Genomic DNA, 72,089 nt, shown 5'->3' on the forward strand with positions numbered 1-72,089 from the left:
AATTTTTGGGTTGTTACTCGGTTGCTTATCACTATATAAATTTTTCGAGTTAAGTGCCATTTTAGTACATGTGCTTTGGTCAACTACGCAACTTTAGTACCTATTCTTTATTTTATGCAAATGGCTACCCCAGTTTCAAAAAACTTGCATTTTTAGTACTTTTTTTCTAATCGCGTTAATTTTTTCCGTTAAGTCGGGAATTATTTGGTAACTTCGTTATTTTCTTTGTTTTTTTTTTTTATTTTAAACGCTTATATCTTGTAAACCTTAAATCCACAATCATAACATCAAAATCCAAATCCTAAATCTCTAAACTCTTTCTCCATATCATCATAGGGTTTGATTTTTTACGATATTTGAGAATTTAGGATTTGATTTTGATGTTTTGATAAAGGGGATTTAGGGTTTACAAGATATAAGTGTTTAAAAGTAAAGAAAAAAACAAAGAAAATAACGAAGTTACCAAATAATCCCCGACTTAACGGAAAAATTAACGGGGTTATAAAAAAAGTACTAAAAATGCAAGTATTTTGAAACTGGGGTAGCCATTTGCATAAAATAAAGAATAGGTACTAAAGTTGCGTAGTTGACCAAACCACATGTACTAAAATTGCACTTAACTCAAATTTTTCTTCGGTCCGATTCGATTGAACAGGTCATGTCAAACGGTAAATAATTTTTTTTCCGATCCGGTTTGACCGTTTATGTCGGGTCTTATAAAAAAATCAAACAACATACCATATAACCAAAAAAATACATGATACGTTATTAATTTTCCATAATTAAAAATACAATATATTTATTGTTATTTTCTATGAGCTTTTATTTTTTGGTATCTAGTCATAATATAAACTCGTTTGATATTCATATATTAAAAGAATATAAAATATAAAAACAAAACAAAAACTTATTAAAAGCCAAAAAGTTAATAATATACTAAATAAATGGGCAAGTAATTATGGGGAAAAAACATACCGACTTTTATAATATATTAGTTATTTATAAGTAAACTCATAAATAAATAAATGTGTACCAATAAATATTTTGTTGACTTTATCTTTACTTTGACATGTTCGTAAAATAACGGGTCGTGAAAGAAAGTTAATATGCCCATTACATCCTTAAAAAGTTAAATTAGGTCATCTTTTTTTCTTCTTTAACTCCAACATGAGAATACCTTTTTGCATCGGCTACCGGAAAATATGGTTGGTTACTCTTTTCATTTCATCTCAAGTTCTCTCTTTTGGTGGTCGTTCTCAAATCCACTGTGGTCGGTGTCAAAATTTCACAGGGGTCGATCGGGATTTTATCACGTATATATAACTAAAATAAATTTTTCACAGGGGTCGGCCTCCGCCAATGTGGAACGTGGCAATCGTTCTATACATGACAAAAGGTTGGTAACTATTGATACATTATTCATAAAAAGAAAATTCTTCACCAATGCAATACTACATAGCCGTGAATTTACACTTCGTTTTCGATCTTCAAAATGGTTACCACAACACGTTAACATCTTTATTTAGAGTTTTATTCGAATGACTGTCAAAACATTTTAGATTTTTAGATTTATTTACATAAAAAAGGATTATTTTAAACAAAGTAATGAATTTTTTTAACAATAACAATTTTTTTCCTCAAAACAACCCAAAATAATGAATTAAAAACTATCTTAACTAAAGTTAGAAAAAATAAAAAAGAAAATAATTTCCTCAAACAACCTAAGGGCATCTCCAATGGAGTATTTTGAATCCCATGTGAAGCTGTTTTGGAATTCAACACAGGTGCCATATACCATTGGAGGTGGGTGTTAGAATTGAAGTGTATTGAAAACACAAACCAATATTTGAAGATGAAATAATTTACTATGTAGGGAAAAGCAGGTGATGGAGTGGCAGTTTGAAACACAAACCAGTAATAACCACTATAGTAAAAATAAAAATTTTTATAAGTTGATTTAAAGTATGATGTGATATGTTGTGTTGATGGTTTAAAACAAAAACATATATGCTGCATTGAATATGTTTTACATCATGTAGAACATGGTTACACTTACGTGGAAAGTTGTTTAATATGAGGTTTCTAGAGCAACACGTGTTTCGACCATCACGTATCGCATGAAACAAAACGGTAACATGAGACCTGACATCAGATCGGTGACACGTGGGTGGTGCATGAATTATATGCTACGATCAGGGGCGGACCCACATAGTGTGGATCGGGGTCCCGGGACACCAATGTTTTTTAAAAATTTATTAGAAGCGGTATATTAAATTTTTTGAGGACCCCATAAGATTTAATACTTGGAACCCATACTATTAATGTTGATGTGGTCTGGTGGAAAGTCCCTTGTTTTATCTTTGAAAGGTCATGGGTTCAAGTCTTACAAGGCTCAGTTTTTGGTTTTTTGTGTTAATTTTTAGTGTTAATCAATCATTTGATTGCTAATGTTGCAATGATAACTTTGGAAACATTCAAACACCTCTAAAATACATATCATTGTTTTCAACTTTATGCATGGTTTTCTTTAGAAACATTCAAACACTTTAAAATATCAGTTTTATTTTTCACTAGTTTAAGTTAATGGTTTTCAACACATGCTTATGAAAGGGTGGATCTAGGTTCTATCTCAAAAATGTTTAAGAAAGGGAAAACAAAGTGTTTATGTGTCAACCCGACCCATTTTGACCCGTTCAGGTAGTGATGATTGAAAAGAAAGTTTTATTATGATATTGTTTTTTATTATGTTCTTCTCCTCGACCCGACCTGAACAACGACCGACCCGAAAAATTTGAACACCGAAAATATGGGACCCCATTGGCAAAAAATCCTGGGTCCGCCACTGGCTACGATGGCCGTTAGATTGGCCATGCTAGTCAAAGATCCGGAAGCATATATTGACTAGCCGAGATCTTATCTTTAGGCTAAGGGGTGTGGAGCGCGAGAAAGGGCGCGTGAGGCCAGCCGCTCGCGCCTCGGGGCGCGAGCACCACACCACCGAGGCGCGAGAGGGGCGCGAGCGCGGAAAAAGAGGCAGGCGCAAGAGGGGTAGCGCTCGTGAACGGCATGGGAATGCGTAAATAGAGCCGTTGGGCTCTTTGTTTATTAAAAAAAAAAAATTTTTATGATGTTGGGAACTCACCGGAGATGACATTGGAGGATAAAACAAGTTACGCCTGTCCATGAGCATGGAGTCGGGTCGTCGTAGTTCCAGTTGTCGAGAACGGATAGTGGGTCGGAGAGGACGGAGTATTTGAAGGCGAGGAGGAGGATGCCGTCGGAGTTGAGAGCCGAGACTGGAGAAGTGAAAAGAAATGAGAAGAAAAGGAAGAAGAAGTTGAAGAAGATCATGGTTAATGATTGGTGGTTAATGATCAGAGGTGCAGGTTAATGGTGGTATTTAGGTGGTGGTGAAAGGGAAAGGAAGAGGGAGAAGGTAAACAACTGTGAGCATTGTTGTTCCGGTGAACTAAAAGGTGAGGGACAGACAGACAAAGCATTCCTCTTTTTTCTTTTCTGTTAAGTTTAAAGATCATATTATGAGTTTTTATAATAATTCGTTTTTATAATAATTCGTTTTTTTAATACATTTATAAAAAAATAAAAAAAAAACCGCTCGCGCCCCCTCTCGCGCCCCTCCACACCATGGCCCGGGGCGCGAGCACCACAACCAACACCCATCTTATCAAGTTTCTCTCTCTGCCACACGTCACAATATTATTGGCTAGAGCCCCCACTCGCGCCCCCTCTCACGCCCCCCACACCCCTCAGCCTTAAGCATGAGGTAATATATTAATTTTTGATAAAGAATTTATTTTTTATTAAGTATTGTTACAAACTTCATATAAACTAGTTGCTTTCAACTCACACGTAATGGCTGAGACATGACGAGAAACCGGTCGGTATTGATTAGACTCGCGTGTTGCGATAGAGACACAGTAAAAACTTGGTTGGTATTGGCTCGATTTGTTATGAGAATGATCTAAATAAAAATCGAAGTTAACTATTAATATTATTATACTCAATTCAAGTTCGTGAATGATTTAACATAATTGTTAAACCTAGAGGATTTAAGTTGCTAAAGGAGCAAAGTTGTAAAAACCAAAGAAAAAGTTATGTCAGAAAGTTAAATTGAGTTTATACGATTAACACCGTATAAATTTTTAATATTTTTTTAAAGTAGTTGTGAGTGGAGGTGAGATAAAACATAATTATAAAGGTATAAAAATATATTATTTAATAAAAAAAGAAGATAAACAATGTAGTGATTATTAGTGTAATTATATAGATATGATAGAGAACATGCTGGAAATGCTCTTAAACTATAAAAATATAGTATAAATCATAAACCCTATAGATGTTGCATATTTACGTAGCAAAATGACCATGTCATACGCAATTTAGACTTAAGAAGTACGAAAACGCCATTAATGAATGCAATTTAGCCTTAATACAACAAAGCGTTTGTCCTCACTATAAGTTTCCAGCACAACTTCGTATTCTAAATTTGGCGCATCGTCAAATACTTTAAGCCATGAATAGAAAACTATTTTTTTTGTAGCAAGCAAACCACAAATCTTGCTTCTACATAAAATGTAAATTACAGTAAAAATTAATAAATGTGCCTCTTCGTTATGACTTTGTTATCAATATTCACCAAGACCGATTGACAAAGTAACATAGTACCATGATAGAAGACTACCTCTCACTGTTATCAACTTTTATAGCACAAAACACATTAGTCTTATCACGGTAAGCCTTATTAGGTTTTTAACGTAACCACCATCCGACGTGAGTATAAGAGTTTGTTGAGAATGAAAGAAAATGAGAGTAGTAAATACTTAAGCAACGTGGTCGCTGAAGAGTATTGAATGCGTCTCTTATCGAAAACCGATATTCTACAACATTAAATGCTCATCATCGTCACATTCTGTCATCGACGTCATAGGGTTGCCCTTTGTTTTACCCATCATTCACATACTTCGTCCGGTGGGCAATGTCATTATCCACTAGGTATCGGGTTGTTACTAAAGATCTTTTTGTCTGATGAAATCTTAATAAACATAAAATACATGAGAGATTCCCGTAAAAATATCTATAGTCCATGCTATTAATAAGATCCAACACCACATGCCCAGATACGCTGACGAGGCCGAGTCTAACTAATGTTTATAACCAACTAACCATTTCATTTTCATTGGTTCATGAAGAAACACTAAGTGACCCCGGGCAGATTACGGATAATCTGGGGGTTAAGTAATGTTTCCCACGAGGATGAGGTCCAGCAGAGAAAGTTGTTATTCAGGTGACCTGCAAAACAGACACCGTAAGCTCGTCACTGAGAAGGGGGGGGTTCCTCCTTGTGACCACCCTCCGGCGTGAGAATCAGACTAGATTGCTCTGAATATAAGTGTATATTAAGAGATTGCTCTGAATATAAGATAATGAGATATCAGATGATGTCCTTACCATTCCAAGGTGTTGGCCGAAGGTAGGTTTCCAAGAAGGTACAGCCGGCTGAATAGTATTCCTGTTCTACCAACAGTGGGCTACGCACAAGCCATGCTGGTTGGTGGATAGGCTGCGGCCGATAGTGACAAGGCCGGCTGTATACTGTTCCTTTACTGCCGGCTATGCACTGTTCCACCAACTGTAGGCTACGCACGTCCCATAGTAAGGGTTGGTGAGTAGGCAGCGGCTAATAGTGACAAACAGTACTAGAGGGTGCTCCTCCTCGTACTGTTGTCGGTGAGCTGTCACCCTGTGATTGGTTCATGGGCTGTTTTGGTCAGATCGTCTGTTTTGCCCATACCTTGGCAGGTATAGTACAAAAGATCTTCCAGAAGCATATGGACTGGCTCATTTGGGCGGGAGTATTCCCGCCTTGCTCATTCCTTCAGGTGACATTACTGAAGTATCGAGTTAGTGCCTTGTGCGTGTAGCCTTGCTATCAGTGCGGGTAGCCTTCCCTGATGGCTTGTATCCGCAACTGCGGGAACAAGCGGGGTACTTTACCATTGGGAGGCTTTCCCTGCGGGAACAGCTGGCGTACTGCGCGTAAGGTCTTCTCTGAGCATGGTGGGTCCTACGGAAGCAGTTGGTCGTTGCGCAGACGTCCCTCTTCAAGGTGAGTCTTGTGGGTCCAACTGGGCTCTGCTGGGACCTACCTCTTCAGTTCATTTAGGGTCTAACCGACTAACCATCTAACCACTAAATTAGTTGCCAGTTATTCAGTTAATACAAAAACCCTAAACCAGTCCCTTATTCTATTAAACCCAAACTGGTTGAGACAACTTCCGGTTTGACCGGCTGGTACGGTCAGGATTCCAAAACACAATCCGACATTCTCAAATCTTAACACATGCACTTCCTCATAACATACAACAATTTTAAAAAAATAATTAAAATAAAAATAAAAGTGTACGAAACTGGCTGAGCTGTTTACAGCTGTAACCCCATGCTGTTTTAGATCCAGCTAACAGTCAAACAACGGCTTCTCTTCTCTTCTCGCGTAACAAATATTATATAAACCGAGTTTTTACAGAAGCCGAGCCGAGTCATCAATAAAATAATCACTTTTAAAAGCTTTTGACTGCTTATCGTCGGCTCAGCGTGCTTACCACACGCATCTGACTCTCTATATAAATACACACACACATACACATCGTCCACATAATAATAATAATAATAATAATAATAATAATAATAATTTTATTTCTATTCGAAACCCTAAATCCTCAAATTCTTCATTCTTATTTCAATAACCTAACAGTCTATTTCTATGGCGGACAAATCGAAGAGGCAACCGAGTAGGTTACAGCGGAGAGCACCGGCGTCGATACAGGTAGCTCCGGCGAGTCAGTGGAACGTGGCGATTCCGTTGTTATCTCCGCTAGTGACGTCACCGGAAGTGAAGATGAGTTGTGTGAATAGTAATAATAATCAAGAGGAGTGTCGGAGAGCTGTGAGTAGTGATAATAGTAATAAGGTCGTTGTTCCGCCACCGGAAAAGGCTCCGGTAGTGTATAAGAAGTGGCAACATCCGGCGGCTCCGTTTTATTATGAGCCGGCGCCGGCGATGACGGTGTTGCAGTCCATCTGTAGCGGTGGTGTTGATAGGAGTTGATGACGTCACTTGTATTTCAGATTTCTAGTTTTTAATTTTATTTTATTTTTAGATCTAACGGTGAATGAGTTTATCTGTTCATGCTTTTGTTAATTATTTTGTTTTTTTATAAAGAAAAATTGTATTATTTCCAATCTAGAGCCATATAATATTTCATTAGTTTAAGAAAAATGAATTAATCAATTTAAATTAGTCAATGTTAGATGACTGAAAATTGGTGACATACATTTGGCCCAATATTGGACATTTATTTAATCGGGTAGCGTTGGTACTAATTAGACTTTATGGATTCAAGATCGGTACTGTAACGATATCGAGCTCATCCTTACATGTAACGATATCGAGCTCATCCTTACATGTGCCCATCGATTGTTTATTGTGTGTTCACTGGCTTAGTATTAGAATCGCCCTTTCTAACCGACAAATATTCATATATAATTATATAAGGATGTGAATCAGATAGACGCTCATATCGGATATAGATGCCACTTAAGTGAGGGCGAGATCGACTACTTAAGTGAGGGCGATAGCTCTTGGTTTATGAACTAACAGCCCGTTAAAGACGAGTTAGGTTGGCTTTTGTGACGAGTTAGGTTGGCTTTTGCAAGATGGTAGAACTTTGTTGTAAGTTATAATGTTTGTATTACTTTCGTATTAGAACATGTAAGCTTTTTAACAAGTTAGTTAAATACGGACACTATGTGATGGTAAGACACATTTTTGTGTTATTGGAGTCTTATTAGGATGGTTGTGGTATCTAGCACGCGCGGGTGACTTACTGTTACAAGTTGCATTATGTTTACGATAGTATGTTCAACCTCGAACTACAACTTGTCACCGCGTACTAAAATTAAAAGAAAGACGGCACCTATTATGTCTTACATCCAATCCTATCATTATATCTTTTAAACAATATATACGTCGTTTTTAGTTTTCACTATGTTAATAACGTCTACACGTTTTTATTCAATTCATCTTTGTCTAAATGTGAAAGAACTTGTATAAAATGAAATGACGTATTATACCATCAAATGATCTAAATGATCTGTGTGGGGGCGTGAATATTGTTTATAGATAAGTCGTTGATTTACGTTGTTTTTAAGTAATCTAGGTTAAATAACATGAATAAAGTACATACGTTTTCCCGACATTATTTTCAAGTAATTTCTGTATTTGGTTAACATTATTGTGAAACTTGTTTATTTATTTACTAATGTTGCATATAAATTAATTTAGAGAAACATTGTATGAACTTATTGATTTGATTTAGGTGTATAAAACAACCTAATTCAAGAGCTATAAAACGCCTATACTAGCAATATGTTAATTTTCTTTTTCTAGCTTTATTATTTTTTTATTTTTTTATTTTCTACATCTACCTTTTCCATAAACGTACAAACAAATATTCAAAATCCTCTAACCTACTCTTCCATTAAGACGTGTATATATTTTTTGCAAATTCAATAGCAGGGGAAGACTTTTGTATTCAACCCCAATCTCTTACAAACTATACATAGAAAATTAGAAACCTAGGATCAAAGCAAACCAACCTTTTTATGATCAAACACATCTCTTCCGTTTCAACACGTCTTTTATTGTTGTTAAATAAGACAAGTTTAAAAACGACGGTGCACCTTTACAAGGACAGTGTTTTTATTGACACAATATCCTCTAAACGTCAACCTCCCAAATAAACTAAACCGTTTGTTTAGATCCCAAAGTATTTGTCATAGAAATAAAATTAATTACTAAAAAGACAGATATAATTGATTAGGAAATTGTTGTATGGTAATAGAGCTATAAAGATGACTTACATTTTTTTTTTGTGTTGATCGGGTATTTCCTTTTGTTTAAGTAAAATGTTATGAACTTTTTAACAGAGACAAAAACATTGGAATATATACTACAAGTGGAATAAAAGAGCACCAAAACCCTAAATTAGTATAACTAATACGTAAAAATGTATACGCATTACGCGAGTGAATGGTGATGCACCCGTTACTCACTAAAAACGACAGTTTACCGACGCTATGTGGGTTGTGTATAATTTATGTTTACATATCCATTCTAGTAAAACAAGATTTTGTATTCAAGCATACAACAAGATTGAATAAAAGTCACATTGAAATCAACTAATCAAGCATACAACAAGAATTTTAATAATAATAAAAAAAACTACATTGTTGATTTTTTCAAAATCATAACGATAAGTTTCACTATTATTATATTTATTAGACAAAGTTCAAAGTGGTTGCGGTTTTAGGAAGTGGAATTAATGAGAAGGATAATAATAGCATATTATTCAACCCTCACCGAGACACTGAACCAGGTCGTAAATTTGGGTCATGAAAAATTTAAGACATTATAGCCCATTTAGTATAAAAGTTATTGGATCTTTAATTTTGAATTAATGTAAGGACTGATCCATCAATGAAACAAATTGGCCCTTCCCACGGGGCTAAGATATATTTCTATTGTTTTTTAACTTAAGTATCGTACAAAGTTTTCTAAAAAAAAAAAAAAATTGAATTTTGTAAAGAGCACAACAGAAAGCTGAAGTCTATGATTCTATGATGAGACTTATCTGGTTTAGCAGGACCAAGGGTTACGTTTGGGCTGCACGTAGTAGGCCCAAAGAAATCATTTAGGGTCAGTAGGCCGAAAGAGATCACTTTGGTTGCATACAGTAGGCCTAAGGATCCGTAAAACTGTAAGTAGAGGTGCACAAAATACCCGGTTCCGGACCTGACCTGGAACCGGTTCCTACCTGTCACACCCCGACCAAAGGCGGTGGAACATGCCGAGGTGTAACGATTGCTCATAAGCGCATGACACTATTTTAAGCGACAATATTTAACAACTCATTTCATTTCACAACATCGAAAATGTCACATAACAATAATCATAAGTCAAATACAACAAAATATAGCAAATCAAATATTGTTCGTTTTTGCTGGTATTTGTGACGTTTTCTTCACCGAACTCCAACATCAACCTAAATGCAAACCTGTAACATTTCATAAAATAAAGTTTGTCAACACAAAGGTTGGTGAAATATTCATAGTTTTGAGCATATATGTATATAATAAGAAAAGCCACAATCTTGTATACGAACCAAACAAATAAATAGCAACAATTTGGATAATATGAGGTCGCTAATAAGAATACATTAGCGGCACCGTCTATAAGAGAATACCAAATAGATTCGGATTTCATGAGGTCGTTAATAAGAATACATTAAAGGCACCGTGCTATAAGAGAATACCATATAGTTCAAGGATTTATGATTCAACTCTCCAAAAGCGGTAAACACATAAGCATATAATCATGTAAGCATAGAACACTAAATCGAGCATTTATTTAAGTAAAGTATACAATAACGTCTGTGGTTTAAGACTCAAATATAAAGCATTTGATTTGAATAAGTATGAAATGTCACCCCCAAAACAAAAGATGGAAAACGGGGGATAAATGTAATAAACTTGAAAGTTTGATTATTTGGAGATTTGCCGGAACGACGAGTTAACGTATGAAGCCTATAATAAAAGAAGTATTGGATTTAGAAAGGTTGCCTTGAAGATCTTTAAATAAAATAATTGTTGCAAAAGTAAACACTTTAAAGTTCGAGGTTTAAAATGTAACTATTTAAGAATTTATAATAATAACCCTTTAAAAATGTAAGTTTGCTCAAAACCGGGTTAAAGTATCTAACCTTAATATTTACTTAACCTGTGTTAAGTAATAAGGTGAGAAAATGCTAAATACAAGTTCCTTTGGGACAAAGATACTTAAACGGGTCTTTAACGAGTGTTCGGGTTGTTGGTTTGGGTCTTGATAATTGGTCAAACCCAAAGTCAACTTTCCAAAATAATGAATGTTATGAGATAACTCAATAAAACATAATAACACTTAACCAAGTATGTAGATCTATTGTTTTAGAACTAACAACGCACGTTAAGCGAGTGTTCGGTTTTGTCGGTCCAAACTTTGTTACGAGATCAAGTTGGATCCAACATTTCCAAGTACTTAAGAAAATAATTAAAATCAGTTTTTAAACTATTTTCAAAGAAATATACAAGTCTTGATAGCTAAAAACACACTTGTGTATCTTAAGCGAGTAAAAATCGGATTGGTTCGGTTTCCATCTCACAATATGTTCCTTGATGGTCTCCACATGCCCAAATATCATAGACCTTGTATGATAATTTATAAATGAGAAATATTTAAGTTTTATAACTAAAAAGTTAACAACAAGTCTTTTAAGCAAAAGTTTCGGTTTGGTTCGGTTTCCATCTCCCAACGAGTTCATAGATAAATTCCACATGCTTAATATCAAAGAACTTGTAAAAATGATTTTAGAAACTAAAATCTAACATTAAACATGTTTAAACAACTATTTTTTAACAAAACTAGTAAGCAAAAGTTCGGTTTCCGGTTTAGAGCTACATACGGTTAAACCGAAGCATAGACTCTTAGAACCCACACCATGGAACTTGTAAATAAACTAAAATGAGCAGAAGTTAGTCATAAATAATATGTGCAAACAAGTTATGTGTGTGTGTATATATATCAAGAACACGAAGTCCTCCATAAAGCCTTGCCTTACGAGGTCGAAACTTAACCGATCGAAACCGGAGATTTAACTACCAAAGGAAACAAGGGGTATGTATTATATATATGTTGTACCACCATATTCAAGTAATAAGAATCAGTTAGAACAAAAATAGCAAAATGTTGAAGATAAATACTTGGATTTGAGAGAGATTTTGAAAAAGATGAACAACCAAAATGGTGTATGGAGTCTTGCTTTTATAATGGTAAGAGTATTGTTCATACAAATAGGGTAAAGATGCATGTGATGGTTGAAATTGTCAAACAAGTTTTTGGTAAATGACAATAATAGTCCCCAAAGTTTGGTTTAAGTCATTTTTAAGGAGTTTTAAGGACCAAAAAGGATGTTCTCAAGACCCAACAAGTGTAAAACAATATTATAACATAAAATCCATCATTTTGATTATATTATAAGCTTTGGTTTACAAAATGAGTCGGTTTACATGATAAACGAATACAAACGAGACCCGAAATTGACGAATGTCACACTACTCGTGCCCGAGGGTACGACCTGGTATTAGACTTCTTCAGGGAGTCATACTCGGAATCAGAACCAACCTAGAATCGTCGGAACCGGAATACCCGGTCAAAACCCGACCCGACCCTACTCGAAAAACTGAAAAAACCCGGAAAACCCGGTCAAATACCCAACTATACCCGGAACCCATTTCTATCCGACTGGTTTGACTTTTGTTAACCATACCTGAAACTTGTTCTTACCCGGTTCCGAGTACAAAAAAACCCGATTTATGCACCTCTAATCAAAAGAGTACTGTAAAATAGTGTCATGTCTAATAAGATAAATGCTAATGATCTAATGGATATTTTTTGAAAGGCATATACCGTTCAAATCTTATTAATTAGTCATATTATCACTAAACATGAACATGACATGATTCGAACCTTTGATCCAGAATTAAATTTGAAGATTAAACACTATTACTGCCGGATGTATGCTAATGATCTGATGGATAAGGCTCAGTTAAGACTTAAGTATGCTGTATGCTTATTTCTCCATTTTTTTTTGGAATACATTAGCTAGATAACTAAAATTGGTGCAACTGAGAATGGTAAACTTATAATGTATTCTCTAATCTCTTTATATCAAAATGAAGTATAATAAATATATATGGGCTAACACGATTTTTCTATATATTTACTGGTTATACATAATGAGTATGATAATTTTTTTTATATATTTACTGGTTATACCTAATACGTAACAAGCGTTGTTCTTAACTTTTGATAAGATTTTAAATAGAGATTAATGACCGGTTTATTTGAAATAAGAATTGTTATGTTCTCTTATCTTCTATGCTTATATAAACTATTATAACAATTGGGTTGCGTCCGTTGCGACATATGAGAAACATTATGATATTAGATTTAGTAAATCCGCAATTCCACATCTAGTTAACTTAGATTGGTCTCTAATGACGTATTTAGACACAGGGGCGAAGCTCAATGGGGACGGGGAGTGGCCCCGGCCACTGCCGTTTTCTCCGTTGGTAGGGTAAATTTCGCGATTTTTTTTAAAAATTTTTATAGGTATTAGGCGCGGTCACCCCGATGTATTTTTCCAAAATGCTACCGGTCACCACTGATTTTTTTATAATATAATACCCCATCGTTTGGTTATTTTTTCTAAAATATCGCATTATTTATAAACAAAAGTTACAAAATAGTAGTCGAATAGTAAAAGATTTGTTCTTATAAATATTTTAGGTCCTTGCAATTCTTCTTCTAGGTATTCACCCATAGGGATGAGATCGGTACCATACCATACCGATACCGATACCAAAATATTCGGTTCAGTACCGGTATTGAAGGTAAAATTTGAGATATACCGGTACCGAAAATCAAAACTTTGGTACTTATTCGGTACAGACGGTACCAAATCTGTACTGATTTCGGTACCGATACCAATACTGAATTTGCTTATCCCCACTTACCCTTTCTCTCACATTATCATGAAAAGTATTTATTGGTTAAAAATTATTTTGTTTTTTTTATTATAAGAACAATTGTTTGAATAAATGAAGAAAAATTAGATATATAGATGTTATATTGTTTGACCCGACCCTACTATAGCTTTGCTATTAGTGGGATATACTGAGTACGATGATGATGATGATGATTGTTTGATCCGACTCGACCCGAATCACCGGCGCGAACCGAATCGTCGACCCGAAAATTTTTTAGTCCGTGACTTCAGTCACCCCCATGACTAAGCCCAAACTTCGCCACTGTTTAGACATATTCAGATTAATAAGATAAAAAAAGAAAACACGTACAATAATACTTTTTTTTTCTCAACATGTATATTTTTAAACTATATTATGTACAATTTTCTCTAGGGTTGTCCGAAACTCCCGAGTGGCAAATGTATACATGAGTTTTTTCCCCTTAAGCTGATAATAATTGTTAAACGATATTAATTTAATACATGGCCACCTAGTTTCAATAATTGTTTGTAACATGTTACGTGTAAAAATTGTGTAAACTAACTCTCAAATATATTGTGTAAAATCACATTCTATATTTATCAAAAAGAACATTAAACCTAACCTATAATTCTTAGAAAACCGGACTAGTAACTCCATCAATTTAATTTTAACTAGTCAAACCATGAGATCAACCAACACTTTCCCAAACTATTTGGACCAACACAGCTCCTTGTTTCATCCGGTTTCCTTAATTCGACTTCGCACAAACTGTTTAAAACAGGACGATTTATTACACGTGGTCCATGACAGATGTTAAACCGGCCACATTAGACCATCCATCATTGCTTTTAAAAACCATGTAAAGTGTCATAAAAGTGTAGGGCTGGAAGGTTGTTTATAGTTAATACTAGTTCACCATAAGTAGGTTTTGACTTGTCAACACCAAAAGGTCCACTTTCTGGCCCCAATCATAATGTGAAATTGTACTACGATTTCCATAAATTGGTGAACTACCTCACAGTCACGACTCAATTTCCATGAACATCAATAATCAAGATTAAATGTGGAAGGTTATCTTTGTCATAATGTTTTCATTAAAATATCAAATTTAATGTATTAATTTAAATGCTTGATTATTGTACATTAATTTAATATAATGGTATAGGAAAATTCCAAAATAGCCCTTCTAAGGAGAAAGAATCTCCAAAATAGCCCGCCAAATTTGAATTTCACAATATAGCCCTCTAAATTTGTCTTCCACGTGACATTGGGAAATTTCCCGTGAGTTTTCAAGAACCAATCATAATCTGACACATATCAATGCCCTCCACCTACCACACGAGTTTTCATGTCAAATCCGTCTTACACGTTAGATTTCGCATGAAAAGTTACCTGATGAAAACAATCTTTAGCGTGATATTTCAAACAATTTCTGTCTTCCACGTGAGTTTTCAAAATTGTGGTTTTTTGAGTGTTTTTTTTTTAAATTCATCTCCAATCATCCAACTCCCACCATTTCCTCTGCCACCTAATGCCACCGGACACCACCACCACCGCCTGTATAGACGGCGATGACGAAACCCCATCATGGTCATCCACCACAACCACCCACCACCACCAAGTCCTCACCCACGACACCACCATCTACGTTTCCCTCACCACCCTTAAATCCATGCACGAAACCGAATAGTGGTGGTTGTGAGGGTGATACCATTCGGTTGGTGATCACCGGAAGTAATGTTTCTGGTGAAATCCCAAGTGGGTTTGGTTTATTAACGAATCTTGAAGAGGTTACACTTTCCGGCAAAACTCGCCGGAATCCTACCGGAAAAGATGTCAAAGTTAAAAAAGTTCGAATTCATTGTTATCAATCTAAAATTAACTCATGGATTAATATGAGAAAATAAGAGAACATAAACATAGTTTTTGGTAAGATTATGAGAAAGTGGGAGAAAATGATGAAATAAGTTTAGATTCATATGAAACTCATTTTGATAGTTGCATTTTAATCAAAATACGTCTCCGGAGTTGAAATTCATTTGAAATTCATCCTTAGAGATGAATTTAAAAAAAACTCAATTTCAAAAAAAACTCAAAAAACAACTTTTATGAAAATTCACGTGGAAAACAGAAACCGTTTAAAACATCACGTTAAAGATTGTTTTCATCAGGTAAGTTTTCATGCGAAATTCAACGTGTAAGATGTATTTGACATGAAAATTTGCGTGGCAGGTGGGGGATCATTGATATGTGTCATATTATGATTGGTTCTTGAAAATTCACGGGGAATTTCCCAATGTCACGTGGAACACGAATTTCGAGGGTTATATTGGGAATTTCAAATTTGACGGACTATTTTTGAGATTCTCCCTCCTTGGAAGGGCTATTTTGGGAATCCCTAAGGTAATTCATCAAATATTTTTAAATGATAATACTCTTAAGAGTATAGGCGGCTAGGGTGTGTGCGGTTCGATTTGATTATTAGCCTCGACTAAATTATGCAATCAGTTTTCTGTTAATCGGTTCGTTTTATTCAGTTCGGTTAGATTAATTTTGGTTAGTAATCAAAACCAAGCTTAAGCTAAAATATTTTACTTAGAAATACATGAACGAATGCATAAATATATGAAATGAATGTATAAGCACATGAAATTGTGACATAAAACATGAGATACATGAAGTGGATGTATAAAAGCTATAAATATATGAATAGTTTGGTTCAGAGTGTTTGGTAATCTGAGGGTACAAAATAACCGATAACCGTTATTCGGTGAATCCGGTTTTTAGTTTATGTCGATTCGGTTTCATCGGTTTTTAGTTCAATCTAATTACCATTCGGTTATTGCTCTCCATGCCGTCACATCTTACATCTTCAATTTCATCATTAGAACATATCATGTGCATGCATTACTTTTACAACGTTAATTAAGCATGCATGAGAGCAATACCCATTGTTGACCCATACCAAAAAAATGCATCCATTAAACTTTTCAATTCATGATGTAAAAAGTAATATGTTTTTCTTAAATTAATGTATTAAATTAATGATACATGTATAGCTCAACAACCCAACTAGAACAAAAATATGCATATTTATATAGTCATCTTATAGGGTCAAGAGGTGGCTGATTTATTATTTCTAACCACTATCACGTTTAGATGGTAATAATGTGGTCACGCTCGTCCTTGAAAGAGAGTTATCATGCGTCACTAGTGTATTTGTTACCACTAAAGTTTTCGTCTGTAATTGTTGTCACTATTCTTTTTATTCGAATCTTTATATTATATATTTATGTGTGTGTGTTTATGTGTATTTGTTGATTGCATTGGGTGAAGGAGAAAGAAGAGTCAACCATTTTGACTTTAGAATCGAAGTTTCCAAATCCTCACAAGTCCAATATATATTCGTATTAATGTATTATTGACCTCTAATCTCCATATCTTTTTATGATATTATACATTTTCTTAATAACATAGGTTACATACCACTTTAACGGAAACTTCACAACCATTTCATATCAATTTTAGTTAAGATTCAAACTCATTACTTGATTGATTCAAAAACCTATTAGCTAACCCCATCATTTCTTTTTAACGACGACTTTTTTTGTGTGTCAGACCATCACACTCCTCAAATTTGGAGAGCCACGTTATTCCATTATAGTCAAACTATGTTGTCTTAACAGGACCCACGTTGACTTCAAAGTTTTTTGGGCGTTCCCTGAGAACCATACCACCAACTGCCACTTGTCATTCATTGTGTCACCATAAGTGCAGCACTCTTTGGCGTAACACACGGTGAGACGAAAACTCGGGTGGGTTAAGAATTCGAAGTGACAACCTCACAAGGTCTAGCACAAATTCTTTATTGTCATAATCCACAAAAAAATAACATAAGTAGCAATCGAACTTGGGTTTCTATTGAAGAACCCTAACCTTCAATGTTCTTGTACGAATTTGTAGAATTCATAACAACAACAACAACAACAACAATAATAATAATAATATATCGGTTTGGTTCAATTCGGCTCGTCAAGATACACTGCACTCGTATAATCTATGATACTAAAAATGTTTTATTTTGAAAAAACCCCGTTTTTAATAAATTTAATTATGTTCGGTAGTGGATGGAGAGATGGTCTTTCGGTAACTGGTTTAATTACACGAACATTACTTTTGAGGTTGTAATTGTGAAAAAAAAACGTTTGCAGAAATTTTAATAACCTGGTGATAATAAACTATTATTATTATTATTATTATTATTATTATTATTATTATTATTATTATTATTATTATTACTACAAATTCGTACAAGAACGATACCGACCGAGAAACATCAGTACATGTTTGGTACTATCTAAACATGTATTCAAATTGTTTTTATAATTTTCGATTTATGTATAACACGTGTTGATTTCGTTTTAAGTATATCAGGACTTTATTTTCTATGTAACACTAAAGAATTTTTGTGAAACCAAACTATTGTAAATATACTTTTTAATTTTGTAATACACATACTTTTTACATAACCGAACCAATACCACCCGAACAAGTAAACAACATCGGTACCTGTATTCAGTTTTATAGTTTTTGGTTTCGATACAAATTCCCCTCTTTATGTTTGTAACTTTAATTTATTTGATTATGTCTGATAATATTGTGAACATTACTTTATATTTTATGCATATATAAACTTCTGATGTACCGAATTTCCGTTGCAATACGCGAAAAATCCCACCAATTATCTTTGATTTGCAAGGAAATATCATGGAAACGTTTTGTGTTGACCCAAAAGGCAGGGAATACGATTTTTTGGTTGACTTTATCCAAAAGGCACAAAAATAATCAACAATTTGGACCTTAGAAGCTGCATAATCTTCTTCCTCCATAACCTACCCAATACGTCTCATGCATAATTCCCAACTTTTCATACTAGTACTTTTCATAACTTTATATTCTCCCCTTTTTAATTAGTTATAATTTTATTTAATAATTTCATATACGAAATCTATTGTTTTTATTTAGAGTTAATGGCCATTTTCGTCCCTGTGGTTTGCTACTTTCGCCACTTCAGTCCAAAATTTGTATTTTTGTCAATTTAGTCCTCATAGTTTTAAATATTAGCCATTTACATCCTATCCGTCTAACGGCATCCAGCTATGCCGTTAGTTTAAGGGTATTTTTGTCTTTCTCCTTTTTATTTTGAGTTATTGGTCATTTTCGTCCCTGTGGTTTGATACTTTTGCCAATTCAGTCCAAAGTTTGAAATTTTGTCAATTTAAGTCAGTTTTTTTCTATAACCCTAGATAGCATTATCCAAGCCCAAAACAAGTCTGCATTTACTCTGTCGACAGCAGTAATCATACCCCCTCCTCTCGTATTTAGTTTCTAGACGGTTCCTAAACTCTCCCCCATGGTGGAATTCAATGGTAAAGTGGTCAAAGCAATTCCGTGAAACCGAATTGTACGAAAAAAACTAAAAATCGTTTCTTTGATGAATGCATAATATTTAGGGTTTAGAGATTAACATATCATAACGAAAATCTGGGTCGTAATCAACTATTATACATTAATCAACAAAACAATTTTTAGTTTTTTGTGTATAATTCGATTTCAGGGAATTACCTTGACCACTTTACCATTGAATTCCATCATGGAGAAGATTTTAGGAAATGTCTAGAAACTAAATATAAGGGGGGGGGGTATGATTACTGTTGTCAACAGAGTAAATGCATACCAGTATTTGAGGTTGCTCGATGGTTTTGGGCTTGAATTATGCTCTTTAGGGTTATAAACAAAAAACATAAAAAACAAAAAAAACTGAATTAAACTGAACATTAAATTGACAAATTTTCAAACTTTGGACTGAATTGGCAAAGATATCAAACCACAGGGACTAAAATGACCATTAACTCAAAATTAAAAGGAGAAAGACAAAAATACCCTTAAACTAACGGCATAGCTGGATGCCGTTAGACGGATGGGACGTAATTGGCTAAAATTTAAAACTATGAGGACTAAATTGACAAAATTAAAAATTTTGGACTGAAGTGGCGAAAGTAGCAAACCACAGGGACGAAAATGGCCTTTAACTCTTTTATTTATTTTATGTTTATTTCTGTAATGATATTTTTACAGCACCACACCATTTTGGAGTAAAAGCATCTTTAACACAGGTTTTTGGTGCCATATGTGGGAGACTTTGAGGAGGGATGTATGTCCCAAATAACAAATGAATGACCGACCACGAACTGTTTTTTTTTATAGGCGATGGAGAGAGAGACAGGGATGATGAACATATTTTACTGTAAGACTTTGAACGAGGCAAGGCTGGACATGCGTACGTAAACACTAAACATGGGTGACATTGATTAGTATTTATCTTAACGTGACATTTTTGAGCCGTCCACGTGAGGCAAGGAGATAGAGAGAGGAAGCAACTGATGTGGAGGAGAGAAGCCCGTCCAAGTTCCAACAAACGAATTTCATTAAAGGGGAGAATAGATGAAAATTAGATGTTTTGTGTCGCACCCAATATCACTACTGATGCTTCATAAACCATATCATCCAGTTTAATATTAACATATAAAAGACCTCATAAAGTACTATATAACACTGAATAATAAGATAAAAAGTTCTAGTTTCTACGTCACCTTTTATAAATTAGTTATTTTTATAATAAATAAGTAATAAAACCATGACTACAATCATAATTATTCTTTTACTTTTTTTTGAATAGCGTTTTGGATCCAATACTTGAGTGAGCTTTCCTGAGACGGGATGTCAACCTTCATACTGATTTTGACGCTCCAGGTCTGACTCATTCAAGAACACCATTAAGGAGGAAACTCACCACTGTGAAAAAACCCCCTTGAGTCAGATTTCGAACCTGAGACCTCAAAGATCCCATTGTGCCAGAAGGCCAATTGCAATTATTCTTTTACTAATTACTCAAAAGTATATTAAAGTTATGATAATAAAACAAACATATTAAAAATAGTAGGTTAATATATTTTGTAGTTTTCTATTTGTATTTGTCTTTAGTATAATACATGGTGCAGAAAGACAGTGGTGCAGTTGAGTTGAGTTCACCTTCACCTTCACCTTCACCTTCACCTTCACCTTCACCTTCACCTTCCATTTCATTTCACTTCCACTATTCATTCAAACTCCATAAATCCATCCCCAATTTCCCTCCATCAATTCAATCAATTCACACCATCAATCTCACCAATTTCACATACCCAAATGCAATCACCAAAACCCTAACCAATCAGATCTACCAGAACCTTCACAGATTCAACGATGGTGGCCGACCCATGGATAGTCCGACTAGGAACCCAAATGGGTTCCAATCTCAAACACGCTTTACTACTAGAATCATCTTCAAAACCCTTAACCAAGACCACAAACAACAACAACAATAAACCGGACATTATCGGAATCTTGTCGTTCGAGGTTGCCAACGTCATGTCCAAAACCGTCCACCTCCACAAATCCTTAACCAATTCCGAGATCTTAAAATTAAAAAACGAAACCCTCAAATCTTTTGGCATCAAAACCCTAATTTCATCAGACGAAACGTATCTGCTCGATCTCGCGCTTTCGGAGAAGCTCGATGACTTGATTTCATCGCCGGAGTGGTTTCGAGGCTCGGGCGCAAGTGTACGGTGCCTCAGCTGGTTGGGTTTCAGCATGTGTATGGGGATATTGTCTCTGGAGTGATTAATATTACTGAATTGGGGTTTTTGGTTAAGGATATGGAGGCGATGGTGAGGCGAATGGAGCGGTATGTTAATTCGACTGCGAGGCTTTACGCGGAAATGGAGGTTTTGAATGAGTTGGAAGTTGCCAAGAGTAAGTTCGAGCAGAACCAGCACGAGGAAAGCCGGAAGGCGTTTGAGCAGAAGGTGATGTGGCAGAAGCAGGATGTTAGGCAGTTAAAGGATGTGTCTTTGTGGAATCAGACTTATGATAAGATAGTTGAGATGCTTGCGAGGACGGTGTGTACGCTTTATGCGCGTATTTGTCTAGTTTTCGATGATACTATTGCAAGAAGACGGATGTTTTCCAGTAATTCAGGTTCGGTTTCGGGTTCGGTTTCAGGTGCGAATTTACGTTCTTGTAGTGGTTTGTCGCAAGTTTCGGGTCAGATTGATACGCGTAGTGTGAAATCTTTAGGTGGTTTTAGTAACTCGGGTATTGAGAAACGGGTGGGTCGGGTTAGGGGTCAACCCGGATCAAGAAAAGTGGAAATGTCTTTGTTTAAAGCGGAGGATTTTAACTTTGCTTGCGGGTTGGGACCGGGGAGATTGTTTATGGAATGTTTAAACCGAAGCAGTCAGGTTTCAAAGTCGGATGATTTTGACGACGGTTCTGTTAAAAAATGCGATGATCGAAGCAGCCAGATTTCAGGTTCTTGTAGTGTTTCGAGTAGTGTAAGAAAAGATATTAATAATCACACGGGTTTTCAAAGTCGGATCCCGATGATTGGGGAACAAAGACGGTTAAAGACTAGTGTTAAAACCGCTCCGAAGACAAGGTTAACGGTGCAAGCTTCTCAAAACACGATTGGAGGGTCTGCTTTAGCTTTGCATTATGCTAATGTTATTATTGTGATTGAGAAATTACTTCAATACCCTCATTTAGTTGGTGAGGAGGCTCGAGATGATTTATACCAAATGTTACCAACGAGCTTGCGATTGGCGTTAAAGATGAGTTTAAAGTCGTATTTTAAAGATTTAGCAATATATGATGCGCCTCTCGCGCATGACTGGAAAGATAGACTTGACGAGATTCTTTCTTGGCTTGAGCCTTTGGCGCACAACATGATGAGGTGGCAAAACGAGAGAAACTTTGAGCAACAACAAATTGTTTCAAGAACCAATGTGCTTCTGTTACAAACATTGTATTTTGCAGATAGAACAAAGACAGAAACCGCCATTTGTGAACTTCTTGTTGGGTTGAATTACATATGTCGTTATGAGCATCAACAAAACGCGTTATTGGATTGTGCTAGCAGTTTTGATTTTGAAGACTGCATTGATTGGCAAACTCAATATTGAGCTTCATGGTGATCAAGACATTTGCGACTGTGAGTTTTTCTTTTAAATGCGTCGTTTGATGCGATTAGTCCAACGTGATGTGAATATGATAGATTTTGGCTTATTAGTGATTTATAATCATTGTATGGATGAGTTGTTTTATGTACTTTGTTGTTGTCTTTGAAGTACATAAATTAACTTGATAAGCAATGTATAATGGACTTTGGAGGTCAAACTTGTTATGTGCCACTTTGACTTTGGTCAGTGATTGAATGTTTTTGTTTCTGTACATTTCATTCATGTTTTACTTATTTTGTTATACTAAGAACATGTTATCATTGAAAGTGTGCATTGTATTGTATCATTCTAACACTTGATTTCTTTAACATGCTATCTCTGCATCATAGATGTGCTCAATGGACCATATTCTGTTATATGTACTGCACAAGACACCGATGCACACGATTGGTGGGTTAGGCGGGTGGGTGATCGATCGGTTTGTGGGGTCTTCTGAAAAAGGGTTAAACTTTTAGTTGCATGTAATCTTGTAGTTGGTACTAGTGGTTTAGTTGAAAAGAAAAGGGTTACAAGTAGGTGAAGAAGAAAACAACTTTATTGAACATAACTAAAACCATGGTGAGAATGTGAGATCATATATTCCAAAACTTTTGAGTGGGTCCCATTTATAAATATACAACTAAAGATGGATAAAAAAAACAAATGGTCCCATTTGAGTGTGAAATTTGAGCATTGGATTTTGGAACCATCATGAGAGCATGCAAGTTTCTCAAGCATGCTGCTCAATTTCAGTGAGTTTGTTTATGTTTACTTGTGCTATGTATTGTTTTTGATTTGAGATATATAATGGTTGTATCTATGTGTGTAACTTGTAAGGATAAAAGTACCTAGAGATTGAGAGTTTGAATTTTTATATATCAAACAGTCAACAAGTTGTATTGAAACTTAGATAGTGGGCCAAACACGTATGTATAGAAGAAGATTAACTAATAAGAAAACGTGTCAAACAAATATATTATGGAGTGGGTCAAAAGTCGGCTGCATTTGTGATGGGAGCAGATTGAGACATGAGACTTTGAGAGGCGGTGCAGTCTTTCATGAAATACAACCTCATTGTTCGTGACCTATTTGAGATTGATCTGTTGAGGGATTGAACCATGTTGGGCTCAAGTTTAAATTGGACGAGCACGAGCCTGAGCCTGAGCCTTGTTCTGTATATCGATTCTGATTAGGTTTGTGCGTCTATATAAAATATCTCTGGCAGGCTTGAAATTTTTTATACATATCCTTTTGTTTTTCGAAAAAGAGTATGGATATGTTTGGCAAAGATTTTTTATGAACTTTTAGGAGGTTCAAGCTTTAAGCTTTTTTTAAAAAACTCATATTTAATAAAAAGCTTTATTTGGTTGAAGTAGCTTCAAGCTTTTAGATGGATAGAAAAAACTTCTTTTTCACACGCTAGTATTGGTAGCATTTGAGAAAAGGCTAGCTACAAGCTTTTACATTTTAATTTACAACTTTAGTACTTGAACTTATATCAACTTTTGTTAATTTATATTATAGTTACACATTCAACCCTTATTCAAAACTAACTACCCCACGACTTTTTTAGGAGCCATAAATTTTTCACACGTTAATAATTTTTTAAAAAATTTGCATCATAAAAACTAGCATTTTATTCTCTTTAAATTGAGTATGATATTGCCATACTTCTTTAACTTCAAAAAATTAACATACTACGTGATTATCGGGTAGGATCGGTAAAAAGTCGAGTCATGTGTAAGACCAAATTAGGAGTCGAGTCAGATGAACTTGAGTCATGTGTAAGACCAAATTAGGGTCAGAACGAGTCGATACAAAAAGGGTTAAATTAGTTCGATTCGTGTCGATACGCTTTTGAGTCGAAAGAGATTATGTCAGAACATGTTTCAGATTAGAACAGTGTATGTTCCGAAAGGGATTCATATTAAAATATGTTGGTTTAAAAAATGGAAAATTGGTTTTAAATAATCCCAACTATGTCTTATTGGCAAATAATAGTCCCAACTTCATACTTGGCTGGTAGCGGTCCCAACTAAAGGTGTATTTGGTCACAACGGTTCGCGACTAACAGAACCTTAACGTTGTAAGTTGCATGTCGCTGGAAAAACGTTTTTGGCCTGAAAATCACATTTTTCACCGGAAAATCAATCTTTTGGACTGAAACCTCTTTGTAGCGTTAAATCAGACCTTCATGAACATTTTTTTCGAGTAAAATCCTCAATTATTGAGGTCGTCGGAACCCTAAAACCACCGTCGGAGTCAATTGGTGGTGATCAAGTGGCAATGGCAATTGGTTGGTGTTGAGTCTGTTAGTGGTGGTGGCGTTCAGGTTGAGTTTTCCAACGAAAAATATGATTTTTTCGAGCAATAATGTTTTTCCGGCGACTTGCAACTAACGGCGTTAGGTTCTGTTAGCCGTGGACCGTTGTAACAAATGCACCTTTTGTTGGGACCGCTACCAGCTAAGTGTGAAGTTGGGACTGTTATTTGCCAATAGGGCATAGTTTGAATTATTTAAAACCAATTTTCCTTAAAAAATCATCTATTTGAAATTACTGTATATTTCTTTTCGACATCATTTACAAGTTTACTGCTTTTCCATGAATTATGCGTCTACATTCAGGTTATGTTTGCACTGCCATCAGGTGAATCATGTACCGACACTGATTATGCAGTTGATGTTAGGTCGTGCACCCATTCCGCCGCACCACGCGGGAACCCAGCTAGTTTTATTAAAAGTTTATGCTACTCTGCCAAAGACCTAAATATTTAAAAAACTACAGCTACCAACTACCAGCTTCCAGCCTTCAGCTTACAGATAGCAGCTACCAGCTAGTTTTGCCAAACATACCCTATATATTCTTAATGTTAAAACCCAATTACCTAATTCATTTAAGCTCATTTTTATAAAAAATAAATAAATAAATAAAAGTAAAGAAATTGCACAACCCGATAAGTCCATTCAGAAATGTAATTGTTTAAACCTAATAAATGTTTTAACTTAAGAACCAATTTTCTCTCACCATCGGCCGCAAATTTTTTAACGACTCTCTGAGACGACCTTGGTGCTAGGTAAGAAAGTTGAAGTACGAAGGAAGAGACGACTTCAACCCAAAGTCATTTTAGTAGAGGTGTTGTGCGCATCTCATCCTTTCAGGGCCAAGGGTAAACCATGAACACAATAGACCCGTTACAAGGTACATGGAAGCTGCCAAGCTGGAGCTCCGTGTAGACTAAGACATTCAAGTTACTCATATATATGGAGTTATATAACATATATGTACATGAATTAGCAAGAGAACTAGAGAAGGATGATATAGGATTATAGGGTGGTCATTGCCTTAAAAAATGAGAATGAAGGATAGGAGACTCAGAGGGCATCAATATGGTTAGAGGTGCATAAAAAAACCTAAACCCGGAACCGGAACCGGAACCGGAACCGGACCCGATAAAAATACCTGGAACAGTTTTATTTATACCCGGGTTTTTAATACCCGACCCTACCCTTAGGGTACGGATAGGGTATGCATTTTAGTTCCAAAATCCATACCCAGAGCCGGACCCAATTTGTACCCGGTAATACCGAAAACCCGAACCGGTTCCATACTCGAACCGGGTTTTACAAATACCCGGAACCGGGTTTTCAAAAATACCCGATCTATACCCAATATTACCAAAAAAAATACCCGGAAAAATAATCCTAAAAATGTGCAACCCTTGAAAAATCCAATATATATCCGAAAAAGTACCCGAAAAAAAGCCAGAAAAAACTCAAAAATAGGGTTTTTTCAATACCCGAAAATATGGTATTCAAATACCCGGTTTTAGAATACTCAGTTCTATACCCGACCCGAACCCGATACATAGGGTATGGTTTTTAGAGACAATACCCGGACCTGAACCAGATCCGGGTATTTCCAATACCCGATTTTCCAATACCCGGTCATACCCCGAACCCGATTTTATACCCGAACCCGGATATTTGAAAAACCCGATTTTTGCACCACCATTTACCGATGTGGACCAAAACCCATTGCATCAAGTCCATAATGTGGGCATCATGTAGGAAATTGAGCTCCAAACAAATCGAGCCAAGCTCTAGCTTTATAAGTAAACAAGCAATCAGGCTTAGACGAGTCCTTAACGGGGACAGGAAAAAAAGTATAATTTCTAGAGTCATCTTACATTATAATTTAAAAGCTTGAGATGGGATACTTTTTATCTTTCGCGTTCGTTTCACATAATGGAATGAAATTGAAATTGTAATTTGTATAGGATTTTGAATTGAAAGAAATTGGATTTGGAATCTGAACATTCCAAAAGGAATTAGTATGGAAAAAATTGAATTCCAATTCCATTTTTGATGTGTTCGTTTGACAAATGAATTGTAAACTACATATAAATTGGAATAGCTTTTCTTTTTTAACGAGGATGACAACGAAAACATTTTAGTTTTTTTTAGATTTTTTGTTTTTTTACTTATAATTTGCGTTATGATTTTTTATTATCGTTTTTGAATTTTTTTATGGGTTTTCTATTAAGATCAGAAAACCCTAAAAAAATATTCAAAAATAATAATAAAAAACACATAACTCAAAATATAAATTAAAAACAAAAAAAATAAAAAAAAAACTAAAATGTTTTATTTGTTGTCATCGTTAAAAAATCTAGAAAAGATTTCAATGAATTTACCTGAAATCCTATACATTTTGGAAGGATTTGGAATCCCTTTATTTAAAGGAATTTGAAGGAATTGAATTCCAATTCTTTGACAACGAACACACAAAAATGGAATTGAGATTCCGATTCCAACGAAACGAACACGCCATCTCATGGGATTTTAATTCTAATTTCTTTTAATTCCCACGAATTTTGTGAAACGAACGTGCCCTATTACAGTCTACACCGGCATTGTCCAATCGTTCATATAATTCTTATTCAAGGCTTTGTGAATTTTGCGATTTTCTTAACTTTTCAATTTTATACTATTTTCTTTTATTTTTTTTTGCTAAAAATATGAACGCATATATATTACCAAATTTGCGGTTTTCAACTTTTGATAATTTAGATCAACTAGGTACTTACTCGCGCATTGTCACGTGGGGGCTTGTGTTCCCGAGTCTCATTTAGTGAGGGGAGGGGAAGGAAAAGAGGAAAATATTAAAATTTCATGTTACAGAGAATTTTAAGAAAGGGAGGGGAGGGGAGGGGAAATGAGGGAAAATACTAGAATATTTATATAGTAAATTATATAAAACTTCGTTAAATTATCATCCTTTCAAATTGGAGAGATTATGAGAGAAAATATTTATGTATAATTATAACTTTTATCAATTCATAAATTACCCTTATATCTAACTTCATGTAATGGTTTACTTAAAGGGTATAATAGGAAAATGTATCTTTCTTTTCTTTTCTTCTTAACTCGGGAACACCTAAAATTTTTAATTTCCCTCCCTTTCCTTTCCTTTTAATTAAACTCGGGAACACAAAATAAAACTCACATATTTTCCTTTCCCTACCTTTCTTTCCTGTCATAATTCCTCTTCCTTCCCCTCCCTTCGTTATTGAACTCTTTTGTTATTGCAAAAGATCCATTGGGCTTAAGGTCGGCCCATCACACAGTTTGGGTCTTTGGGATAGAAGTGACAACTGCAGACATGGTTGGGCTTAGGCCTAACTTTTCTTTTTCGAAAATCATTCCAAATAAATAACTGTCACAACTCATAAGTCAAACTCATACATATGCATATACACTTGTTTATAGATACACACATGCACCTAGTTTCGGACCTAGACCAGAGCTCCAGGTCAAGTCACCCTCTTATATATGTACAATTATACGTGGATCCGTAAGATGATACAACTACACGGCAATTCTACCTAGCTAGTATAAGCAAATTCCATAATAATTGAATTACAAAACACATCTTTCTATACATTCAATCCAAATCCACATGTATGAATTATAACACAACCCGAGAACGACAAGAACATGCATTCATGTAAATATGTTGGAACCAAACACTTACATTGTACATGTAAGACTAGAGTAACCTAAAGACAGGCTTGGCATGTCAATCTAGATAATAAGAAAATTTTGTTTGGTAAAACAAAAGAATAAGAAATCTAACGAATAATAAAAGATTTCCACTTATAGCAAAGCTATTGGTGGGGTATGCGGAGTGTTTGGCAGGGGCAAACTTTACGTCTATCCTGGATGATAGAGAGATTGTTCCTGCTGATACCCACTTTACCGTATAGAAATCTGGATTAAAGAAATTATCTAAGAGAATCAAAGCAAACAACTTGAAGAGCTACATAGAAAAACGAAGAGCTACATATAATGGTGAGAAAACAACCACTTAATTGTGAGAAAACTATAAGAGCTAGGTATGAAAAGCGAAGTGACAAGAAAAATAACCTATGGGGTAGTCCCTTATACACCCCCTAGATGGTCTATAAGCCAAGACCACACTAAGACAAGGTTAAGGCTAAGACAGACAAAACTCTACCGATCATGTCTCTCTATCATGTTCGATTAATTGACCAATAACCACTTTCTTTCTACTATATATTATTTGCCATCAACACTTGCAGGTAATTTTTTTCGATTTTACGTTGCAAAGTTACCAAGAGTACTTGAATTTGACTATAATTCTTCTACTTATGGTTTTTGGACTGAATTGAACAAAGCTTGACCTTTCTAAAATTGGTGAAACAAATACATAAAGTGATAAAACCTTGACGGTTGACATTACTTAGTGTTTTAGTCAGCTTGGGCTGCTTTGTTGTTAATCTAAGTTAGCACATGGTTATTGTCCCTTTGGCAATAATACAATCATTTCACACTCTGTACCACTTTAGAGATTTTGTCCAACTTGTCTTGATAGATATTAATACATGTTTAGACAATACGGCCAATCCCCAAAAACCGTCCTCACCCGACACCCAACTAACTCGACTGGCCCGTTTTACCAGGCTTGTGTTTAACCAATATACCAACGGAACTAAAAACCAATCAAAACTTGATTATTTTGTGATTTTGTCTTCAAACTATTAGAATGTAAATAATATCTAAGACTTCTTAACAAATGAAAGCAAATATGTAAAAGCCATTTGTAGAATCAGCATCCAATGAAAATGACAAGACTAAGTAATTATATTATATATAACTATTAAAGTAAACCTTAAATCAAGATATAGACCAATGAGGAATTTGGGTCCCAGATGGCCTTTAAAACTGAAACACATATAAGTTGTCTTTTAACTAAAACCAAATTCATGCATGCTTCTCTTCTCTTTCCTTTCATCAATATTATTGTCAAACAAGACATGTTATCTCCATTGATATTAGGCTCTTTTAGTACAAACACTTCATGACACCATGTGACTGTCACGTGTCATTTTCTAAAGATTGATTAAATGTGACAATCGTCAATTTCAGGTTAACTCCGTTAACTCAACTCCGTCAATTCAAACTTTAAGATCGTTAAATCTATAACGCACACTTCATTACATTTAAACTAGGGTTTAAATGACGCTTAACACTTACTACATGTGTAGTCTTTCGGGATTTGCACCGAAACGCAAACGAGTTGACGCAAACGATTGATAAATGAACGAAAAACGTCAAAACAATAATTATGTGATAATTATGTGTTAGATATATGTGTGTTACTTGATTATGTTATGTGGAATGTTAAACAAGAAACAAGAACCAATTAGTTAGGCTAGAGATGTAAAACTTGGAAGTAGAGGGACTAGAGTGTAACTTGTATAATTATAAATATAACCTTAACTACAAACCCTAACTTATTTTCTTTTCTTTTCCCCCACACCACAAACCCCGATCGGCCCTCCCTTTGTTCTCCACGGCTGCCGTCCACAAGAACACACACATATACACATCAAATCAAGTGATTAATCCAAGAACTAGGTGCTAGGAAGGTATAATTGATCATCCTTTACCTTATTGTTGTTTAATTTTGATGTTTAATGGGTTAAGTACAAACCCTAGGCAGCCGATTTTGTTCATGTATATGGTTAATATGATTGTTGTTAGTTGGATAATGAATTGATAACTAGATTGATGTTGTTGCATGATTCGTTGTTGTCTTTGATTTGAGTTAAAACACAAACCCTAATCTTGTATGTATGGTGTAATTGAGATGCATGGATAGTAGTATTAGTGTCTAGCATGTTATATGATTTATTTGTGATCCATGGCTAGTGAAATTGTTAAGTTTTGATGTGAACAGAATCTGGGCAGAATGTGTATACGATGTTTAAATGACTGTAACGAAGTGTAAACGTGAAAATTGGTTGAGATTGTGGGTACTGCAGTAAACTAGGTTGAGTCTAGTTTCCATGAAGTATAAGTTTGTAATTTTTGGACAAGTAGAAGTGTACTTTTATTATTTTACAAAAACGTGGTGCAAAGCTGAGCTGTTAGACCTGCTGTTAGGTTAAGTTGTAAATGTTATATCTCATGAACCACGAGGCCAATTGGGTTGGTTCCACTTCTGGAAGTTGACTCATTGAGTTAGGAACCAAACCCAAGTGGTCTTGCATTTATTGGATTTTTCGTTTAACGGGAATTGCAAATAACATTCTGTTGCGCATGAATCTGACTGATATGAGTTTGCTGTAATGTTTTGGTCATTATAAGAAAAATATGTGGAATAAAAATAAGATAAAATATGTTCTGGAAACCTAAGATATGTATGCTTCTGTGGTGATTTTTGATGAATTAATTGAGACGTTATGATCGGTGAAATAGTACAATCTTTCAAGTAGAAATTCTGTCATAATGAAACTAACTGCTGAGTTGTGTAAAAATGCATGAAATATGATAGTTTTTATATATTTGTTATGTTTTGACCAAAATACCCTTGCGGGGAATAGTTGCTAATTGATTGCCATGAATTGACCAAATTGCCCTTATGGGGAATAATGGTTAGTTAATTTTGTTTGTTGACCAAAATGCCCTTACGGGGATAATTGCTAGTAAAGTATGTTATTAGTACGTGACACGAAAGTAATTGCTCACTCATGTATCGTATCACAATTGTACTTGTTTAAGTCACACACGATTCACAAACGAAACACGAAATCTGTTACGTGCATAGGTATTATGTGCCGAGTCTAGAGACTCGTTAAACGTACCGATACTTAGAAAATCTCTTTGTTATTTAGAACGCTAGAGAGTTTCTACGACGCGCATCACTTGGTGATCTATATCGGGATATTCTTCGCAAACAGTGAGTTTCACTTACCCCGCTCTTTGAACTGTTTTCAAACGTTTTTCACTTGGGGGAGATAACATACTCCGATAAACGCATTTTCTGAGATAAACGCATATTTAAGATTTTGTTATAAATTATATATCACTTGTAAAGGCTAAGCGGCAAACGTAACATTTGAAGTCCCACACATCGAACCGGTTAATATTTGGAATAGCGAGTCACTGTTGAGTAGTACTACTGGGTTTGACAAACCCCACCCGACGCTAAGCTCAACTGGAGGTTGAGTGGGTGTAATTTTGGCTAACACTTACCATGGTCTGGGTTGACCTGGTGACGGGCACTTGATAAACAGTCAGCTTCGGTCTCGAACCACTTAGCGATACTTGTTGTATAGATTAGCTACCTATCGATATATAATTTGACGTAACACTATCTGGTAATGCAAAACACTTAAACGCCGTAACGTGGTTACGCAACACTTAAACGCCGTAACGTGGTTACGCAACACTTAAACGCCGTAACGTGGTTACGCAACACTGAAACGCCGTAACGAGGTTACGCAAAACACTTAACGTAAACGCTGAATGCAAACGCTAAACGATTTATCTTATATAACTTGTGAACTCACCAACCTTGTGTTGACACTTTTAGTATGTTATTCTCAGGTAGCCGAGGCGGGCGCGCGGTTTAGGAGCATGCATTAAATGAAAACACTTTTATTCTGCAAACTTATTTTTAACAGTTATCTTTGGTTTTAAGTCGTCCTGCGTGATGCAGCTTTTGAATTAAGGTTTTTACGCTTCCGCACTTATTTGCATTTAAACGTTTTTATGGTTTGATTATAACTGATGATTCCGATCCTGCCAGTTCACACCCTCTGACGGTAAAACTCCGTTAGTGGATTTTGAGGGTGTGACATTAAAGAAATTTGTTTTTACACGGCATGCCATCATTAATTCTTCAACATTACGTGTAAGTAACTTTAAAAAAATAAAATTTGAACAAAAACAAGTTATGTGTAAGTGAATTTAAGATTTGAATCGAATTGAATTCCAAGTATAAATTCGGTTTAGAATCCGATTCAAGTTCAGATTCGATTTCCTAATTCTAATTTGTTTTCATTTTCGAAAGAACTCAAATTCACATAACTTGAAAACCGACACGACGAACTAAAAGAGTCCAATATCAATGGGAGAAGGGAGATAACATGTATAAATAACAATCATTTAACAAAAGATAACTCTTGCATACTCAAAATTATTAATCTATTAAAGATTTCCTCAAATAGAGCTTCATATAGAATATCATATCCTTCTTTAACTCCATCTTTACACTATACGTATATTATAATAATAATTCTACCAATATCCAAAACATCCTCTATTTCAGTTAGATATGTTAGTTTATTAATCAACCATCAACCACCTTTGACCACCTTCTTCGATCACCGATTTTGACTTTGACTTTGACTTCATCAGACCTTATTGGCTTGAATCAACACCCTCCTTAACTCATCAGCAATAGCCTTCAAAAGAACCGGTTTTTGAATAACCCCATTAATCCCAAACTGTATGCATCTTTCCCACAAATCTTCATCCGCACTAGCGGTTGAAGCAATAATCAACGGCCAGTTTCGGCTTCTAAACTTTCTTAACCAAGATGCAACTTCAAACCCATCTAAATCGGGCATTTGTAAATCCAGAATCAAGATTTGGTAAGCCAATACAGGTGGCGCGAGAGCCGTGAGACAATCATAACCCGAGGTCACGGTCATAACCACACAACCCAATTTCTCAAGCAGCTTACGGGTCACGGCCCGATTAGTGTCGTCTTCGTCAGCTAAAAGAACGTGAAGGCCTCTAAAGATTGAGTTTGATTGCGGGTTGTGATCTGATGAGTCACTCGTTTCAGATAACCCGATCATGATTGAAGGCCGAAGTTGAAACCCGAGAACAAATGACATGCTTTGATCAAACTCTACTGGATTCGGGATCACCCGAATGCTTCCTTGCATCATCTGCCCAACAACCGACATTCGTTTTAAATCATATTAGCCAAAAATATTAATAATAACAGACTATTAACTTTAAGTGCTTTTGACCCACAACAAGTAAACGGGTCAACACTTTCAGCAAATAAAACTACAAAGATCAAGCAACAAATTTTCTTAATAATAATTCAGACAATCGACTTGAAATACTAACCTGAACCAACTTTCTGCACATACTAAAGCTCAAACTTTCCTCAGCCACCAATCTCCGGTTTCTCTGATCACTTGAAGATGGTTTAACCACAGAAAAAGCATCATTTAACCCAATTTCAAACTTAACACTAACAAAACCATCACTAGAATTCGATCTCCAAGAACGCCATTGTTGATCACCTCTCCCAATGCTTCCACTTTCTCTAGAAACCCTAAAACTTAAGTACCCACCCCCATTACCCCAACTTAAAAGATTCCCAATCATATGCAAGATAACCTGTAAAACCCTTCTTTCATCCCCCATTACATTATTTGGTAGATATTTATCAATATTCATGTCAAAGTCGTAACCTTTATTAACACACAAACACTTTGCAAGACACGCGACTTCTTTAATCATACCATGAAGCTGAAAAGATCTCATTTCCAGCGTAAACTTGCCATTATCTTTAGAATAATCATCCATTACATCATTAATCAACATTGAAAGCACACTGCTTGTTTTGACCATTGTGTCAACAAGAACCCTTTGTTGACTTTTTAAACTCTCGTCTTGTAAAATCGAAAGCGAACCCATGATTGAATGCATAGGTTTTCTTAAACCCTTGCTCATAACCGCTTGAAACGAAGCTCTAGCTTGACTGGCCCTCATTGCTTCTTGTTTAGCTTCTTGTAAAGCTTGGTTTTGAGCCACTAATTTGTCTCTCATGAGTCTAGATTCTTCTAGAACCGCAGCATGCGAGAGTGCAACCGCTACTTGGTCAGCAACTACTTTAACTATTTCAAGCTCTGAATTCGTCCAAGATCGAAAATTTCCACCCGGTAGAACCAAAACTAGTATTGCATAACAAGCTTGAATCATTTCTGGGGTCCCACCTTTAAAGTCAGCAACTCGAAGCATTGGCATACGGATTGCAGCCATGGCTCCCGGTTGACTCGACCCGCCACTGCTTAACTCGGCTAATCTTGACTCGGGTTCTAATAACTTCACCACTTCACTTCTTTTGATTTCTTGAACATCAGAATCACTGATTGGAATGCAAAACTGATCAACAGCTGAAGAATCACCTCCTTTTAAATGATGGGTGAGATTCATCACCGTTTTAGCTTCGTCTGGCATCCAAATCGCACAGTTTTGTAAATCTAACGTCTCAGATAGTTTATCGAGAGTCGTGTAAAGAATCTTGTGGCGGTCAAGAGACTTTCTTATTTCTTGTGTGAGCATATGAACGTGCCACCCGGCTTCCTTTTGTTTCTTGATCATTCCCATTTCTCTACCGAGATCCCAAAACTTCTTTTTCAACATAAATTCTCTAACTTTAACTTTCAACAGCAACGGGATGAGAGTGATTAATGTAATAGCGGTTGCAAAAGAAACTAACGCGGTTAAGAATTTAAAAACAGTGAGTGCAAGCATTAGATGAAACGGGTGGGCGTCGTATGTCCAACCGTTGAGTAAATGTGTCATTCCACATAAGACAATAAAGAGAATGAATTGAACAAGTACCCATTTGAAAGGGACATTTGAACAACTAACAAAGTAAAGAAGTTCAATAGGGATCGAGAAATAAGCCACTGCTATCAAGAAATCACTCACTTTTTGTGTTTCCATTATGTTTCGGTACCCGAAGAAGCCTTCAGCCTCACAGTTACACCCCAAGAACCCATTATCAGACGCTGAAACACAGATCAAGAACAAGAAAATAACCCCGAAAGCACAAGTTCTCGACATCCGATTCATCCTCAAATAAACAACCTTCTCAACCCTTTTGTTGCATAATTTGATCAAATTAAAGAGAACCCTTAATTTCTCTTGAACTTAATACCCTGAATACCAAACAAAAAAAAGTTAATCTGAAATGAAAAGTCTTTGAGGAATTACGTCGAACAGTTGGTGTGCAAGATTTAATCTGAATTGGTAACGCCTATATAAAACAGTTGCTTAAATTAAACCCAAACCCGTACACATAATCCGATGAAAAAATTTAACAAAACCAAGAATCCCAAACTTCCAAGCAAATTGAACACAAAAACGAGAAAATACTGAAAACCCAACAAACAACCGATCGGAATTGAAGCAAAAAAAATGAAAAATGCAGGTATGAAGTGAGAACACATAATCCAATTGAGTTGATTACTTTGAATTGAAGGCTGCTGAAAACTAGATACATGAACCTTACTATCCACTTTCAAAACTGAAGGTTGGTTCGTAGGAGGGAAATGGACGATCAAACAGACGCCTTTTTCGTTAGATTTGTCCGCGCCCTTGTTCTTTTTGTTAACCAGACACAATGAAATATATATATAAATAATTAGCTGTGTAGATGTGTGCCCGCGCGAGGCAGTGAGAAACACTGGCCTTGATAATCATGTAGATTTACAGGTGCTTGTTGTTTTGTTTGTAACCGTGAAACCATTTATTGTTATAAGTAGATCGTAGTTCTTATTTTAAACTCAATTTAATATCGAAGTACAAACGAAAACGGAACCTAACCGTTGTTAATGGTTTGGTTTTGTTGGTTTTCAATTTTCAACGGTCTAGTTTCAGTTTTTGGTGACAAAAAACCGTTGGCTTGACTCATAGTTTAACCATCAAAATCGGACGGCAAATGCCTATACGTAAAATTTTACTTTTTTAACTGAAAAGAAACTATGACAATATCATACTCAAATTAAAGAAAATTAAATGCTCGTTTTTATGGTGTAATTTAAAAAAAAAATATTAATGTACGAAAAAGTTATGACCGTTTAAAAATTGTGGGGGTATTTGGGTAAAAAATGAAATTATAAAGAATAGATGGTTAAAAGATGAATGACCAAATTTATAACTATTCTTTATATTTATAAAAGTTTATTAACGTTCAGGGGAAAGGTTGTAAGTATTTTGAAGAGAATTGATTTAATGCGACAATTAGTACTTTACCCTCATTTTAGGGTGTACATTGTGTTTAAACAATTATAAAATCCCTTAAAAATTAGTGCCCCTCTTTGATGCATTATATATAGTATAGATATAGATAATGAGAAACATAAAGATGGGTTTTACGTTATATAAGTACAATTTTGTTAGTGTAGGTGTTTACGGTGCGGTTTTAACGATTTTAGAAAATTCTGGGTTGAAACGTTAACTATGGTTTTAAAGGATGACATGTGGAACTGGATGGTTAGACAGCTCGGTTTTAGACTTTTAACGGTTTAACTGTTAGATGAGATAACGGTAAATATTCAATTGTCAATACAGTTTAGAATATATGTTCTTATTGGATATTATTAGTGTGAGTCCACATGCTCATCATAGGTTTATAGGGCTTCTATAACAATCTTATATATTGTATGGAAACGTTAATCAATAAACAATGGACTATTTACCGTTATCTAATAATTACTGATAGGTTTGATGGTTTTTACTAGATTTCTTTTTATCAAATTGTTGATTTTGTTATAGTTAATATAAAATTAAAACTAAAATAATTTTTTTCCCAAAAACAGGCACTCGACTAGTCGACGACGTATTTATGACTTTGAAAGTCCTTGCACGATTTAGAAAAACACAACAAAATCAGTCAACAAAGATTTATTATATTAAAGTTTATATGCTTGTTTAGAATGCATGTGACATTCAAAATTATTATCCCTTAAACAAGTGACGGATCCAGAAAATTTTTTCACAGGGTCGGGAATTTTTATGGTCGGTACTAATACAACTGTCGGGTCGAATTGGGTCGGGTCGAATCGGATCGAGTCGGGTCATATATATAAAAATAGGATTACCAAACAAAATATTATATAACAAATATATTAAAGTTGTTCTCTACGAGTTTTCATTTTTTGAAATCTAATCATTACATCATCTACTTTAACATTGACAAGCAAGTCTTTCTCAATGTAACAAATACAACTGTCGCTTAAATTTTCATCACCCATTCGATTATGCAAATCGGACTTCACATACTTCATCACCGAAAAGGATCTTTCAACGGTTGCGGTTGCGACGAGTAATACCAAAGCTAACTTTAATAAACGATACACCAATGCAGAGGAATGGTGTTTCTTTGTTTGAACCATTAATTGAATAAGACTTGCTAAACCATTCAAGTTTTTAAATCAGTTATCTCCTTTCAAATTGTCGATGTATGTTGCGAGTTCAACCGGGAGTCTTCTTTTATCACATTCATCAAAATCATATGGGTACAACTCGACTAATCGTAATATTTTTTGAATAGAAAATGCCCGAAAATTATCATAAGGAGTCAAACAACTCAAAGAAACAAGTAAGTCGGATGTTACCTTGTTAAAATGGTCCCCAAACTCTTGGATTTGCAAATCTAGAACCGCATTGAAGCAATAATACTCATAATAGGGGCTATTTTTCATGTTTGTTTTTTTACATAGTCTAAATATCATAAACCTAAAAAACTAAAAGCCAAACTAAATTAGACATAAATTGAATGTATTATGTTATACCTGGAAGGAAAACAATTTTAGTGGATGTTGGGTTGTTGCCTGTTGGAAACTTGGAAACAATTTGTAGTGCAGTAGTGGACGTGAGATTGTGTGAGAAGATAAGGTGTCAAGGACGACGTGAGATTGGTCGGAATTTCTGATTCCGGTGAGGCGGTGACTGATGAGAAAATGACGAAGTGAGGCAGCAGAGACGGTAAAAAAAATAAATTTTAGAAGTTAGAATGAGATTGGGTTTTGGGCTAAAAATTGAGTAGGGTTTGAATTGGGTTTTGGGCTTAAAAATTGGATTGGATATTGGACTAATGGACTTGAAAATATTAAAGTTAAATTTAATAGAAAAAATTGTTTATATAACGTTTATATAATTATATTTATAAAATTGTCATTGTATTTTTTGTTAGGTTTAGTCTCAAAATATTATGGGGGTCGTCTCGAAATTATACAGGGTACGGCTTCAAAGTTTCACAGGGGTCGATGCCAAAATTTTACAGGGGTCGGTCGAGAATTTTTCGGTATATTAACACTAAAAAAAAATTCACAGGGGAAGGGGGACATCCCCCACTATAAAGTGGCTACGCCCCTGCCTTAAACTTGTCAAGTTAGTGTAGTGTAATTTTGGTGTACAAAACAGTTGAACGCCGCTTCAATAAATTTTGATTTAAGAGGTAGCGGGTTATTATTTTACATATCTTTATAAGTATAACAATGTTGGCAGGTGTAAGGATCTTTATATAGCAAAAATGGGTTGACATATATATTTTCGTGTTTTTTAAATACGTTTTGAGAAAACTGTGTTAAGTGATTTTTTTTTATGAAAAATGAGAAAATATGCTGATATTTGATGACATGAACCCTTTTTACTAAAAGTTTAATATATTAATCAGGTTTATAATTATAATATATACAAATAACTACATATTTTAAAAACAAAAAACTATATATAAATAATAAAAATTAAATGGTTTGTTTTATTTACACGTCGATTACAAGTTCAAACCAGGCTGAACTATTAAACCAGCAAACCATCAAAACCGAACCGTAAACTAAGCCATTTGAATCTCAACCAGTCAATTTGCTTCGGTTTGAATTGTTCATTTTCAACATTTTAAATACACCCAAGAATCAATAACCGGCATAAGTCTTAAAGTTTGGACTGTATGAAATTAACGAGCTGGGATCATTTTTAAACCCAACTTGTTAGATACCAAATTCCTCTTTCTATAAAAGTTGGTGTAAAAAACACGGGTTTAATATGGGTTAATACACGATCAAAAGGTGTTTATTTTATAACTTTTGAGCATTCAAAAGTATTTTCATTAGATAATTAACAATATAAAACAATTTGTTGTCAAAATTTTGTATTTATTCCTACCGGCTTTAGCTAATAATTCAATCAACTTGGCGATATTTTCTAGACATATAACATTAAAAAAATAAAAAATTGTCTTTTAAAATTAAAACTTTATTGACCAGAGTGTGATGGCTTACTTTTGACCTATAACGCAAGCCGAAATTGAATAGAAATATTTGATTATTGAGAAATGTTAATAGATCCGTTTTTTATCATTTCGTTTTCGCCTTAGTTATGAATCAGTTTCGATTAAGATTAACCTACGAGGGGCTAAAATTTCATTGTCCTTTTTCTTGCTATAGGTTGTGGGATAAAGTATTAAAGTTTGGGAATTATTAAAAGTTTTGTTAAGGATTCAAACCATTTTATACAAATAATACAATCACTACACACAAGTAAATAAACGAGAAAAAAATTAAACGGATAGCTACATTAAAAATTACAACTATAAAAACGGAATTACGGAAACATGTAATTGATGCATGGGTACCAAGTACCAACAAAAGTGATAGCTACATTAAACATTGAAGAGATGGTGTATTAACATAGTCGAGATTAAAATTGCTAACTAGCTATTAGTTAGCGTGTAACGGATGTGAACGCACATGAGAACTTTCACTCACACGGGTTACCTCTCTTTTGAGAGAAGTATTGGTAGAAAAGTCAAACAACTGCGTAACAAATAAATCATACAAGTCAAGGCACAATGAAAACATCGTTGACTGCTTGATGCCACTTGGAAATCGGAAAGAAGGAACAGTTAAATTTTACTCTCATTTGTCTAATATACAATTAGGATTTAGAGACGACACCTTAAATCGAGGGTATATTTGTAGTATCCCAAAAACACATACACACATATAGGAGAATTCTATGCAAAACACTAATATATATTGCTAGAACAAGAAAACTTCATAAATGAGTTCATTATGCAAAACACTCCTCCCTATTTTGATATTTCTTGTTCATTTTTGAATAACTGAAAACCAAATCTACTTATATATAGATTACAATGAAAAAGATAACCAAGTAAAAATAAGCTTGCTCAAATTATGGTAATGATAAACGTTAATAGATAATCCAAATAGCAGAACAAAAGACAGAATAATGTCTAACAAACAAACTTAAAGATAAATGATAAATCAAATAATATTAACTATAGTTGATACCAAACTAGATTAACTTGCCCCCTTGAGTTAGACGCTCACAGCAACGTGTAGCTTGAAACGAAGGGTGACAAAACGAGCATATGAGAAACCTTGGTTCTAGCTTCATCACTTTAATAATTCATTATGTATTCTTTTAGGAGCATTTTTGAATGAATTTTTTTTCGTACCGAATAACTAAAAATCAGACTTGTTTATATAAAGAGACTAGATGGGTGCCCGCGCGATGCAGCGGGTGTTTGAACATGTTAATCACATTCAAATATAAGTGTTTATGGTTCGGTTAAAACCTTGAAATCGTTTAAATCGGTCATTGGTTTGAACTCTTTTTTCTTTTTCTTTTTTACTTTTGGTTTGTTGGTCGGTTTCAAAATTTTCAAAACGTAGTGAACGGTTGGTTCGCGGTTTATATCGGCAACCGGCCATATGAAACCAGAAAAGACTGTAAATTAACGTAGTTGCAATATGATTCCTTTTGTAATCTTTGTTGTTATTGTTACACGTCCTAGATCTTCCATTAATATTTACCATTTATGTGGCTAAAATTATCATTTTTTATTTATGATCATCTCAAGTATCATATTATGTTGGTTTTAGTTAAAATTGATGGTACATTTAAATTATTAATTATTTTAAACTAAATTTATTATTAAAGTTTAAACTATGAAACCAAACTGAAACCGGGCCATTAGTAACGATTCGGTTTCAACTTACAATGGCTGAGTTTGGTTTTGGACGACAAAAAATCAGTATTAACGGTTGGACTCACAAGTTTAACTTAAAAACCATCAAAACGACACTGCACACCCCTACGTAACATATTAATTTATTTAAAATGCAAAAATATTACAACAATATCATATTCAAATTAAAGAGAATAAAATGCTCGTTTTTATGGTGCAATTTGTTTATAAAAATATTAACGTATGAAAAGGCTATAGTCGTTTAAAAATCATGGGTGGGAAGTTAGTTTACAAGTTAAATTAAAAAACATAATATGGTTAAAGATGAGGGACCAAACTTGTAAGTTGAATTAATTGTGTTTAAAAAGACATGTTTACCCTTACTAACACATGTACATCATGCTTTAAGTGTTGTAAATTACTTAAAAATTGGTGTCTTAATTTGCCCTTATTTGGTGTATTATATACAGTATAGATTATAATAAGAAAATTAATGAAAAACTAACCAACTAATAATAAAGTTATCAAACAAAGATAATAAGAATAAAAACTATCATAATCTAATAATGAATTATAATAATAGACAAACATATACTGATACATAATCAAATAATGATAAATATGGTATATAATAAACTCAGTAAACTGCTGGTAAAAATAAATAAATAAATACTCGGTAAACAGACTTATTTTTAGAACTTGTAGATGGGAGTTGGTTGTTGCTTTATGTTGTAGTTTGGTGATCCTATAATTTTGTAGAACTTTTTTTGTATTCTTATAATTTGTTATTGGGTTATTTTGGATTGCAAGTTCTAAACGCAATTTCCTTTTCTAGGTAAATAGTACAGTTGAGAGTTGGTGGTTCTTGCTTTGGTTGGTGTCTAGTGATAAAAGGAAATTTATTTTTATTATTTATTATTTTTTTAAACATTGTTTGAAACTACACAATTTCCAAATGATATTTTCTGAGACCGAATATCAACTGCTCGTACAACAAGTGTATTTTTTCCTTTTTAAAACGGAGACTACCTTTAGCGTGACTCGATGGTCACATTACAGCTTGTGACCGACCCTAGTTTGGAACCCCCACAGAGTTTCTCCATAAAGGCATAACCCTTTGTGGACCCCCGCGTTCTCAAAGGAACATTCTTCCCTGATGCCACTTGACACTAGTTGTAGTGTCACAGGAATCGAAAACCCTCTAGCATAAACACAGGCAGAATAAAACACCCGTGTGGATCGGATTCGAACTGACGATCTCTCAAATGAAGCATAGGTTGGTTAAGTGGTAAATGTTTATTACATGGGTTTAAAGCCATGCATACCTACATAAATGACGACAGTATTACCACGTAGATTCGAAGTTTGCTGTGGAATGCTCTCTCGCCCCTAACCAAAGTTCATACAACAAGATTAATATTTAAATACATTAACTCCTAATTAGTTAATTATAATAGATAAACACGTCTTTCAAAATATCTAAAACGGGAATTTCATAACTTGGGTTGCCGTTGCATCAACACAATTGGGACACACTTTTGATTCTGACGTCTCCTACTCTTCTTCACCACTCTCATTGAACTACTTTTTAATTTTTTACTCATTTCTCTTTATTACTTTCTTTTTTTTTAATTATCACACTAACAAATCTACAACATTTCGATCCGATTAATACCTTTCCTAGAAAGTAACAATTTTAACAATAACTACTAAAAATACCTCTCGTTGAGGCGGAGCTTAAATCGAACAAAAAAAAAGCTACTAAAACGAATATTAATACATGCCCCGATAATACCGACACACGTATATATGTTTTTAAAGAATAGTGACATGTATTTTACATTAATAATCATGAAAAACAAAGAGCTCTAAAGTATGTTGTCCACTGGTAAACTATAAAATCGAGTCCAATTACAATTCAAAGCTTATTTATCTTAATGAACTCTGATTCTATTCAGTTCCATCATCAAATACAACACGTTCTTGGCTCCTATTAAAATGAAAACACTTGGGGCGTGTTTGTTTCACAGAATTCGTGAGAATTCAAAGGAATTGGAATTAAAATCCTATGACATGGCGTGTTCGTATCGTTGTAATTGGAATCTCAACACCATTTTTGTGTGTTCTGTTCAAAGAATTGGAATTGGAATTGGAATTGGATTCCTTCAAATTAAATGATTCCAAATCCTTCCAAAATGTGAAGGAATTCAAGGAAATTCATAAGAATCTTTTCTCAATTTTTTTTAACGAGGACAACGATTAAATATTTTAGTTTTTTTTTCTTTTTTTTGTTTTTAATTTATATTTTGAGTTATAAATTTTTTATTATTATTTTTGAATTTTTTTTGAGGGCCTTTGCTCTTAATAGAAAACCCATAAAAAATAATAAAAAATCATAACGCAAAATATAAATAAATACAAAAATCTAAAAAAGCTAAAATGTTTACGCCGTTATCCTTATTAAAAAAAACATGACTCCTATTCATTTATTAGACGAACACATTAAGAATGTAATTGGATTTCAATTCCCCCAAATTCCAATTCCTATTGGAATGTTCAGATTCCAATTCCAATTCCAATTTCATTCCATTCCGTGAAACGAGCGCGCCCTTAAATTAGAATCACGTTAACAGAATTGAAATCATCTTTAGAACAAACACATACCAACTCAAATAATCCAAAGTGAGTTTTTTACAAAACCCAACCCGATCCGACAAAAAATATTTTGGTGACCCTACCCGATACAACCGCCTCCATATAACAACCATACACCGAAAAATTATGACCCTGGCAAACAAAAAAATATAGGTCTAGCAATTTCTGTAATTTATACTTGTATAGTTGTTAGCCCTGCTTGTGGTGCGCACATATGATGTATATATGTGTGAATCCTCGGGTGGGCAAAAGTGAAATTGCACTAATTTTGACGTTATTTTACTAATCTCGTGAAAATAACGTTAAAAGTGACGGACGGTTAATCAGGCATCATGTAGTGGCGTTGATAGCCGAAAGACAAGGGTACATGCACCGATCAGCCGGTGTCCCGATGATTGAGTGCTATGTGCCTTATGTCCAAGGCTTGATGCAAAACTACTATCGAGCCGGGGGTCTCACCGAAAGCAGCCTCTCTATCCTTATAGGGTAGAGGTAAGGCTGTCTACATCTTACCCTCCTCAGACCCTACCATAGCTTTGCTATTGGTGGGATATACTGAGTACGATGATGATATGATGATACTTGTATAGTTGTATGTTTTGTTGTAAACTTGTATACGCCATGAGCATATAACTCTTATATAATATCATGATATCCCATTGAAAACCAAGTCTTGAACTTAATGATTGTATATATTCTTTTCATTCAAAGGTTCAACAATGTTAGGTTGGTTCTATATTTTCCACTTGGTAATAAGTGTGAGATATGTGGTACCAAACATGATTTAAGTTATTTATGGTAGCTTGATATTTTTTTCACCTTAAATAACTGGTCCACTTTTGTTGGTTGTCCTATACCAAATAAAATTATAAACTACAACAGCAATAGAAAAGTAACCAAAAAGATTTTACATATAGTGGATCATGACAACATAAAAGTTAAAAAAGAAAAATACATTGAACAAAGTAAATAACTTCACGCTACTTTTAATAAAATATAAATACTTAACATACATTTATTATCTTAGAGCATTTACAATAGCTTACTCGTAACAATTCCTGGGTCTATAATCTTTAAGAACTATATGAACTTCTACATCAGATCTCCCATATACTCCATGTCAATCAATCCGACCCCCACCCCACCACACACACACAACAATACTCCCCCATATTATCACACTTTGCTCCAACTTGAAGTTTGGATAGAGTTATGTAACACACAAACTCTAGTAGCATGGAAGTAACATGGTTCATTTATGACTATAAACATCAAACAGTTGGTCCAAGTTTCTAAGTTTGTCTGATGTAAAAAAGAAAGTAATACTCCATATTTTTCTTTTCACAACTAAATGTTGGATTCTAGAGGGATTAAACTTCTAACCTTATATTTTAAATCACCACCATCTTACAAACCACCAAAAATGAGAATGACAAGTAATATTTATAAATTGTATTACAAAAAGGAATCACAAATAGTGTTGATGACAATATAGACGTAAAAGAATACGTTCTGAAAAAAAAAGATAAGAGTAAATTACATTTGTATCTATTGATTATAAGTAGTAAAGCATCTTTAATAAAGTTTTACAAATAGATTAAGAAGCTTGAGCTCGGCTAACTTGGTTTTATTTATAAAATTGGTCAATTTGACACGATCCATACATTGTTAAAACTCATAAGAAATAAAATGACTTCATGAAAAAATAATGATGAAGAGTTGGATTAAAAAAACTAAAAGTCTTGTTGCTCGCTTACCCATTATCCAGATGTAGCTTGGTTTGTGTTATATATAAAAATTTACTATTAAAAAAAGTTATCAAATTAAAAAAAAAAGTCTTTTATTCGGGCTATAAATCATCAAAAGTTGAGGTTAACTTTTTTTAAAAAAATTCAAGCCACAAACGATTTCAAATTCAGGATCATATTCAAATTCGCAATCATACATATGAAGAACCTAAACACAAATTTGCGCATGTGTTGCACATGTGTGAACGGCTCAACGTGTGTGCACATGTCTATACTTGTAGAGTTGTAGTCATCTTTTGGTTATATTTCATTTTCATTAACGGTCGATGTCATAGTCTCATAGGGGTGATTCCAGACCTACCAAAAAATATTAAAAAATTGAACTAATTTTTCACATTAAAAATGTTGATTTAACTTAAATGAAAGGGTAAATGTTTCAAACTGCTCATTAGTTATTTTAGACTGAGTTGTTAAAAGCTTGAATCAAGTTGAGTTTAAATTAGCTCAAGCATAAAAACAAGTTCATTTAATAAGCGGGTCAAAGACCGAGCTGCACTTATTGAGCTCGAGTACACTTGCGAGTCTATACAAACCAGTTATTTATATAATTTTACTTAATTTACTATATATATATATATATATATATATATTTGTATAATTATAATTATTACTATACATAGAATCATGATAAAGTAATTTAAATGACACATAATGTTAACTATAAAAATATTATAAATATTTATTTTTCTAAAAACTGAGAAAGGCTCCAACCTAAAATTAATAAGGCCTATAGCCCACTCTCATAAGTTTCAAAATTTCTAAATATTTTCCTTTACTCTTTTCTCACTTGTCATATTGTAAGGATTGCCATATTAAGTCGATATTCAATCGTTGTTATTAGATATTGGCATCTTTGTTTAGCTGCAATATGCCACTATACAGTATATACTCCTACAAGGCTACAAGGCATGGTTTTCAATTCATTAGGGGTGTCAATCATTTTAGGTTGGTGGATTAACGGGTTGACATGTTCATTGTTCAACCTGAACACAACCTATATTTTATTTGTATCAAAAGTGTCAACTCTAATAACACAAAGACTTAAAATTAACGGAACTAGCAAAAAGGTAGAAACCAGTTGCACATGAAACAAAGAGAAAACAGAAACAAATCGATGCAAAGTCATAGGACAAATCCTTCCAAATGCAGTCTACTGGCTCTGGGAAGAAGGAAGATGGACTTTAAATAGATGTTTGGGCCGAATAATTGGGCCAAACCATACATATAAGCAGGACCCCAGGCTGCAAAAAGAACTCTTAACGGAAGCTTGGGCCAAACTCTGAATGAAACTTGGGCCAAACACTAGGCCACTGAAAAATATCCTTTTGTTCAACGACTTTTATTAAGCCTATTACTAAATATTTCAAACTTAGATAACTGAAAAAAAATACAGAACACATACCTCAACGAGTGGTCTGGTGGCCATTCTCTCTACATCGAATTTGGTCATATGTGAATTGCGAAGTATGAACATGTATATTGTTACCGAATATCATATGTGCTACTAGCATTTCAAAGGTTAAAGTTCATTGAACGAAATGCCTTTAGTTGTTCCATTTATACGTTTAGTATGGATTCATGTATCTTGTAGACTAAAGGTGCCACATTATTAGGGGGGGCACTATAGCTCGTGACTTAAAAGAACTTTTGACTTCACATACAATCTAATAAAATGCTTTTTTATATATATATAAATTTGTAATCAAATACTTAAATATGCTTAACCAGACAAACTCCAAAAGGTTATAATTTAGATTTATATTAGGGTGTTTGGGGCGCCTTCGATTTTGTCAAACTCCATCCACCTCTAGCTAATACCTCAATATCCTTACTTAACACGTACATGAATATTAATTAACACGCATATAAAAACTCTATTTGGTATTAGAGGGTTAGAGCATCTTAGTAGATCCTCTATCTCTATAATTATACTAAAAACCACTATATTTTTTTTTCTTTTTTTCAATTAAATAATATTTTTTATACCTTAATTATAAAGTTTTCTTTCTCCTTCACTCACAGTCACTTTAAAATGTATTAAAAATTTATAGACGATGAACAGTGTTTCTTCACTTTTTATGATTCATTTTTACATAATATTAAAAAATCCACTACTAGTTGTGCTTAAAAATCTAGTCAACCACTACTAGTTGTGCTTAAAAATCTAGTCAACTATTGATTCACATTACTTCCAGTAAAGCCAGGGTTTTGAATCGGCAAACCAAACTTTTTTACATTAAAATCGTTAGATATCGACCATAGGAAGTATATATGTAGTGAAAATAACAATTAAACACACACAAACGAAAAGTAAAACAACATGAGATTTACACAGTTTAGTTAAGAAGACCTACATCCACATACTACAAGTAGGTTTTCTTTTATTGCTCGATCACAAACACTACAATACAAGAGATAAGTGTATATATAGAGAGACCTAATTAGGTTAAATAACCTAAAGAACAAGAAAGCCAAGAATCTTTCACCCTAAACTAAAATAGGCCTAGAACCTTTCACCCTAAACTAAAAAAGGCCCAAATAGCTTTCATCAAACCTATAAAAGAATATCTCACCTTACTTCAAAGTGCAATCCCAACTGGTTGGTACAGTTAACATTAATACTAAAAATAGTTCTAATTACAATAAAGAGGCAGTAAGCGGGCAACAAGCTGCGCCGACACCCCCTTTTGAATGGCAAAACTGATCATACTGAAAACAAAGTTATCGTTCTTCGGCGTCGATGAGTTACAAATTATTTTAGACATCTTTTACAAGATAAGACACGTGGTGGGTTGAAGGTGCTCATGCTATTTACAAAAAAGTTGCATACGACCTATGACCAATACCACACAAGTCTCCTAAAGGTTGCATCTTGCTCAAAAAACCATCACAAAAGGCACTTGCATTTGATTCCAACACACTATAACTAAATAATCAACTTTCCAACTCACATTAACTCATTAAGTAATATTTCTAGTAACTTTTTATCTATTAATAACAATCCATCTTATAGTGATTCAAACTTTAGGTCAAGTTTAACCGGATGCTTCATTTTATTTTACATATACTGAAAAGTGTGAAACTGATTTAACTTTTAATACAATAGCAATTTATCTTACAGTTAAAAAATCACACTGAATATCTATGTCAATTTTGACCAAATACCTAATTTAATTTGGCATGTGCATATAAATCTTAAAGTGATGTCTCCATTCATTGAACTTGCTTCACACAAAATATTTATTTATCTAAGCATAATATACATCAGTTTGTCCCTCAAGCTACATGTATGCTCAAATCTCATTAAAGAACACTTCAAAATGGGTTAACACATGCATAGAATTAATACCCATGCAATCATATTCTCATTTTTCGTACTCCCAACTTTAAACGTTTTTAATTTTCATTACCCAGAATGATTACTCTTGAAACCTTCATTCAAATTCATCATCCTCTTCGTTCAATGGCGAAGCTCAGGCTTAGTCGCGGGGTGACCGAAGTCATGGATTAAAATTTTTTCTGGTCGTTGATTCGGTTCGTGTCGGATTAAACAATATGATATCTATATAAATAATTTTTCTTCATTTAGTCAAACAATTGTTCTTACAATAAAAAAACAAAATAATTTTTAACCAACAAATACCTAAAATATTTATGATAATGCGAGAGGAAGGGGGAGTAGGGAGAAGCAAATTCGGTAATGGTACTGGTACCGATACCGAACCGGGTACTGATTTGGTACCGAATAGGTACCAAATTTATGAGTTTCGGTACTAGTATTTCCGAAATTTTACCTTCAATACAGGTATCGAATATTTTGGTATCGGTACTGGTACAAAAAATTTGTGATTTTCGGGATCAGGATTTCGATACTGGTGCCGGTACGGTACCGACCTCATCCCAAGGTTGAGTACCTCGAAGAAGAATTGCAAAGACCTAAAATATTTATATAAAAAAAATCTTTTACTATTCGACTACTGTTTTGTTTGTTTATAAATACTGCGAGGTTAAAAAAACAAACAGTGAGGTATTATATTTAAAAACAAAAATCAGTGGAGACCGGTAGCATTTTGGAAAAAATACATTTGAGGTGACCGCACTTAATAACTATAAAAAAATTTCCGAAAAAATCGTGAAATTTACCCTACTAACGGAGAAAATATATTTTTTTTTTGAAAATTGACTTTCATTAAAAACAAACACAACCAACGACTATCACCAAGACGGAGATAGACGCCGAAAGCCAAAAACCAATAACAACAATCACGTTACATCAAATAAACACCATTTTTTCCAATCCACTACCCCTATCTTAGATCTATTTTTGTACCAAAGAAAACCCAAAGATTTTATATCCGCAACCATTTCTACCACCTTAGTGTTCTTGCCCGAAAAAATCTTTTCATTCCTAGCCCGCCAAATCCTCCAACAAGTAATGATGACAATGCCATGAATAATCAATCTCTTGTTCCCCGTCGCACCACTAACCTTATGCACTTCCACCAAATCATTGACATGGAAAACAAAAGATCTAGGGATGTTGCACCATGAACCAATCGCATTCCAAACGGCCATAGAAATGAAACACCCGGTTAACAAGTGCTCGAGCGATTCCTCATTACTCTCGCATAAAGCGCAACTATGATCATCACAATGCAAATGACGCCTAGCTAAAGCCTCCTTGGTTGGAAGACAATCCAGAACGGCCCTCCACATAAAAATATTACATTTTTTCGGGACCCAATCGCTCCATTGAAAACCGAAACTCCCAGCATCCACAACGGACCGCACCATCCATCTTTTAATCGACGGAACCTCGAACTCTTTGCAGCTACCAACCGCCCAAGACCATGAATCTTCACGATCAACCATCACCACCCCTTGAAGTAGATCTTTCAACTCTTGCTTCTCGATCACCTCCTGTTGGGAGCAAGGAGCTCTAAGCCAATCCCACACAATGCGACGAGAGGATCCAGTGACCACCAACCGATCTGCTAACAAGACATTTTTATGTTTTTCTACCGCATATAAGGACGGATACTTGTCCATAATCGGCGCCGAACCCAACCACAAATCCATCCAAAACCGAACTTGGTGACCATTCCCAACTGTGGCCCGGATCACTCTATTAAAACCCACACCATCAACCTTAAATTTGTTCCAAAACATAACACAATTCTTCCAAACCCGGGAATCCCATTATTAACCGGAGCAAGCCCCCAACAGCGCGAGGACCCGTGAATAGACAACACTACTCTTCTCCACATCGCGTGATGATCGTTTAGAAATCTCCCAAGCCATTTAGTAACCAGCGCTTGATTATTAACCTCTAAACGAGCGATACCTAAACCCCCTTCTTTTATAGGTTTGGTGACTACCTCCCAAGCCACCCATGACATCTTCCTCACTTCATCCGAACCACCCCATAAGAACCTTCTCATCAAAGCTTCTAAATCATTGATAACCTTCTTGGGTGCCTTAAAAAGCGAAAAATAATAAGTGGGAAGACTATCCAGCACCGATTTAATAAGGGTTACTCGACCGGCAATAGATAACGAATTAACTTTCCATTTAGAAAGCCTCTTCTTGAACTTGGACACAACCGGTTCCCAATTAACCACCCTATTCATGTTAGCACCAACCATAATCCCTAGATAAGAAAACGGGATTCTACCCGGCTTACAACCCATGAAACCAGCTTGGATATCGATCTCACCATCTTCTACACCTACTCCAAATAACACTGATTTATGGAGATTAATCTTTAGCCCCGAACACAAGTAAAATATGCGAAGAATACGTTTCAAGTTATCAAAATTAAAAGAAGACCACTCTCCCATAATCATAGCATCATCCGCATAAAAAAGATGGGATAAAGTAGGACCTTCATTAGGAAGAGTAATACCATGAAACGCACCTATATCACAGGCTTGTTTCAACATACCTGAAAAATCCTCCATCAGAATAATAAAAAGAAAAGGCGATAGCGGGTCACCTTGACGAATGCCTTTATGACACCCAAATTCGAAAGTAAGAGATCCATTAACAAGAATAGATATTCTGGTTGCCAACAAAATACCACTAATCCAATCACACCAGACCGAAGGAAAACCCATCTGAGAAAGAACCGACAACAAGAACTCCCAATTCACATTATCATAGGCTTTATCGAAGTCAATCTTGAACATAAAAATTCTTCTCTCCCTCTTCTTAGCCCAAGCAATAACCTCATTAGCCACCAAAGGGCCATCAAGAATATATCTTCCTGATAAGAAAGCCGACTGATGCTCTGAGACAATCTTATTCATAACCGTTTTGAGTCGATTCACTAACACCTTCGACACAGTCTTTAAAATACAACCAATGAGACTTATCGGTCTAAAATCCCCCAAAGATGACGGATTGTTTACCTTAGGAATTAAGGTGATAAAAGACGATCCAACCCCCGAGCAAAAACTTTTAACACTATGAAAATGATCAAGAATATCCGCAAAATCCTTCTCGAACAACTCCCAAAAAAACCGAATGAACCTAAAATTAAAACCATCCGGCCCAGGAGCTTTGTCACTACCGCATTCAAAAACCGCCTTCTTGATCTCATGCACGGAAAAATCACTGATCAAAAAATCCGCCTCCACCGAAGACAAGACCGAAAGCCCATATCCAATCAACCGAGGCCGATGTGTAATAGATTCTTTAAACTTACCAGCAAAGAAACGCAAAACTTCCTTTTTAATGAGAACCGGGTTTGTTTCCCACGCCCCATTCACTTCCAAACCCGAAAAATAATTTGAAGCTTTACGTTTATTAATAAAACCGTGAAAAAATCGAGAATTTTCGTCTCCATGAATCGCCCAATTACACCGAGCCTTTTGCTTCAAATCCCGGTAATAATGATTATCCAACTCGCCTAGCCGTCTTTTAATTTCGCTTAAAGACCATGTCTCTTCTTCCAACAAATCCCGAACCTCCATGGTTTGGTCCAACGCAAATCTTGCCCCAATAAAACCCTTTCCTCCTTTTCTTTGGCTTTACAATCGATCGCCCATCTAGAGATAGCATCACGCAAAGCTTTAAATTTATACAACAATCTCGCGTCCGGAGAACCATGAAACGAGCCATCAACAAGCGTCTTCTTAACCAACGTCCCAAAATCCTCTCTACCAAGCCATGAATTGAAAAACCTAAACGGTTTGGGACCATAGTTCTTGGAAGAACCAATTTTCAAAACCAACGGACTATGATCCGGCTTATTCCTTTCGAGAGCAATATACTCCGCACACGGCCATTCCATAAAGAAACCCCAATTAACGAAGATTCTGTCAATACGGCTTATTTTATTTCCCGCAACAAAAGTAAAACGCCTCCCTTTCAAGGAGTACTCGTGAAGATTCGAATCATCAATGAAATCGTTAAACTCATTGGCCTCACCCACATTAAACAAAGAATTCCGCCTATCCTCGGCACACCGAACCGAGTTAAAATCTCCTGCCACAATCCACCTCCCATTACCCTCCCCGATCAAATCACGAATTTCCCTCCAAAGTGCTCGTTTAGTAACTAGATTTTGAGGAGAATAAACATTGAGAATATGAAACAAGCTACTCTTTCCTTTCACAGTGCCCGAAACTAGAAGCCAATTATTATTCTTGACCACCCTTTCCATACGAAAGACTTGTGAATCCCAGATCGATAATAACCCTCCCGACCTTCCAGACGAAGGAACCCAATCAAATGAATACTCACCATAACCCCAAAACCGTCCCACATCCACGGAATCCAAGGAAACAAATTGCGACTCTTGTAAAACAATAAAACTAACCTCATGATGGACTCGAATACCTCGAATCCAATCGGCTTTGCTAGAACTCCCTAACCCACGAATGTTCAGAGAAAAAACATTCATTGAACACCTTCTTGATAGCCTTCGGAAACAAGAACCTCTTTAACATTAGAAACAAAATCTTGCAAATTCTTAACACCTAACGCCTTACTCAACTCAATGGTCTTCTCCAACTCCACCTCAATCGGACCTTGGTGTTGCACCTGATCAATACCTCTACCAATCATCGAGGGCTCCGCAGTCTCTCCCTCGATGTCTCGAACCACCTCCGTATTAGTAGACTGCCCTTTGTTAAGATACGGTGTTAAGAACACTCCTTCAACACCTGTCTCGATAACCCTAGTAACATCCGAAGGCACGTGCATAATACCGATAAACCTATCAAGATCAAACATATCTATATCCTCCCTTGGTCTCTTCTTAGGACGCTCCCTAGAACCACTACCCCCACTCCGATTAGAAAATAAAGACTTCCGTCTGAACTTCTTATGTCCCTTGCCTTTCAACGCAGAAACATTTGTACTATCACCGTTACCATTCTCGACCGCCTCCTCATTAGAATGATCATAAGAGTTCGAAAACTCACCGACCATCACGTTAGAATTATCGTTCACACAACCATCCAACCCATTAACAACATGTTCCCTGACAGAAACTTCATTAGGTTGAGAACATTCGCCCTCTTCACGATGCACATTATGAAACTCATCCTGCACAATATTATCATCACACTTATCCTCCTCCGGTAAAACGGAACCATCATCCTCTTCATACTCTACTACACATTCCGGTATCCATTCCCCAACATCTTCATCCACCCACACTTTAAAAATTTTTCCCCTCCAATTAATGTCCACCCGATCCACAATCCGTTTGCACTCTTTACTCAACACACCGATGAGAGTATACGATAAGTTGTTCTCTTCAGCAGATAAGGAAGCCGATTGAACCACCTTGCCAAATCTGCTTCCAATCAAATCGAATACCTCGTCTAACACCAACTGAGCCGAAACCCCATGAACTTGGCGCCAGGCGATCCGACCCTCCTCCACACTAGTTCTATCAAACCAAGGTTCTAAAAACTCAAACCAGTCTGACCATTTGTCTTTGTCATTCAGGAAGGCATCCCTATCCCCACTAACGTAGAACACCAACACCACTGAAAGTCCTCCCAGATACTTAATATCTAATGATCTCCAACCATGCTTCCGAACCAACTTTTTCAAAGAAGTTAACGTGTGAAGATTCACCACCCTCCCCGTAAGAGCACATCCCTTCCAATGAGAAAACCGTTCCACCGAATCATCCACCTTAATCTCATCTACTTTGTTCCGATTTAACAAAGAATCAACAAAGGAACGCCCATTACCAACTGATGCATAAGGAACCCCGTTCCTATCGGATCCTTCGGAACTAGGGTTTGCTTAACCACTAGGTTTTGCATGGCTATTAACAGGAACAGAAGCCATCTTCCTCCTATTACCAGAATCGGGTCTATCTATATTCTCACCATCCACAAACCGAGCAATCGCAATAAACGGTTTTAGGGCAGCGTCGATTTGAGATCATGTGTGATGCGAGCGATTTTGCTGTTGGAACGGTTTTAGGGCAGCGTCGAGAGAAATTCCGTTCTATTACGCTAGCAAGACCCTTAACGATGCTCAGGAGAATTACACCACGACAGAGTAGGAACTTCTTGCAGTTGTTTTCGCGTGCGATAAATTCCGTTCATATCTCGTGCTTTCTAAGACTATCATTTTCTCTGATCATGCGGCTCTGCGTTACTTGTTCGCTAAGAAAGATGCAAAGCCTCGACTCCTTCGTTGGATACTTTTTCTTCAGGAGTTCGATATAGAAATTAAAGATAAAAGAGGAGCTGCAAATGTCGCCGCCGACCACTTGTCACGGCTAGAAAATTCCGACATGGACAAGACCCGGGAACAGGGGATTGGTGATGATTTCCCGGGTGAGACTTTATTGTATTTGAAGACGAGTGATGAGGGTTTTCCATGGTTTGCTGATCTTGCTAATTATCTATCCTCTGGTGAGTTAGTACCCGGACTAACATATCAGCAAAAGAAGAAGTTCTTTGCAGATATTAAGTTCTACATTTGGGAGGATCCGTACTTATTTCGTATTGGCTCGGATCAAGTGATTCGAAGATGTGTTTTTGGTGACGAAGCTCGTAGTATTCTTCGACATTGTCACGAGGGCCCGACTGGTGGCCATTTTGGTGCGACTTATACCGCCAAACGCGTGTTTGATGCGGGATTCTATTGGCCGACTATTTTTCGTGATGCGCATGAGTTTGTTCGTTCATGTGATGCGTGTCAGAGAGCTGGAAACATCTCATCCCAAAATGAGATGCCCCAAAACCCCATCCAGGTGGTTGAGATCTTCGATATATGGGGCATTGATTTTATGGGTCCGTTTCCTATGTCTAGAGGGAACAGATACATATTCGTTGCTGTCAACTACGTGTCCAAATGGGTGGAGGCTCAAGCCTTACCTAGAAATGATGCGCGGTTTGTAGTGGGATTCCTTCGAAAAATCTTTGCTCGATTCGGTACTCCTAAGGCTCTGATCAGTGATCGGGGTACCCACTTTTGTAATACTCAGATGGATAAGGTTCTGAAACGTTATGGGGTCACCCATCGACTTTCTACGGCCTACCATCCTCAGACTAGCGGTCAAGTGGAAAATACCAATCGTGGCATTAAGAGGATCTTAGAGAAGACAGTTGGTAACAGTCGCGGAGACTGGGCTGAAAAGCTAGATGACGCACTTTGGGCCTTTCGTACTGCGTTCAAAACGCCTATCGGGACCACTCCCTTTCGGCTAGTTTATGGAAAGGCGTGTCATCTGCCTGTTGAGTTAGAACATCGTGCGTATTGGGCTTTAAGAGCCGTAAATCTTGATTTATCTGCGGCGGGAAAGAGTCGTTTTCTTCAAATTCATGAGGTTGAGGAGTTACGGAATGAGGCGTATGAAAGAAGTTGGGGGTATAAGGAGCGGACAAAGGAACGTCATGATAAACATATTAAGGGGCCCAAAGAGTTTAAGTGTGGGGATAAGGTTCTTCTATATAATTCTCGGTTGAAGTTGTTTCCGGGTAAATTGAAATCCCGATGGGTTGGTCCGTTTGTTGTGAAGGAGGCATTTCCGTATGGAGCGGTTGAGATAAAGGCTGATGATGGACATTCTTGGAAAGTGAATGGGCATAGACTGAAGCATTATATTAGAGGTTCACTTGGTGATCATGAGGAGGAGGCGATCTACCTTGATCCGCCTGGAGAGTAGAGAGGATAGCACACTCGGGACTTCGCCAGAGTTGTAGAGTTTGTATAAAATTTTAGTTGCATTATTTTTATTTTCTTTTATTTTTATTCTTCTTTGTTTTATTTTTCTTTGAGTCTTTTTAGTCCTTAGAGTCTGTTTGATGTCTGCTTTGGGTTGTTTTGAGTTTTATTTTGCAGGACTGGATTTTATTGTTCGTACTCAATCTCCATTCGGATGAGGATTTTTCTGAGCCTATCATATTATAGAGGACACCCAGAAGCTGCGGCCGCGAATGAAATGCTATACGGTCGCCTTGGAACGAGACTTGTGAAGATAATTGCATTATTACCAGGGGAGTCTGTTCTAATTTATTGTTTTATTTGCTTACATTTTTTTTATTCAGCTTTATTTTCTGTCTTTTTCTATTCCTACATTGAGGACAATGTAGATTTTAAGTGTGGGGATGGGAACTGACGTTTTCTTTTGGTTAAAAAAAAGTTTTAAAAAAATATTAAAAAAAAACAGTTTCAAATTTTATTAAAAAAAAAAAGAAAAAATATATAAAATATAAAAATAAAAAAAAAGGTTAAAAAAAAGCTCAAAAAAAAAATGTCCTGAAATTTTAATGAAATTTTTTGCATATAATGGAAAATGATAGAAAAATTTGAGATTACTTTTTAAAACTACTACTATATATGAGATTAAATAAACGATTACGTACTAAACTTGGTATGTGTCGGTAGGCCCAACTAGCTTTGATGGTCCTCTTTAGCAGATTTTATATATCTAATAATTTGAAAAACGGTGAAACCGAATTTCGATGCTTAGGGAGGATTACCATAATCTAAAAACTTTGAGATGGTAAGACTTAGATGCACTCAAACCATCACACCACCACATGTCCATATTTTTACGAGCTTAGTAATAGTTATATACTTTAGGGTGATATAAAAAAAAGAAGAAAAAAAAAGCGAAAAAAAAATGAAAAAAAAGAGAGAAGTATGTTTTGAAAGTTATGTGTATTATCAAAAGTTGTTCAAGAAAAGCAAATGCTTGTGAAGAAAGTTATGTATTGTAAAATGCCAAAAAGAGCATTCTTTAAAGTTAGTAAAAGAGGCCAAAGTGCACATACTAGACGGGACTTAGAGTATACGTGTTACCAAGGGGATGGTGACTCTGAGGATACACTATTGGGGCTCGAAGGTTCTTAGTCAATAAATATCAAATTAGGAATTTATAGGACAAAGTCCAATAATATTTAGGAATATCTCGTACGACCTCCACAAGACCATTCATCCATCAAATATCACCGAGTGCATCTAATTAGTACCATCAACGAGTCCTTAGCTTATGGTGATTTGTCAAACCCGTTTGCTTTGACTCTAGTTTTTTCTAGCTCTCTTTGTCTGAGATGGGGTAGGTGTAGCCGTGATTTTTGAACTTAAAGCGCTTAATGCAATTGGGGGCTTGATAGGTTGGTGGCTGGGTTTAAGTGGACAACAATATCGGCAATCGCGGTTTTTGCGTTTATCTGTGCTTAAAAGATAACCTATATGTTTTGAAAACTAGTCTTAAATTCTGATTCCATTGCAATATATATATTTTTCCGGGGACGAAAAAAGTTTAAGTGTGGGGATATTTGATATGGTCTAAAAGATACATGTTATTATATAAATATTTCCTACACTTTCAAGTATTTTGAGCCAGGTTTTTATTGAATATATTTCTATTTGGCTCATATTTAAAGTTTAAAGGTTTTTAGAGACAGTGAGAAAAAAAAACAATAAACCAACACAACAAATAATAACCATTGATTGGTTTATTTTATATGATGTTGTCTACATATTAATTAACACCATAATGTTATTATATAAACTAAGTGAAATTTCTTGTTTACATTGGATTTTAAAATAAAATGCTCATAAGTTTAGTAATTCGAATTGTGAAGTTCACTAATAATATTCTCGTTGATGGCATAATGACAGGAAATAATAAAAATCCAAATGGGCCTCAATATGGAATTAAAAGACTTGGAGTTGGGCTGTGGTGACGGAAGGAATTAGTAGCCCATGTATGAATCGTGTGTTTTGTTTGTTACCCTATGGCAACTGATTGGAGGGGGCATCACGATAGCTTGGAAAAAAAGTTTGTCACTATATATATATAAAATTTATTTTGTGAAGATAAAAAGGGAGTTAGGGGTGGAAATAAAAAAAACCCTAATATTATTTTCGTCTTGGAAAGAAGGCTACGTGAGGGGCCGGCTACGTGGAAACAGAAGTCAACGAAGAAGAGTTTTCTTTTTGAGACATCAATTACTTGTTGTCTTATAGTAGGAGACAGTAAGAGCCAAAAGTTTAACAGTTGATACATATTTGGGCGGCCACAGTGTAAGAAGAATAATTGGTTTGTTTTATTAATTTTTATTATGAATCATCTTTGTGAACTCTATACTACTTTTGTTTCGTATATTTTTATGAGTAGCTAAAACCTTTATATTTTTATCGAGTTCTTTAAATATTGATGATTAATGGGTTGGGTAGAAATTGGAGGTCTACCATTTACGGTATGGAATTTCGATTGTTATAAGAAGATAGCAAGCAAGTGGGGCAATTCCGTGTTTTTTGATGACTATAAGGAAGAACCACTTTCAAGAGATAGGGTTTGTAGATGCTTTTTGTTAGGTGGGCTATCAGCAGGGAGGGGGAGTCAGTATCAGCTAATGATAGTGAGTATATTTTTGGGTCGAAAATAGGTGAATTGAATTCTTCTGTAGTAAGATCATGTAGATGAAGAAAATACCGATTGAGGGGAGGCGTTCTCTAGTTATGATGTCGGTGAATTGGAAAAGGAATATATAAGGTCAACTCACTTTCTCATGTAACGAAAGATGAAGTTATAATTAAAAATGTAGTAACTGGTTTTGAAAGGAATGAGAGAAATGGCGAGGTGGAGACAAAAGTTGATGTTTCTTCTACTACACCTTCGAAAGTGGAGTTGTGAAAGTCTTGTTCGCCTAACACAGTTTCTAAGTCTAGCTCATTTGGCTCAGTTATGCATGTTTGGTGGCACCTGCTTTACAAAGATCCGCATGTGAATAATTATGATTCATTATGTTTTACTCAATTATGCAAGTAAACTGAATTTTTCCTCGTTGACTTGAGGATATGGCAATATACGAAAAATGAAAATGATGGTATTAGGTTCATATTCTCACAAATCAAGCAGGAGCTGAGTTAGGTCTCTTTATATGGTTTGTTTGGTCTGTTCTTGTGTTGTTCTCTCTTTGATGTGTCTTTTATGTTTTTGTTATGCATCAATTTGTATTTATGTATCGTCATATCTAGTTGCTTTCTAGATAATTTTTCTTGTATAATATAGTTGTCATTCTAAAAATAAAACATGAGCACCATCTAACCAAAAACGTCATTTACTTAAACATTGACATAAACATGTTTAATAAGCGAGTTTCATGGCACGAGACATTTAACTTTTAACACATTTTAATTTAACAAATTCAATAACAAAAATGATTTTGATACAACCACCTAACACAGCTAAAAACAAGAATATATGATCACCAACACGAATTTAAGCAAAGGACTTCAAAATCCTTTAAAAGCTAAAAGTAGTAAGTAGATGCGGTTAGCGTTAAAAATTTGGAGTATCATATTTAATTTTTGACGGAGGTATAAACCTACGTCATTTTGATAAACGATTCTTAAGTGCTTCATCTCAACATGTTAACTCTTTAACAAAGTTACTAAATGACTAATAAGAGCCATAATAGAGTTAGAAGAGCTATACTCATTTAGACGCATTTTAACCTTATCATTGACGTTCCAACTCTTATACCTTAAAACCAAATTTATTTAACTAGTATAGTAGTATGAAAATGAACCATGTATTTTCTCATGAACTTTAGGTTGCGAAAACCCATACCTTTAAAAAAGAATACTCCATTTATGTTAATAAAGGCAAAAGTTTAATTGTCCATTTAATGTTAAATAAATTTCCAAGTATTTATAGTTAGAAAATGTGAAAAAGTGAAAAACTAATTAAAAAAATACTCTAACACAATTGAATATCACAAAATATCATATAACTGTTATAATATTAGCCTTAATTACAACAAGATTATTAAAGTGATAAAGAGACAAAAGGATAGGAAAAGAGAGAATGTAATATATTTTTTGGGATGCCAGTACTCATTATACATACACTCTATTTATAATGTTAGAATACTATTTAGGAACACTATTTAGGGAGACAAGTGTATATAATTGGTTTGAAAATTTCATTCATTATTTGCAAGTGTCTTACCGACACTTTTATAACACCCCCCCTTGGATAACACTCCCCCTTGGATGACACATTTTCAAACTTCGGGGTCTTGAAGTACTGCCTCATTAAAAACCTTGCTAAAGAAAAACCCAATGGGAAAAAACCTTAGCTAAGGGAAAAAAAGTGCAGTATATAGCTCCCCCTCATATTGCAGGTCGTTACATTGTCCGTACATGGCGCATGCCAATATCATGAACATGTTTCCTGAATGTTGCTGTGGGAAGTGCTTTTGTGAAAAGATCAGCTGAGTTGTTGCTGGAATGGACATATCTCATCTCAACCTGATTGTCTTTAATAAGGTCTCGAGTATACTCAAAGTATCTTGGTGGTATATGCTTTGTTCTGTCACTTTTGATATACCCTTCCTTCATTTGCGAGACACAAGCTGCATTATCTTCATAGATAGGAGTTAGAATTCGATCTTTCTCTAGTCCACAAGTAATCAATATGTGTCGTGACATAGATCTTAACCATATACATTCTCTTGAAGCTTCATGCAATGCAATGACTTCAGCATGATTTGAAGATGTTGCAATGAGTGTTTGTTTCTGAGAACGCCATGAAATCGCAGTTCCTCCATTCTTAAATACGTATCCAGTTTGAGATTTTGATTTATGGGGATCAAATAAATAACCTGCATCTGCATAACCAACTAACCCTTCTTTTGAATCGTTAGGATAAAATAAACCTAAATCAGCAGTTCCTTTTAAATACCAAAAAATATGTTTAATGTCATTCCAATGTCTTTTAGTAGGGGATGAACTGAATCTTGCCAATAAATTAACTGCAAAAGAAATGTCAGGTCTTGTACAGTTAGTAAGATACATAAGTGCTCCAATTGCACTGAGGTATGGTACTTCGGGACCAAGAATCTCTTCATTATCTTCGCAAGGACGAAATGGATCATTGTCAACATTGAGTGATCTAACAACCATTGGTGTGCTTAAAGGATTTGCTTTGTCCATATTGAAACGTTTTAAGAGTTTCTCAGTATAAGTTGACTGATGCACAAGTATCCCATTATGCATATGCTCAATTTGTAAACCAAGATAATATTTGGTTTTTCCAAGATCTTTCATTACGAATTCTTTCTTTAAAAGAGCAATTGCTTCATTAATTTCTTTTTAAGTCCCAATTAAATTTAGATCATCAACATAAACAACTATGATCACATATCCTGATGTTGTCTTCTTGATGAAGACACATGGACAAATAAGATTATTTGTGTATCCTTTGCTTATCAAATAATCACTCAAACGATTGTACCACATCCTTCCAGATTGTTTCAGTCCATACAAGGATCTTTGTAATTTGATGGAATACATTTCCTTAGGCTTTGAGCTTATTGCTTCGGGGAGTTTAAATCCTTCGGGAATTTTCATATAGATGTCACTATCTAGTGATCCATACAAGTAAGGTGTGACAACATCCATAAGACGCATCTCTAACTTTTTAGAGACTGCTAAGCTGATTAAATATCTAAACGTAATAGCATCCATAACAGGAGAATACGTTTCATCATAGTCAATTCCTGGCCTCTGAGAAAAACCTTGATCTACAAGTCTTGCTTTATATCTTGTAACTTCATTTTTCTCATTTCGTTTTCTCACAAAAACCCATTTATATCCTACAGGTTTCATTGACTTTGGTGTAATGACAATAGGTCCAAAAACCTTTCGATTGTTTAGTGAGTTTAATTCAGCTTGCATAACATCTTTCCATTTGTTCCAATCTTGTCGATTTTTACAATCATCTACAGATTTTGGTTCAGGGTCATCATTTTCTTCCATGATATAGCTTGCCACAGAATAAGAAAATATATCATCAATATTTTCCATTTCATCTCGATCCCACATTATATGTGATTTACCATAGTTTATTGACAATTCTTTATTAGAATAATTTATTTCTTCCTGAGGAAATGTTATATCATTTATTCTTTTCTGAGGGAAGGTTTTGTCAATCATTCCTTCCTTAGGGTCAGTATCCTTCTCAGAACCCTTTCTTTTTCGAGGATTTTTATCCTTTGAACCGATTGGCCTTCCACGTTTTAAACATTTTTGAAATTCATGAGGTGCATTATTATGGTTTTGCTTGCTTGGAATCTCAACTCGAGCTGGAGCATTAGCAGCTGGTATATGAGATTTAGTGACCCTGTTTATATCAGTAAATGCATCAGGTAACTGATTTGCAATTTCTTGTAGATATATTATTTTTTGAACCTCTGTCTCACTTTGTTTTGATCTTGGGTCTAGGTGTAACAATGATGGCACACACCATGATATATCTCTTTCTTGCTTTTTCATTTCTCCCCCTAATGTCGGGAACATTGTCTCGTTAAAATGGCAATCAGCAAAACGTGCTGTAAATGCATCACCTGTTAAAGGTTCAAGATATCTTATGATGGAAGACGTTTCATATCCAACATATATTCCCAACCTTCTTTGGGGACCCATTTTTTGTGCGTTGTGGCGGTGCAGTAGGAACATACACAACACACCCAAAAATTCTAAGATGAGAGATATTTGGCTAATTTCCAGAAACAAGTTGTGTGGGAGAGTATTTATGATTTGCACTTGGTCTCACACGGATTAATGATCCAGCATGCATAATTGCATGACCCCAAATAGAAACAGGGAGTTTTGTCCTCATTATTAATGGTCTAGCTATTAGCTGTAGGCGTTTGATCAACGACTCGGCTAAGCCATTTTGTGTGTGTACATGAGCAACAGGGTGTTCTACAACAATCCCCACAGACATGCAATAATCATCAAAGCATGTGATGTAAATTCTCCCGCATTATCAAGCCTTACTCTTTAAAGGTATAATCCGGAAAATGTGCACGTAATTTGATAATTTGAGCAAAAAATTTTGCAAAAGCAACATTACGAGTCGATAATAAAGAGATATTAGACCATCTGCTGGATGCGTCTATTAAGACCATGAAGTATCTAAATGGTCCGCATGGTGGATGAATTGGTCCACATATGTCACCTTGAATTCTTTCAAGAAACATTGGTGTTTCTTTATCGACTTTTAATGGCGAAGGCCTTGTAATTAATTTTCCAAGAGAACAAGATGTACATTGAGGCATTTTATCTATTTTGTGGATCTTTTGACCTTTCAGTGGATGCCCATGTGTATTTTCAATGATCCTTTTCATCATTGTGGATCCTGGATGGCCTAATCTGTCATGCCATAAGTTTATGATACCAGAATCGCAACAATTTTCTTTGACTTCCATATGTGCTTGAGGCACATTTATATATGTATAATGCAAACCAGAATGGAGCATTGGCAATTTTTCCAATATTTGATCTTTGCTTATGATATGCAAATATTTTTCATTACTGACAGTCCTTGACTGAGTATCATATCCATTATGATATATGTTTCTGAAACTCAACAAATTTCTTGTTGATTTTGGGGAAAATAAAGCATTTTCTATTTTGAGATTTGGACCATTTGGTAATGCTAAATTAGCTTTTCCCACTCATTCTATCAAGTTTGTAGGACCTGATATTGTATTGATGATCCCTTTTGTTGGTTTCAGTTTATAAAAATATTTTTTAGATCTAAGTATAGTATGCGTGGCTCCACTATCCGCTATACATATATCTTCTTCATTTGTTTGATCTTGTGCTCCGGTGATTTTCATTTTAAATCTTGAAAATATTAAGAAAAAATAATAAGTGTATAACGAAAACATATGATATTTTAATAAGAACTTTATTTAATTGAAACACAAGTAGTACATGAAAGAGGAACTACATAATTAAAGATAATGAGAACACACTTAATAATTGCATCTAATTATAGTAGTCAAGCAACTTTGTTTCAAAGTTCCACCTCAAAGTCTTCAACGCTCAGCTCAGCATTGATATTATTAAAGTTATCAACATGGTTCACTTCTTTCTCTTTTCCTTTTAGAGAGGCTTGGTACAGTTCACATAGATGTGGAGCTGTGCGACAAGCCTTTGCCCAGTGGTTTGTTGTAAGGCCCCGAACCCGGTAGCCTTACTTTAGCGTCGGATTTACTCATAAACACAGTTCTTGCAATCAGAGTAAATTAAAACTTTCGCGGAAACGTTTACTTGAAGCATTCGTTACAAAACATTCAATCTCTTCTCTGATACTATAAAGCAAATCATTATATTTAAAACATCTTTTCTTCCATCTTAAGATGCCAGCCGTTCAATCCATGCCATGTGCCATCCTTATGCTAGTTCTTTGGTCTGATCACCTGCGTGCATACTAAAAGTCAGCTACGCTGAGTGAGTTCTAGTTAATCAAGCAACTTATCATACAACCACTACATACATCATATACGTATCCGCAGACACGTAGTCCACTATCTAACCTGCTTACCTTACCACTTAGCCTCTTATTTACACCTACCACCTTGCCACTTTGCCACTTTAATAACGTATAACGTTATGCCACTTTGCCACTTTAATAACGTAAAACGTTATGTCACTTTGCCACTTTAATAACGAAGGCACGTATAGGCTTACCCTACCACGTACTATCGTTATGCCACTAACACTCTTACTAGACTCTTGCCACTTCTAACACGCTCTACCTCTACTTGTCTACAACACGCTTCATATCATTTACATAATAAGCAAGTCACATCAACAATCATACACACATAATAACGATGGCACGTACAGGCTTTCCCTATCACGCACTCACGTTATGCCACTAACACCCTTACTAGACTCTTGCCACTTCTAACACACTCTACCTCTACCTGCCTATATCACACTTCATATCAGTTCAGTATTTACGTAATAAACAAGTCACATCATAACATTCATACACACTATCAACCACTTGGAATTTACTATCCTTGGCGATACGTGCAATATCCGAAGATCGTTCACGTACCGACAAGCATTATAAAATATATACCTCGTATACCATCTATAGCATACACTTACCACTTAAGGTAAATGTATTCTCACTTCACATCGAGTATGCACACAGCCTAGAAAACATAACAAGGAAATGGGGCTAGAAACTCACCTGAACTCTGCTTCTTCCTCCGATAGTTGTAAATCCCTTCTTTAACTGAGCTCGGCTGACTGTATAAGTTACACGTATCAATACTCGCCTGATTTTAATCTGGTGGCCTAGTATTAGATTACTTTTACTTATCGTTTTAATTTATTTTCTAATAGAACTTGACTCTAGGCGAAGTTAAACCTTAGGCGAACTTAGCTTTAGGCGAAGTTGTCATCAGGCGAACTTAGCTTTAGGCGAAGTTGTCATCAGGCGAACTTAGCTTTTAGGCGAAGTTGTCATCAGGCGAACTTAGCTTTTAGGCGAAGTTGTCATCAGGCGAACTTAGCTTTGCAGGCGAAGTTCATCAGGCGAACTTAGCTTGCAGGCGAAGTTGTCGGCTGCAGCTACTGTTCGTCCTTAATCATCTTCGTTTCTTAACCAAATAACTCGATTTAGGTATCCACGGAATCGTCTGACCAGCGCCTACAAACCCCAACCATCAAATCGGCCTAACATCGATGTTTAAGGGGTGCGATTTAGGCATATAGGTTACGGGTTCTTTTATCAATCGATTAACCCATCAAATCTTAACCATTTTCAGTAAGTTTAGCTTTGTAGGATTTGTTTTTACCATACAAACACCGATCTATCATTTCTATACTAATCCAAACCTAAACGAACATGTTCTCGATATAAACGTACCGTAAATGAGTCGAACTACGAACACGAGCTGGTCTTGTTGCTTTGGTTCGTCACGACGATCTAGCACCAACGAGCTCGTGTCCTTGCCTTTGGATCTTGGTTCGGGTTGTGTGTTTTGGAGTGTGTAGAGATTAGGATGGATAAATGGATGGAATGGAAAGGATTGGGGTTTAAGGGGGTATTTATACTCCCTTAAGCCCATGGACCGAAGGCCCATATTTCCTTTTGGTCCATATCTAATCCCATCTAATTATCCTACTAAGTCTTCATATTTTGCTATTATTATTATCGTTCCACTAACTCGTTTATTTCACCCGACAAAATAATATATTAAATATTACTTTAGAAATTTCGGGATGTTACATGTGTACTTCCACATCTAAAACATGAAGTGCCATTGTTTTCGGACCTACCAGCTTCATTCCATTTATTTTGGTGGTTGGAATTGGTATTGTGTGGGACATGATAATTATTGGCTCTCTGGTTACGACCACGGCCACGACCACGACCACGACCGTAAGAATTATTGTTCCATTTGAATGAAAGCTTACGATCATTAAAATGTATTTTGTCAAAATGACCACGGCCACGTCCACAGCCTCGTCCTCGACTTTGTTCCCATTTATGACCAGAATTTTTATGAGAACTTTTGTGAGCAACATGTGCTTCTGGTATTGCTAATGAACCCGTGGGACGAGATTGATGATTTTTCATCAATAATTCATTATTTTTCTCTGCTACAAGGAGCAATGCATTTAGATCAGAGTATCTCCTAAAATTCTGCAAACAATAATGTGTTTGCAAGTTTATGTTTGATGCATGAAACGTGGAGAAAGTTTTCTCTAACTTTTCTTCCTCTGTTACGGGATACCCACAAAATTCTAGCTTTGAGCAAATTCGGTATAAAGCAGAGGTGTAATCATTTACCCTCTTAAAATCTTGGAACCTAAGACTGTTCCATTCATCTCTAGAAATAGGAAGTAAAACTTCCATTAGATGACCGAATCTGCTTTTCAAATCTTCCCATGTCATATATGGGTTATCATAATTAAAATACTCATGCTGTAGTAATTCATCAATATGTTTATGGATGAAAACATCAGCTCTTGCTTTATCCTGGTCAGAGCAATCATTGTATTCTTGGATTGTTTCTAACACATCCATAGATTTTAAATATCTTTTGACATTTGCTGTCCAAGACATATAATTTTCTCCAGAAATGTTGAGTGCAGGGAATTCGAGTTTTGCTATATTTGACATTTTGTTGCTAAACATAATAGAGCAAATAATAAGATAAATATTAGAATCCATATATATCAATCAACAATGAGATACAATACATTGGTAGAGCTATAAACATATAAAAGAAAATGAAAATGCCGAAATCTTCAGATGGGAGATTAAAAATTAGAATGAGAAGTAGTATAAGCATTATAGTGACCAACAACAAAACCGGGTGAATCATTTTGAAAACTTTATCTTGGATAAATTTAATAAGAAGAATGTTTGTTGTAAATGAAATGGAGTTAATAATTGGTTATTTATAGTGAAAATTTATAACCGTTTTACAACGGCTATATTACTGTTTTATAACGATAACATTACCGTTTGTATGTGTGTGTGTGTATATATAAAATATTAATTATTTTAAAGTAAGATAATAAATACAGTTTATTTTATAAATATATAATTATTATGCATAATAATAAAAATAAAATTGTTAGTGTAAATAAATCTAACTTTTAAATGATATATTAGTGTGCATATAAAAATTAGAATGGTTATCAAATTTTAATAACAATGTTTATACACATTATTATTATTACTTAGTATATGTATATGTATAGATATATTTTCAATGTACATAATTAAAGAAGTGTTTATGATGCTTATGTAGATACCTTTGTGTCTATTACCTTTCTTGATTAGGATATAAGCGGCTCGTGCTGTTAACGTGTTATAATATTAGCCTTAATTACAACAAGATTATTGAAGTGATAAAGAGACAAAAGGATAGGAAAAGTGAGAATGTAATATATTTTTTGGGATGCCAGTACTCGTTACACATACACTCTATTTATAATGTTAGAATACTATTTAGGACCACACTTTTTAGGGAGACAAGTGCATATAATTGGTTTGAAAATTTCATCCATTATTTGCAAGTGTCTTACCGACACTTTTATAACAATAACAACATATTTTAAAAAAAAACTAATCAATGAATAAAAGCTCAAATACTCAAGGTAGGTGACCGGCTAAATACGACCCATACACATGCAATTATAGATGGTGCTGAGAAGTTCAAGCCCATCATCCTCTGTTTCTAAGAAAACCAACAGTTCAAAAACGCACGGTAATAATACTCGGTTGAGATCAGGCTCATATCAATATCATAACTTTTATTTTCATTACAAATTCATTAAACATAAAAAGATTACATTTTGTATAGAATAAATAAAAAAGAAATGTAATAAAATAATAAAAAAAATAATAATAATGAATAGTCACTGCTGCTCCTTGTACCTCAAATCTCTAACTTTCTCTCTCTCTCTCTCTCTCTGTTTTGTGTATCTATCTATCTATTTATCTATATTTCTCCCGTCGCCTCTTTCTTTCTTTCTAGACCTAAAATCAGCTTCCACCATCAACAACAAACACTCTTTCATTTCAGGTTATTATTATTATTACTATGCATCTCGATCCCTCATACTTATTATTATTAATCAATCTGCTAATTTCTATTCTTATTATCCGACGCTGAATTAATTAATTAGGGTTTGTGTGTTTGCATGCAAATGATCTTCCCTTTCATATCCGATTTGTCTACCGATTCGTTTAACAACTCAATCGGACTTAGGGTTTTGCTATTGCCTACAATTTCAATTCTTTACGCAACACTTCATTTCCACTTGCTTCTTTCATTGATTCACTTCTTATCCTCATTTTCACTCTTGCGATTTAGGATGTTAGGGTTTATTCGAGATTTTATTCATTTTATAGTGTTTGATTGAAATTGATTAGCTTTATCAGCTTAGATGATTGTAATTTGATGACTTTTGATTTAATTTATGGTGTCTGATTGCTGAATTTGATATGATTGTTGTTATGTAATTATGATAGGTGATTTTAGGGGAAGTTGGATAATTGTTAAGTGTGAAAATGGCGGGGAGTTCAAGTGAGGAGTCCGGGGTTGGAAGATCGTTTGAGGGATTGTCGAACGGGCAGCAGCGGTCCGGTGAAGCGTTGGCGGAGTGGCGCTCGTCTGAGCAGGTGGAGAACGGGATTGCGTCAACATCACCGCCTTATTGGGATACTGATGATGATAGGGATTGCGGTGGTATGCATGCTTTCAATTTTGTTTTTTGTTTTTGTTTTTATTGTAAAGATATGGTATAGACTATAGAGAGTTAAAAATCTTTTTGGAGGTAACTGTTATTATTAGAATTTTGTGAGTCACGCGGTGCATTCTTTGCTGACAAAAAGTGCAACTTTAGACACGGTTTTATTCGCAAGCCTTTTGTCTTAAGTTACTTCTGGTAAAATGTATAGGGAGCAAAATACATACAATTCTTAATGAAGTTAGACTTAACATGTATATATTCACTCGCATCCTTTTGGCTCTTGCGGATAAAACATATTTGGAGTTAATGAGTTATACAAATTTTGTATAATTGTTTTTTTTATTTTGTTAACGTGCAGAAAAGAAACCTTCTGATCTATACGGAAGGCATACATGGAAAATAGACAAGTTTTCACAGATTAACAAGAGAGAGCTTCGTAGCAATGCGTTTGAGGTTGGTGGCTACAAATGGTATGTTTTCTTCCTTTGTTTGTTTAGTTAAATGATGATGGTATATTATATATGTGCAAATTATGGGGTATTTAAGCTTGAGGGTATGGTTTTAGGTACATTTTAATCTACCCACAGGGGTGTGATGTCTGCAATTTTCTGTCGTTGTTTCTTTGTGTTGCAGAGCATGACAAGCTTCTTCCTGGTATGATTTATAAAAATAAAGTTAAGGGTTTCACTAGTTTTTCCATCTTGCAGTTAAAACAATTTAAAGTGGCTTTTTTTACTGATGCAGGATGGAGTCATTTTGCACAATTCACAATAGCTGTGGTGAATAAAGACCCCAAAAAATCAAAATATTCTGGTGTGTTTCCTCTCTTTTTTTTTTCTTCCAATTATTCATTATTTATGTTTGTCAATATCATATTAAGTAATTAAATCATTAAATGTATGTTTGTAGATACTTTACATCGCTTCTGGAAGAAAGAGCATGACTGGGGTTGGAAAAAGTTTATGGAATTATCCAAGGTTTTAGATGGATTTGTTGATGCTGATACACTCGTAATAAAAGCTCAAGTTCAAGTTATCAGGTTAATTTGATTATTCTTTTCAAGCTTTATTGTTATTGTGGTAGTATCATATGTAAAAGGACTTCCTTCTTTTTATCCTCATCGAACCCTTTGCACCATGGTCTAAATTTACTTGTCGCGTATTTTTAATTATGTTTTGTAACTTGTTTTGGAACATATCTTGTTT

The 72,089-nt window shown here is 35.1% G+C and overlaps 3 protein-coding genes and 1 pseudogene across 7 annotated transcripts in view; 3 read left to right on the top strand and 1 right to left on the bottom strand.

Moving 5' to 3' along the window:
• Positions 1 to 6,703: 6,703 nt before the first annotated feature.
• LOC143597518 (uncharacterized protein At4g14450, chloroplastic-like) lies at positions 6,704 to 7,275 on the top strand. The gene has a single exon (XM_077076000.1). The coding sequence runs from the start codon at positions 6,782 to 6,784 to the stop codon at positions 7,124 to 7,126; it is 345 nt and encodes a 114-aa protein (XP_076932115.1). The 5' UTR covers positions 6,704 to 6,781; the 3' UTR covers positions 7,127 to 7,275.
• A 13,565-nt stretch (positions 7,276 to 20,840) lies between these two features.
• Positions 20,841 to 22,969, top strand: LOC143597521 (protein PSK SIMULATOR 3-like; annotated as a pseudogene).
• Positions 22,970 to 33,151: 10,182 nt separating this feature from the next.
• On the bottom strand, positions 33,152 to 36,315 carry LOC143597522 (ethylene receptor 2-like). 2 transcript variants are annotated; one of them, XM_077076003.1, is made up of 2 exons: positions 34,240 to 36,308; positions 33,152 to 34,052 (listed from the first exon to the last, which is right to left on the bottom strand). In XM_077076003.1, exons 1-2 carry the CDS (start codon positions 35,977 to 35,979, stop codon positions 33,510 to 33,512), a joined length of 2,283 nt encoding a protein of 760 aa, XP_076932118.1. In that variant the 5' UTR covers positions 35,980 to 36,308; the 3' UTR covers positions 33,152 to 33,509. The 2 variants fall into 2 exon arrangements, with proteins under 2 accessions (XP_076932118.1, XP_076932119.1); XM_077076004.1 differs by having other exon boundaries at positions 33,996 to 34,119; positions 34,178 to 36,315.
• A 34,219-nt stretch (positions 36,316 to 70,534) lies between these two features.
• Positions 70,535 to 72,089, top strand: part of LOC143597523 (TNF receptor-associated factor homolog 1a-like) — a 5,402-nt gene continuing 3,847 nt past the window's right edge. The window contains exons 1-5 of one of the 4 annotated variants that reach the window (XM_077076005.1): positions 70,535 to 70,880; positions 71,243 to 71,354; positions 71,450 to 71,538; positions 71,629 to 71,697; positions 71,794 to 71,923. In XM_077076005.1, coding sequence (XP_076932120.1) covers positions 70,703 to 70,880; positions 71,243 to 71,354; positions 71,450 to 71,538; positions 71,629 to 71,697; positions 71,794 to 71,923 — 578 coding nt within the window. In that variant the 5' untranslated portion in view covers positions 70,535 to 70,702. The remainder of the gene's footprint in view (positions 70,881 to 71,242; positions 71,355 to 71,449; positions 71,539 to 71,628; positions 71,698 to 71,793; positions 71,924 to 72,089) is intronic. The other 3 variants (XM_077076007.1, XM_077076006.1, XM_077076008.1) reach the window with 3 other exon arrangements.

The sequence above is a fragment of the Bidens hawaiensis genome, unplaced genomic scaffold (genome assembly GCF_021521415.1).
Source record: "Bidens hawaiensis isolate Kalapana, Puna unplaced genomic scaffold, B.hawaiensis_p1.1 tig00048415_1, whole genome shotgun sequence".
Lineage (NCBI taxonomy): Eukaryota > Viridiplantae > Streptophyta > Magnoliopsida > Asterales > Asteraceae > Bidens > Bidens hawaiensis.

Excerpts from the sequence above, each read along its gene's own strand:
- LOC143597518 (XM_077076000.1), top strand. The coding sequence starts at position 6,782 with ATGGCGGACAAATCGAAGAGGCAACCGAGTAGGTTACAGCGGAGAGCA.
- LOC143597522 (XM_077076003.1), bottom strand. The coding sequence starts at position 35,979 with ATGAATCGGATGTCGAGAACTTGTGCTTTCGGGGTTATTTTCTTGTTC. Across the intron at positions 34,053-34,239 it reads TGTGCAGAAAGTTGGTTCAG|ATGATGCAAGGAAGCATTCG; the intron begins GTTAGTATTTCA and ends GTTGTTGGGCAG.